A 72,089-nucleotide genomic window follows, 5' to 3' on the forward strand; every position below is an offset into this window, starting at 1 on the left:
ATTGAACACCAAATATGCATAAATTCCACAGTTTACTTATTGCCTAAAATTATGTTCAGCAATAGGATGAATAATCATCATCAAATTTCAGCAAATAAGCTCAATGCCTGAAAATTTCAGGCAATAACTTAATGCCTAGGCATTAGCTTATTGCCTAGGATTTAAGCTTATTTTAAAATGCCTAATTTTTCTTATTGTTGCTAACATACAAGTCATATATATGCAATCACTAAGGTTTGAACGTAGTTTTCAATTTAGGCTTGTTTATATTTTTTCGTTTGGGCTTGTATCATATCTTCCCTCCCGTTTATATGATCTGTTCATCCTATATTGACTCTTAAAATTCAAGAGTCTATCTAAAATTGAGGGTAAATATTATGGCCTGCCATATACCGTTTTGATCCCTAACATCACTGAAGAGACATTTATTGTTGAAATCCGGATCTGGTGTACAAAAAAGATATTGACACCTTATGTTTGTGGCATAACATCTTGGCCACAAGTTTATATTTTTCTGTTTAGTATTGCATTAAAATTAAGATCCATTTTGTTACATCTTGTCATCAATTTTATTTGGCAATCGCCAATGACAGTCAGCAGGGTTAAAGAACATCAGTTGTTCGACTTGTTAGTCAAATGCGTTTTGTTTAAATATACTTTTTCACTTTTTTTTGGTCTTTTTGAAAATGTTGTTTGTGCTGTATTTAGACCCTTTTACAACGAAATTTGTTTTACATGAACACATATTAAAATTGCAGTTTTTATCCAACGCAATCATAGGTTTGAACGTAGTTTTCAATTTATACTTGAATATATATATTTATCCAAGGCAATCATAGGTTCGAACGTAGTTTTCAATTTATACTTGTATATATATATTTATCGAACTTAATCATAGGTTTGAACGTAGTTTTCAATTTATACTTGTATATATATATTTATCCAACGCAATCATAGGTTTGAACGTAGTTTTCAATTTATACTTGTATATATATATTTATCCAACGCAATCATAGGTTTGAACGTAGTTTTCAATTTATACTTCTATATATATATGATTGCGTTGGATAAAAACCGCAATTTTTATACGTGCATGTAAAACAAATTTTGTTGTAGATTAGGGTCTAAAAACAGCACAAACAACATTAGTTTCTTTGAAGAAGGGAGCAGTATACCACTTTTGTGGAAATTTTCTGTGCTTGAAAAATGTATATAAATTACATTTACTTAATTAGATTTGAACTCACCAAATGTTTTTTTCCCATAGGAGTCTTTTATATTTACATTACTCTTGTTCATGATGTTAAGAATTTGTTTAACATCCTATCTTTTAGACTATGCATGTCCATTAATGCTATGACAGCATCGCCAGGCCTCATGGTATCCTCCTCCTGGATATTATTGATCGGGTTGCCGACGCATATCCCGTTTACTTCTCCTGCACAGATGTCAATTTGTTCTGAAAATGAATACTAGAATAAGCTGTCTGTGTCAACCAATCTTTGTGCAATTGTTTATTGGTGTAAAATGTAGATTTTGGCTTATACATTTGTAACTCTGAAACCAAAGCATTTAGAGCAAATCTGACAAGGGGTTAAATTGTTGATCAAGTCAATATCTATCTGCCCTCAAATTTTCAAATGAATTGGACAACTGGGTTGCTGCCCCTGAATTTGTAATTTTTAAGGAAATTTTGCCAATTTTATACAACAGCAATATTGGTATGTATCACATTGTTGTCGTCGTTAGTATCGGACGAAGACGGATGGTTTCCAGTTAATAACTTTAGTATAAATAAATAGAAATCAATAAAATTTTAACACAATGTTTATAACCACAAGAGGAAGATAGGAATTGATTTTTGGGGTTATGGTCCCTAATATTAGGAATTAGGGGCCCGAAGAGGCGTTGTCTCATTGGCACTCACACCACATCTTCCTATATCTATTTTATCTAGTGTCAGCACAATTAGTTGTGTATAAGTATTTTAATTGTTCTGAAATAGTACAACAATGTTTAATACCATAAGTAGAAGGTTGGGATATATTTTATGGGGCAAACAGTCAAGGAATAAAGGGCCAAAAACGGGACAAAAACATATTTTTGTAGTTTCAAGACAATGAATTGGACTTGTCTTTCTTTGTCCAGAATGGTTGTTGAATCACCTAAAACCAATGCTCGATGAAATCTTCTTTGAAAATCGGAGTTATCTTTCTTTGTCCAGAATAGTAGTTAAATAAACTTAAATTAATGTTATATACAATATACAATGCAATATTCACTTTTACTACCAACTGATAAATTAAAGCAATCTTTACCATTCAGTGATTACAAGCTTTTTGATTACCATTCTAGGGTATTGCCCCTTACAAGTGGAAAAATTGAAGATTTTTTTCGTTTCTGTTTCAGTTTGTCTTAACTAAATTTAATGAAATGTGTATATAATGCTTATATTACCTGTAAACTCAGTTCAGGTTCAATTTTTGGCATCTTCACTTTTACAGTACTTGAGTTATGTCCCTTTATAACGTTATTTGCTCGTGAGGGCATCATCTGTGTCCCTTTGGATTCATTCCCAATTTTTTTTTTTTATTTAATTAATATTAATTTTAACCATGACTATGACATTTTATATTTTAATATTTTATGATGTATTTAAATGAGTAGTTATTGTTGCAAACTTCATTAGAAATTTGAATTGAGATCATTTTTGGAATAAGGCAAAGGAGGGGGGGGGGTCAACTTTTCTCATTTCAGATTTCAGAAATTAAAAAGAAGATTTCTTCTAATAATTTTTTTTTGAGAGGATTAATATTCAACAGCATTGTAAATTGCTTAAAAGCAAAAAAAAATGTTTAAGTTCATTAGACCACATTCATTCTGTGTCAGAAACCTATGCTGTGTCAACTATTTAATCACAATCCAAATTCAGAGCTGTATCCAGCTTGAATGTTGTGTCCATACTTGCCACAACTGTTCAGGGTTCAACCTCTGCAGTCATATAAAGCTGCGCCCTGCGGAGCATCTGGTTGGTTATTATTTTGATTACTATTATAGATAGAGATAAACAGCAATAATGTTCAGCAAAGTAAGATCTACAATCAAGTCAACATGATCAAAATGGTCAGTTGATCCCATATGGAGTTATTGCCCCCTATAGTAAATCTTTTAACAATTTTCATTAATTTGGTAAAATTTTGTAAATTTTTACAAAATATTTTCCTCTGTAACTTAAGGGCCAAGTTTATTATGGATAGAGAAAATTGTAAGTAGCAAGAATGGTCAGTAAAGTAAGATCTACAAACACATCACCATCACCAAAAATACAATTTTGTCATTAATCCATCTGTGTCCTTTGTTTAGGAGCCTTGAGAGCCTCTTGTTTTGGCTCATTTAGTGTTACCCTTAACTAACAATCCTTCCATTTATCTGTTGGTCAATTCATTCTTCCCAATTTCTTTTCCCACTCTTAACTTAAAGGGACACTATCTATTAGATATATAAAAAATAAACTGTTATCACAGAGATATATCTAGCTTTTTTGTAATTTCCATAATGCAAATGTTGAAATGAAAAATAGCTACATTTTAACATGTAAGTTTAGCTAATATTCAAAGTCAATGAACTATGACTGAAGGTATATGGCTTAATATTCTCAATGGAAATGAGATGTGCCAATGCTAAAATCATCGACTTATCAATCATAAGTAGTTCTCTTTAAACAAACCTAAACAAAAACTTATACATGTAAACTAAGGAACATTTCAAAGTCAATAAACCATAACTGAGGGGGAGGGTAAAAAAAATTCCATGATTATGAGATGTGCCAATGCTAATACAACTGCATACCAAGTATCATTGCATTGACCTACCACTACTGGTTCCCAATAAACTGATCAATCACAAACTAATATATCAAAACTAAGCAAAAAATTCAAAGTCAATAAACCATGAATGAGGGGGAGGGGCCAAATAATCTCCATGGAAATGAGATATGATGATGCTTCTACAACTGCAAACCAATTATCATTGATTTACCACTATTGGTTCCCCATAAACAGACCTAATCACAAACTAATAAATGAAAACTAAGCAAAAGTTTCAAAGTCAATAGACCATAACTGAGGGGGCGGGGTCAAATAATCTCCATGATAATGAGATGTGTTAATACTTATAAAGCTGCATACCAAATATCTTTGACTTACCACTGGTGGTTCACCATAAACTAGACCTAATCACAAACTAATACATTGTTGACGCGGCTGGAAACAGCATACCTTTGTCTTGCTCCAACAAGCGAGACAAAAGTTTAATATATTAATTTTTTTTTGCTCAATCATTAATACAATGCAAATAGTGAAATAATAATTTGCTTTTAGCAGCTAGTTTGGTTCAATTTTGTTGAAATAAGCTTAAATACATTGATTATGAATTATCCACTTGCAAGTGAGTAATTCAATGTCATTGAATTTGTATCCATGTGAACTTCAATTTAACCCCTTAGCTTGAGATTGATAACACGTGAATTGTATGTGTAAAGTTATTTGAAGGAAAAGAATTCATCATTGAAAGTTAAACAAAGGTAAATCATTTGATTGACTGATTTGATCCATAAACAAATCATTCTTATACAGGTAAAAAGGATGATAAACATTTATTTTTCATCTTTAATATGAGATTAAATAGACCTTGAATAATCCGACAGCACAAGTTTGCTTAATCTATTTATATCAATATTGATGTTTACAACGCTGATTTGATCATCAGATGACTTTATAGATCAATATGAAAATTAATTAGATGCATCTAGACTAAAATACACTAGAAACAAAGATACATATTTTCATGCCCTTGCCTTTTAATTGTTTATTTTCTTGAGACTTTAAATATACACATGGAAAAAAGTATTGCAACACCTTGATTTTTCAAAACTTGAAAAATCAGCCTTTTATTTTAGATGGAATATGATAAAATATTTGTAAAATAATATTGAAACATAGTTAATGATTACATTGGCATTTTAACGAACAAAAAATGATTGAAAAAAAAAAGATTTATCTAACCACAATTTAAAAAACCAAATGAATTGTTTTTTGTACAAAAAACTGCATTTTACAACTTTTACTGTAGTCGAACTTTACAATGTCAGACATTTCAAAATTAATCTTAAGATGATTGTTCACATCATGGTCGATCGTTATACGCTAAAGAATTAGTACTTTGTGTGCAGCTTCCATTCAAACAGTCAACCGCCACTTAACGTCTTATGATTCCTGCCATAAATCGACTAATTTGTTGCTACGGTAGCAGCAACCATTTCTGATGATGGCATTATTAATTTCATCACTTGTTTGGACTTAGGTGTCCCTTCGCGCACATTACGCCCTATAGTGTCCCATATATGCTCGATATGGTTCAAATCCGGGCTACGATCAAGCCAAGGAAGATAAACAGAATTCCATTGGAACAATGGATCTTCCTCCACGATGCTTATTTCCAATTTTGAAGTGCTCTGCACTACATTGTTTATAGATAAACGTGTGTCTGTTCATAAGCAAAAGTCTTCGAAATGGTCTTATCGCACAATAACCAGTAGAGATGAGTCAATCTCGAACAATATTTGTTCAAAGGCCCCTGTATGCCCACCACTCTCTTTTTAGGATTGTATTGTATGCAATGGGTTTCTTTCTGACCAAGCTTCATTATGCTTGATTTTCCGTAGCAGATGTCATAGGGGGTCTTTTTGATCTCGGATAGTCTTTAACATCGTTAATATTGCCTGTTTTTTATTCTCAAAACGAATAATAGTGGAATTATTAAGTGATGACCGACAATACGTGCGGTTGTCACAGCGACACTCCTGCTTCTCTCAATCACATAACTTTATAAACTTGGTTATTTAAAGTGTTGAAAACAATGAGGATACAAACACCTGTTTTGCTGTTTACGAGTACAGTAGCTGCATGTGCAGATAAGAACTTATCGAGTCGATAATTATTGATCAAATTCAGGTGATATTCAAATAATGTTTAACTAGTTCTATTTTGACAAATTAAATCAGAAAAAAATAAAGAGTGTTATTTTAAATCAAATTTCAATTTGGTGTTGCAATACTTTTGTTCCATGTGTATAGTTTGGATAAATGTTTTTCATTGTTATAAATCAAAAGTGAGAATTTGATTAAAATCGATGAACATGAATTTGACAGCTAGTGCCCCTATATATTTGCCTGAAGATGATGTTATTTGTTGCATTGTTTTGTTTTTAAAAAACAATTATTTTGAATTGCTCTTATCCTTTTATGTTTGAAAATGGCTCAATCTTGTTAACAAAAGTTTTGACTATCAATTTTGTGTTGCTCTGTTTCTATGCATTTATTCTATTTCTTGCTACATGGGAATTTATAGTTTATGAATCATCTGTAATTCTACAGGTCTTTTTTGTTTTAGGAGGCCAACTCTAATACTGTAAATTCAGAAATTATTGAATGCATTAATTATTATTGCGATTATAACCCTGTTGCATTTTTCGCAATAATAAAAACATTACAATAAATTCTGAATTTACAGTAATTTATATGAAATGCAACATTACTTTGATACATTGTCATATATCATGAAATAAAGATCCTAAATAAATCTGAGGTTACTATGAGTTCCTATTACAACAATCAAATACTGCATATTGATTACAACTGAACTTGGATATATATGCATGATCACATACAGTGAGAGGAATACCTCTTTTGAGCTTGAGGTCACTGAGTGTTAGATCAAGGTCAAAGTAGACCTTTAAAAAGATTACTTTAAAAAGAGTAAAGTGTTACTAGAAGTGTTGTCCATGCAATATCTTGAAAAGTCTTAAATGAAAATTTCTTGATACGTTAAACAAGGCAGCAACTGTATAAAAAAGGGTTTTTGGAAAGTTATTGGAGTTACACCAAAAATCTATGGTTTCATATTGAATAAGGTTGATAATCATATAAACATGGGTCTTCAATTATTGGCTTCATGATTTCTGTCTAGTGACCCACCCCTGCTGAACAACGTGTGTGTTCCTATGTCACTTATGATAAATAAGAGGCCAAGATTGATTTTATTTGAGCTTGCCATTTCTGAACATTTTTTTATTGATCCTGTTTGGAGGTCTGAATTTGAAAGTATCAGTTTTATGCAAAACAATCCAGTAATAAGATGGTTTACTATCTTCTTTTGTGAGATTATATATGACTGCCTGAAATCACTAAAGGTAAACAACAAATACATTGAAAACAAGTTACAAGAATACTAAGGGGGAGGAGGGAGCAGGTAGATAGTTTTTCTTCTCAAATAGTGCAACAAACTTATAATGTAACATACCATCTATGCGGCATCCTCCCTCTTCCACAGATTGGCGGATGAGAATTTTGTTTTCATCATCATACTCTGAAAATGTTGTGTACACCACGGGCTTTGCCCCTAACATTAATAATTTGTTCATGCATTTGTTTATTCCATCAATGGTAATGGTTACCTCCTGATCCTTACTTTCTGCTAACTGTGGAAAAATAAAAAGTTTGTTTTATTTCTATGGAAGAAACTGTAGAAACTAAACTTTTTATAAAAGTAAATCATTATAAGTACAGCCTTCATTGCAGAGCCTTGGAGGTCTGAATTTGAAAGTATCAGTTTTATGCAAAACAATCCAGTAACGAGATGGTTTACTATCTTTTTTTGCAAGATTATATATGACTGCCTGACATCACTTAAAGTAAACAACAAATACATTGAAAACAAGCTACAAGAATACTAAGGGGGAGGAGGGAGCAGGTAGATAGATTTTCTTCTCAAATAGTGCAACAAACTTGTAATGTATCATACCATCTATGTGGCATCCTCCCTCTTCCACAGATTGGCGGATGAGAATTTTGTTTTCATCATCATACTCTCGAAATGTTGTGTAGACCACGGGCTTTGCCCCTAAAATTAATAATTTGTTGATGGATCTGTTTATTCCATCAATAGTGATGGTAACTTCCTGATCCTTACTTTCTGCTAACTGTGGAAAAATAAAAAGTTTGTTTTATTTCTATGGAAGAAACTGTAGAAACTAAAATTGAGAATGGAAATGGGGAATGTGTCAAAGAGACAACAACCCGACCAAATAAAAAACAACAGCAGAGAGTCACCAACAGGTCTTCAATGTAGCGAGAAATTCCCGCACCCGGAGGCGTCCTTCAGCTGGCCCATAAACAAATATATACTAGTCCAGTGATAATGAACGCCATACTAATTTCCAAATTGTACACAAGAAACTAAAATTAAAATAATACAAGACTAACAAAGGCCAGAGGCTCCTGACTTGGGACAGGCGCAAAAATGCGGCGGGGTTAAACATGTTTGTGAGATCTCAACCCTACCCCTATACCTCTAACCAATGTAGTAAAGTAAACGCATAACAATACGCACATTAAAATTCAGTTCAAGAGAAATCCGAGTCTGATGTCAGAAGATGTAACCAAAGAAAATAAACAAAATGACAATAATACATAAATAAATTTGGTCTTCCAATAGATATATAAAACCTCACCAAACATTTAATATTAATAAATTTCAGAATTAATATAGAGAGTGAATTATCAGCTACAGATAGACAATTTTATATTACAGGAGAAATTCTTATTAATCAAACATGCAGAAGCTACATTGAAATAGCCAATTACAGGAGGATGATGCTAGGAGTGCACGACTTGAGTGGTGGCCTAGAAGGTGTGGTATGTCCTGCTGACCTCACCGTTTGTGTTGATGCAGAAAAGTGGGACATACCACCAATTTACACTTGGATAACAAAAAAAGGTAATAAGGTAGTTAAATTATCAAAAAACATCTTTTTTTTTTTTTTTTCAGTTATCAATTAGGGAAAATGTGTCCTAAAATTAGTTTGCCAGACAATCAATTTCATTAACCAATGTGATTGGAAAGTTTGGAATAGAGGTGTGCGCATAATTTCAAATCATATGTTTGTCCTCTACTAAATTGAGTGGTTGCCAATTGAAAGTGATATCAATTAACTCGGGAAAAGAGTCTACCCCCTTGTAATAATCACTTATTGAAAGATTGGAAGAACTATGCGACTATACCTGTAGAAAAAATATTTTTTTAATGATTCCTTATAACTTAAAGATCCTTTAAATAAGCTTATTATAAAAGGTTATCAAATTCAAATTGTAGTAAGATCATTGAACATTGCTCTTATGAGTATAGATATTGATTTTGTAATTAGTAAATTAAAAGCAAACAAAATATCATTTTCTATGTTCAGTGGACCGTGAAAATGAGGGAAAATCTCTTATTTGGCATTTAAATTGGAAAGATCATATCATAGGGAACATGTGTACCAAGTTTCAAGTTGATTGGACTTCAACTTTATCAAAAACTACCTCGACCAAAAACTTTCATCAAAACTTAAACCTGATGCGGGACAGACAAACGAACGAACAAACGTAAGCACAGACCAGAAAACACAATGCACATGAATGGGGCATAAAATAATTGACATCTTTTGAGCATCAATACAGCGGAAGAATAAAATAAGCTGGGAGAAAGATGATCAGAACAAAACCATAAGGTCTTTCCATGAAAAAGAAGAGGGATCGACTTATAATCAGAACAAACCAAATTTGGTCTTCCAATAGATATATAAAACCTCACCAAACATTTAATATTAATAAATTTCAGAATTAATATAGAGAGTGAATTATCAGCTACAGATAGACAATTTTATATTACAGGAGAAATTCTTATTAATCAAACATGCAGAAGCTACATTGAAATAGCCAATTACAGGAGGATGATGCTAGGAGTGCACGACTTGAGTGATGGCCTAGAAGGTGTGGTATGTCCTGCTGACCTCACCGTTTGTGTTGATGCAGAAAAGTGGGACATACCACCAATTTACACTTGGATAACAAAAAAGGTAATAAGGTAGTTAAATTATCAAAAAACATCTTTTTTGTTTTTTTTTCAGTTATCAATTAGGGAAAATGTGTCCTAAAATTAGTTTGCCAGACAATCAATTTCATTAACCAATGTGATTGGAAAGTTTGGAATAGAGGTGTGCGCATAATTTCAAATCATATGTTTGTCCTCTACTAAATTGAGTGGTTGCCAATTGAAAGTGATATCAATTAACTCGGGAAAAGAGTCTATCCCCTTGTAATAATCACTTATTGAAAGATTGGAAGAACTATGCGACTATACCTGTAGAAAAAATATTTTTTTAATGATTCCTTATAACTTAAAGATCCTTTAAATAAGCTTATTATAAAAGGTTATCAAATTCAAATTGTAGTAAGATCATTGAACATTGCTCTTATGAGTATAGATATTGATTTTGTAATTAGTAAATTAAAAGCAAACAAAATATCATTTTCTATGTTCAGTGGACCGTGAAAATGAGGGAAAATCTCTTATTTGGCATTTAAATTGGAAAGATCATATCATAGGGAACATGTGTACCAAGTTTCAAGTTGATTGGACTTCAACTTTATCAAAAACTACCTCGACCAAAAACTTTCATCAAAACTTAAACCTGATGCGGGACAGACAAACGAACGAACAAACGTAAGCACAGACCAGAAAACACAATGCACATGAATGGGGCATAAAATAATTGACATCTTTTGAGCATCAATACAGCGGAAGAATAAAATAAGCTGGGAGAAAGATGATCAGAACAAAACCATAAGGTCTTTCCATGAAAAAGAAGAGGGATCGACTTATAATCAGAACAAACCAAATTTGGTCTTCCAATAGATATATAAAACCTCACCAAACATTTAATATTAATAAATTTCAGAATTAATATAGAGAGTGAATTATCAGCTACAGATAGACAATTTTATATTACAGGAGAAATTCTTATTAATCAAACATGCAGAAGCTACATTAATTGAAATAGCCAATTACAGGAGGATGATGCTAGGAGTGCACGACTTGAGTGGTGGCCTAGAAGGTGTGGTATGTCCTGCTGACCTCACCGTTTGTGTTGATGCAGAAAAGTGGGACATACCACCAATTTACACTTGGATAACAAAAAAGGTAATAAGGTAGTTAAATTATCAAAAAACATCTTTTTTGTTTTTTTTTCAGTTATCAATTAGGGAAAATGTGTCCTAAAATTAGTTTGCCAGACAATCAATTTCATTAACCAATGTGATTGGAAAGTTTGGAATAGAGGTGTGCGCATAATTTCAAATCATATGTTTGTCCTCTACTAAATTGAGTGGTTGCCAATTGAAAGTGATATCAATTAACTCGGGAAAAGAGTCTATCCCCTTGTAATAATCACTTATTGAAAGATTGGAAGAACTATGCGACTATACCTGTAGAAAAAATATTTTTTTAATGATTCCTTATAACTTAAAGATCCTTTAAATAAGCTTATTATAAAAGGTTATCAAATTCAAATTGTAGTAAGATCATTGAACATTGCTCTTATGAGTATAGATATTGATTTTGTAATTAGTAAATTAAAAGCAAACAAAATATCATTTTCTATGTTCAGTGGACCGTGAAAATGAGGGAAAATCTCTTATTTGGCATTTAAATTGGAAAGATCATATCATAGGGAACATGTGTACCAAGTTTCAAGTTGATTGGACTTCAACTTTATCAAAAACTACCTCGACCAAAAACTTTCATCAAAACTTAAACCTGATGCGGGACAGACAAACGAACGAACAAACGTAAGCACAGACCAGAAAACACAATGCACATGAATGGGGCATAAAATAATTGACATCTTTTGAGCATCAATACAGCGGAAGAATAAAATAAGCTGGGAGAAAGATGATCAGAACAAAACCATAAGGTCTTTCCATGAAAAAGAAGAGGGATCGACTTATAATCAGAACAAACCAAATTTGGTCTTCCAATAGATATATAAAACCTCACCAAACATTTAATATTAATAAATTTCAGAATTAATATAGAGAGTGAATTATCAGCTACAGATAGACAATTTTATATTACAGGAGAAATTCTTATTAATCAAACATGCAGAAGCTACATTGAAATAGCCAATTACAGGAGGATGATGCTAGGAGTGCACGACTTGAGTGGTGGCCTAGAAGGTGTGGTATGTCCTGCTGACCTCACCGTTTGTGTTGATGCAGAAAAGTGGGACATACCACCAATTTACACTTGGATAACAAAAAAGGTAATAAGGTAGTTAAATTATCAAAAAACATCTTTTTTGTTTTTTTTTCAGTTATCAATTAGGGAAAATGTGTCCTAAAATTAGTTTGCCAGACAATCAATTTCATTAACCAATGTGATTGGAAAGTTTGGAATAGAGGTGTGCGCATAATTTCAAATCATATGTTTGTCCTCTACTAAATTGAGTGGTTGCCAATTGAAAGTGATATCAATTAACTCGGGAAAAGAGTCTATCCCCTTGTAATAATCACTTATTGAAAGATTGGAAGAACTATGCGACTATACCTGTAGAAAAAATATTTTTTTAATGATTCCTTATAACTTAAAGATCCTTTAAATAAGCTTATTATAAAAGGTTATCAAATTCAAATTGTAGTAAGATCATTGAACATTGCTCTTATGAGTATAGATATTGATTTTGTAATTAGTAAATTAAAAGCAAACAAAATATCATTTTCTATGTTCAGTGGACCGTGAAAATGAGGGAAAATCTCTTATTTGGCATTTAAATTGGAAAGATCATATCATAGGGAACATGTGTACCAAGTTTCAAGTTGATTGGACTTCAACTTTATCAAAAACTACCTCGACCAAAAACTTTCATCAAAACTTAAACCTGATGCGGGACAGACAAACGAACGAACAAACGTAAGCACAGACCAGAAAACACAATGCACATGAATGGGGCATAAAATAATTGACATCTTTTGAGCATCAATACAGCGGAAGAATAAAATAAGCTGGGAGAAAGATGATCAGAACAAAACCATAAGGTCTTTCCATGAAAAAGAAGAGGGATCGACTTATAATCAGAACAAAACCAAATTTGTTCTTCCAACAGATATATAAAACCTCACCAAACATTTAATATTAATAAATTTCAGAATTAATATAGAGAGTGAATTATCAGCTACAGATAGACAATTTTATATTACAGGAGAAATTCTTATTAATCAAACATGCAGAAGCTACATTGAAATAGCCAATTACAGGAGGATGATGCTAGGAGTGCACGACTTGAGTGGTGGCCTAGAAGGTGTGGTATGTCCTGCTGACCTCACCGTTTGTGTTGATGCAGAAAAGTGGGACATACCACCAATTTACACTTGGATAACAAAAAAGGTAATAAGGTAGTTAAATTATCAAAAAACATCTTTTTTGTTCTTTTTTCAGTTATCAATCAGAGAAAATGTGTCCTAAAATTAGTTTGCCAGACAATCAATTTCATAAACCAATGTGATTGGAAAGTTTGGAATAGAGGTGTGCGCATAATTTCAAATCATATGTTTGTCCTCTACTAAATTGAGTGGTTGCCAATTGAAAGTGTTATCAATTAACTCGGGAAAAAAGTCTATCCCCTTGTAATAATCACTTATTGAAAGATTGGAAGAACTATGCGACTATACCTGTAGAAAAAATATTTTTTTAATGATTCCTTATAACTTAAAGATCCTTTAAATAAGCTTATTATAAAAGGTTATCAAATTCAAATTGTAGTAAGATCATTGAACATTGCTCTTATGAGTATAGATATTGATTTTGTAATTAGTAAATTAAATGCAAACAAAATATCATTTTCTATGTTCAGTGGACCGTGAAAATGAGGGAAAACCTCTTATTTGGCATTTAAAATCACGGGTAGTAAGGTCGTCATATCGAGGAGCGTTTAGTACAGTGATTTTGTCATAGTTTGGATAAGTTTGACATGACGGTGTTAAGTCTTTTTGATGACAATCAATGCAAAAATGTTAACATTGGGATATTTTGTAAACGGAACTTCTAATCATTAATTCAAACTGGTTGGTACCTTTGTATGAAGTAAATATGTTAGTAAATCACAATTTGTATCATATGGTTAATGATTTAACACAGAACAAAGCTTGCGTATGTCAAAATTTAAAACTTGCTAATTGGTCTATCGTGCATAAAAAAAGTTATTTTCTTACAGTCTGTTACATCACATATATGTTCGTGATATAACACTGCGGTCAATTATTTTGAAAAATACCTACTTTTGCAATAAATTCAAAATAACTGAAATATCTGTGTCATGGTTTGGTTCATTCGTGTCATGGTTAAGTTCATGTTCGACATGGTTCAGTTATGTAATTCGTGTCGTGTATAATGAAGAGTTACTATCAAAATTAACAAAAATCGTTGCATTTGAAACACAAAAGGACATAAGAACGCGTATACAATGTAGTAATATGTTACAAGTAGATGCAATATGATTGCCAATGATATAACTATCCATCTGAGATCAAATGACGTAGATGTTAGCAGTTATTTGTCATCAAGAGGCCTTCAACATTCAACAATGAGCAAAACCATATTTCTTAGCAAGATATAAAAGGCTGCGACAAAATTCAATGTATAGGAATTCCAATTAGGAAACCATCAGCCTAATTTCTGTCCAAAATAAATAGCAATGAGACAACTATCCACAAAAGACCAAAATGACAAAAACATTAACAACTATAGGTAACTGTACGGCCTTCAACAATGAGCAAAGCCCATACCGCATAGTCAGCTATAAAAGGCCCCGATAAGACAATGTAAAACTATTCAAACGAGAAAACTAACGGCCTTATTTAAAACATGTTTGCGGGCTCCCCAACCTCTAGTTCGCCTCAACCTTGCCACACATGTAAAACTCACCGGATTGGGTTTAAACATGCAAGAAAATCAAGTAACAAAATCACTAAATACACAAATAAAGTACTGATATTTAGTGGGACCTAGTTACAAACAAATAACAAATGCTAAAAAGTCAAGATTCTAAGATAGCTTCTTTTAAATTTCAGGATGGAATTCTGCTGCCAATATTGTGAGCATCTTTGAATTATGTCTAGCAATAAATAACGATATATATTTAACACTGTAGTTTCATTGAAAAGCATTATATGAATCAATATTGAGAGGATCCAATTTTTCAATATTTGTTTCTTAATTTTTAAATCTTTTATTGCCGTAGTCATATTATAAACTTGAATCCTAAAGAACTAATTAAACAATACTACGTTTATTTATTTCAACAGCCATGCAATATTTGACCACCCCGAAGATCTACTGCTAAACGTAAAAGTGCAATCGTGAACCCATATGATGGATTTGCACATAGTTCTCAAGGATTCGTCAGTACCATAAAAGAGCATGTTATGATCTCTAAAAATGTCATTATCTTGAAAATGAGACAATATATCATTTAAACTTTATGAATGCTAGAAATTAATCAGTATCACCAACAACTCCAAATGACCCGTCTAAAGGAGCAATATATGCAATTGCCTCTGATAAATTGTATGAGTCCAATTCAATGCATTTGTATAAAATTTGGAGCCTTATCATGTAAATAAATAACAAAACAAACAAAAAACAATTCTGAATTTGACTGCGTTGTTTTTATGTTTAACATATTTAGTTACACAAATGGAAAAGAAGTTATAAACTACGAAATCATGAAAATATAAGTTTTCACCACAGACACCAAACAGGCATTCATAAGTGCTAACTATTGTGAAACGAAGGGTTTTACACATTTAATTTCAAAAACATATTTACTGAATTCCGAAGTTGCCAAAAATGTTCAGAACCTAGTGACGTTCCAAGTTGTCCTATGCCATACCTTACTATTTTACGCTTTACTGAGAATAGTAGATGGTTTCGGATCTCTGGTTGTCTCTGTCCAATTTATTTACCCATTTTATAGAAACAGGCAGATACAGAGGTTGGCCTATTTAATTTATCCTATTGTTGAAGAATTCATATGTTTGTGTTGTTGGTTTGCTGTCCATTTATGTATTTCCTGCGTCATCTTACATTTGACATTATACCCCAGTCCCACTAGGCCACGATCGTACTACGATCTGCCAAAAAAATGCAAATGTTGATGATCGTAGTACGGTCGTGTAGAGGTCTTCAAGATCGTGATGAGCGTGGCCAATTTTGAACATGTTCAAAACAAGTCGTGGTGCGGTCGTGATAAAAACAGGTCGTAGTAGAAGCGTAGTGAGAGCGCACTAAGGTCGTGAAAAGATCGTAAAGGTCGCTGTGCCATCGTAGCGAGACCGTTGCAAAAGCGTGGTTCTATTCGGAGAGACTGCGCTACGATCTCACAGCGACGTTATTACGACCTCACTTCGACCATCACGTTCTCAACGCGACCCAACTACGCTTCCAAAACGACCATACCACGTTTACACCACGCTGTTCAAGATCACAGTACGATTCTAGCACGCCCTTGCCGTCCTTGTCACGCTCTTCTTACGACCTCACTACGTTCATACTACGACTTTCATTTTTATTGTCATTTTCACATAAAATATGAAATCTCCCAAGGTTTTTGTTTGTCTGTTTGTAATAAGGACTTCTTGTCCATTTTCCCAACCATGCTTCTCGTTTTTATATAGATTAGACCGTTGGGTTTCCTGTTTGCATGGTTTTACACTAGTAATTTTGGGGCCCTTTATAGTTTGCTGTTCGATGTGAGCCAATGTTCCGTGTTGAAAGCCGTACCTTGACCTAGAATGGTTTACTTTTATAAATTGTTACTTGGATGGAGAGTTGTCTCATTGACTCATACCACATCTTCCTTTATCTACTAATATTGACACATGTGTGTAATCTCTGCTATCGTTCACTAGATGTCGTCGTTTGAGCTTGATGAACCAGCAATAGGTTGTAATTTATGTTGCATTGGTCGGTCCGTCATCACTGCTGGATCAGGATTCGTTACTATCAGAACTCCCTTTGCCTCTACATCAATCCCTACTACCACGCCCACGTGTTCTAGTAGATTTTGGTGGCATGACTGTATTGTTTCAGAGAAATCTACGTATTAATCAGAAATAGAAAGAATGGAACTGTATTGATATGGAACACGATGTTTACGTTTTTGCTGAGAACGTAGTAAGATCGAAGAATGAACGTAGTATAATCGGGATAAGAACGTGCTAAAAGCGCAGTAGAAACGTGGTAAGATCGTATTGCAATCGGATAACGCTTGGTATGGTCGTAGTGAGAACGTGATGAGCGTAGAAAGATCTTGATAAGCGTAGTGAGGTCGCAGAATAAGCGCGGTGAGAACGTCTTATAATCGTAGCGCGATCGTTGTAGAAGCGTAATGAGGACGTAGAAGCATCTTGCAAGCAATGGAAATTTACTTTTTGTGCCGCTCATACTGCGACCTCACCACGACCTGAATTTATTTTAGATCGCGGTGAGCGTGGTGCGATCGTGGTCTAGTGGGACTGGGGCTTTACCTAGTAAATTGAAAATCAAATAAGCAAAAATGATAAACGGCAAATATAGATAGCATAAAAGTATCATTGAATGTTCTAAGAAGTTCAAATAAAGTGTACTTGTGATATATATCAACAAACTTACCATCTGTTTCATCTTCGTCCATCTTATAATGCGTTCTGTTCTATTAGAAACGATGATTTCTTGTCTAGCACGGTCAAAATTAACAGTTTAAATTTCATTTAGCAGACAATTTAACACGTGTTTCTTTGATTTTTAATCTTTTTTTCAATCACATTTAATGATATACCTCCTCATACTTAAAATTATATAGCAGGATTTTGTTTCAGATAGTATAGAAACTATATTACATAAAAAGTAAAATATTTGAAATAATTTAATGATACTATACGCGTGATCAAAAAGAAGATGTGATATGATTGCCAAGAAGACAACTATCCCCAAAAGACCAAAATGACACAAACATTAAGAACTATAGGTCCCCGTACGGCCTTCAACAATGAGCAAAGCCCATACCGCATAGTCAGCTATAAAAAAAACCGATAAGACAATGTTAAACAATTCAAACGAGAAAAGTTACGGTTTTATATATGTAAAAAAATGAATGATGCATTTATACAATATTAAATGAAAACGTTGCATTTATACAATATTACAAAGATTTTGTGAGCTTTCATATTTTAAATTCGAACTTTGAAAGTACTTTTTATTGAAATTTCACCTATTATTGTTTAAAACCAATAAGTTTTAAAACTGTTGTCCATGTCACGCGTAAATATTGGGTTTCGTAAATGGTTAAAGACTTATGATGTCCTCTTAATATCTTTTGGTTAGTTTTGTAGTTGGGTTACTGTATCATGGACCTATAACCCCACATCGTCTTTTATTCATCTTAAACTGGTTCAAAATTTAAAATGAAGAAAAACCAACAAATGTATAGTTTTCTAGAAAAGAAAATGAAAAACAAGAATTACTTTTTGACTGGCTTCCATTTTTTAGTAGCCTTTAGCTATTTGACTAGTGATGCTGCTCATGATATCCCCGGCAGAGTCAAGCATGGACATTTGGAGAAAAATTAGGCTATATGTGAAACAGAAGCAACGCTTTGTCTTTTTTTTTGTAAAATTATATCGAAAGCTAGTTTAAAAGAGCAGTGACTTTTAAATTTATATTGTAGAAAACTTACGAAAAGTAACATCACATGTTTGATTTAAGCTTTGACGATTACACCCACTAAATTTGGTTAAACAGGCATTTTTTCTTCTCAGGCAGTTAATATATAGTGTAACTTCGTTCAATAACAGGCGATATCAGTCAAATTTTCAGTATTAAAGTGGAACACATATATATTTATTTCGATCTAAACCATGACAATCTTGACCAAAACCATGACGAATTTCTCGACTCTTAACCGAACCATGTCAATCGCTTAACCAAACCATAGCAATTCCGATATCTTGCTTATTCTGCGTTAATTTCGAGAAACAACAATTCCAATATAGATCGTTTGCCCTCCAATACAGATTCGAGCATCGTATTTGCTTTTTATCTGCCCGTGTGACTAGAACTGAGACAATAGTTTGGGGAAGAAACATAAATTAACCATGTCAAACTTATCCAAATTATGACAAAATCACTGTACTAAACGTTCCTCGATATGACGACCTTACTACCCGTGAAAATGGAAAGATCATATCATAGGAAACATGTGTACCAAGTTTCAAGTTGATTGGACTTCAACTTTATCAAAAACTACCTCGACCAAAAACTTTCATCAAAATTTAAACCTGATGCGGGACAGACAAACGAACGAACAAACGTAAGCACAGACCAGAAAACACAATGCACATGAATGGGGCATAAAATAATTGACATCTTTTGAGCATCAATACAGCGGAAGAATAAAATAAGCTGGGAGAAAGATGATCAGAACAAAACCATAAGGTCTTTCCATGAAAAAGAAGAGGGATCGACTTATAATCAGAACAAAACCAAATTTGGTCTTCCAACAGATATAGAAAACCTCACCAAACATTTAATATTAATAAATTTCAGAATTAATATAGAGAGTGAATTATCAGCTACAGATAGACAATTTTATATTACAGGAGAAATTCTTATTAATCAAACATGCAGAAGCTACATTGAAATAGCCAATTACAGGAGGATGATGCTAGGAGTGCACGACTTGAGTGGTGGCCTAGAAGGTGTGGTATGTCCTGCTGACCTCACCGTTTGTGTTGATGCAGAAAAGTGGGACATACCACCAATTTACACTTGGATAACAAAAAAGGTAATAAGGTAGTTAAATTATCAAAAAACATCTTTTTTGTTCTTTTTTCAGTTATCAATCAGAGAAAATGTGTCCTAAAATTAGTTTGCCAGACAATCAATTTCATAAACCAATGTGATTGGAAAGTTTGGAATAGAGGTGTGCGCATAATTTCAAATCATATGTTTGTCCTCTACTAAATTGAGTGGTTGCCAATTGAAAGTGTTATCAATTAACTCGGGAAAAGAGTCTATCCCCTTGTAATAATCACTTATTGAAAGATTGGAAGAACTATGCGACTATACCTGTAGAAATTTTTTTTTTTAATGATTCCTTATAACTTAAAGATCCTTTAAATAAGCTTATTATAAAAGGTTATCAAATTCAAATTGTAGTAAGATCATTGAACATTGCTCTTATGAGTATAGATATTGATTTTGTAATTAGTAAATTAAAAGCAAACAAAATATCATTTTCTATGTTCAGTGGACCGTGAAAATGAGGGAAAATCTCTTATTTGGCATTTAAATTGGAAAGATCATATCATAGGGAACATGTGTACCAAGTTTCAAGTTGATTGGACTTCAACTTTATCAAAAACTACCTCGACCAAAAACTTTCATCAAAATTTAAACCTGATGCGGGACAGACAAACGAACGAACAAACGTAAGCACAGACCAGAAAACACAATGCACATGAATGGGGCATAAAATAATTGACATCTTTTGAGCATCAATACAGCGGAAGAATAAAATAAGCTGGGAGAAAGATGATCAGAACAAAACCATAAGGTCTTTCCATGAAAAAGAAGAGGGATCGACTTATAATCAGAACAAAACCAAATTTGGTCTTCCAACAGATATATAAAACCTCACCAAACATTTAATATTAATAAATTTCAGAATTAATATAGAGAGTGAATTATCAGCTACAGATAGACAATTTTATATTACAGGAGAAATTCTTATTAATCAAACATACAGAAGCTACATTGAAATAGCCAATTACAGGAGGATGATGCTAGGAGTGCACGACTTGAGTGGTGGCCTAGAAGGTGTGGTATGTCCTGCTGACCTCACCGTTTGTGTTGATGCAGAAAAGTGGGACATACCACCAATTTACACTTGGATAACAAAAAAGGTAATAAGGTAGTTAAATTATCAAAAAACATCTTTTTTGTTTTTTTTTCAGTTATCAATTAGGGAAAATGTGTCCTAAATTTAGTTTGCCAGACAATCAATTTCATTAACCAATGTGATTGGAAAGTTTGGAATAGAGGTGTGTGCATAATTTCAAATCATATGTTTGTCCTCTACTAAATTGAGGGGTTGCCAATTGAAAGTGATATCAAATAACTCGGGAAAAGAGTCTATCCCCTTGTAATAATCACTTATTGAAAGATTGGAAGAACTATGCGACTATACCTGTAGAAATTTTTTTTTTAATGATTCCTTATAACTTAAAGATCCTTTAAATAAGCTTATTATAAAAGGTTATCAAATTCAAATTGTAGTAAGATCATTGAACATTGCTCTTATGAGTATAGATATTGATTTTGTAATTAGTAAATTAAAAGCAGTCGGGGGAAGACCAAGTGACCATATTTCTATACCCCAGTCACCCTTGGGCTACAGCCTTCGAGAAGATGTATTGAAGTAAAGAACTACAGAAGAGTGATCCTGAGCATTGATGTTTTAAGCTTTGGGCTTGATGGCTTAAAAGTTCTCGCCGACCTATCTTTAAGTGTGGATGCAGAAACATGGGAAATACCAGTAATATACGGCTGGTTGAAAAATGAGGTAATAAGGAAAAAAGTAGTCAATTTATAAAAAAAAATACAAATCAATAGTTTTGAAAAGAATTGTTAACGGTCTTTCCCCTCCGAAACATGATTGATTGGTTGATTGTTTTTGACTGACTTAACTAAACACACGAGATAGGGTCTCTTGGGTTGATTGATGGTTATTTAACGTCCAGTGGCAAATATTTTATGCATATTACGGACAAGAACACGTTCACACTAAATACAATAGGTAGGTCTTGTCATAAATGAGGCCATTTGGGATGATGGTCGAGGAAATTTGGACTGCCACTGGAAAATGAGGGTATATAAGTTAGGGCTTGATGGCTTAAAAGTATCTACCGAAACCTTATACAAGATACCCCAACAATTATTAACCCAAAGATTGGTCGACACCGACAGTATTCATTTTCAGAAAAAAAGAAAACATAAAAACATAAGAAATAAATGGAACTCTTATGGGCACTGACTATCAGGACCTCCCAGATTTAGATACAATGACGCTAGAATATGCCATTATCGCGCTGATGAGTATCTCATTAAGCGAAGAAGATGTCAATAAGGCAGACGCAATCCTGTTTGAGAACTAAACATTTGGTTAGGACTAATGTAAGTTTATTAAATCAAATTCCCACGAAAGTGAAATACTATAAAAAAAAAAAGTACATGTGGTATGATTGCCAATGAGACAACTCTCAACAAGAGACAAAAATGACACAGACATTAACAACTATAGGTCACCGTAAGGCCTTAAAAAATTAGCAACGCCCATACCGCATAGTCAGGCCCCGTTATGACAATGTAAAACAATTCAAACAAAAAAACTAACGGCCTTATTTATATAAAAAAATGAACGAAAAACAAATATGTAACACATAAACAAACGACAACCACTGAATTACAGGCTTCTGAATTGGGACAGGCACATACAAACATAATGTGGCGGGGTTAAACATGTTAAGGTGATCCCAACCCTCCCTAACCCGGGAAAGTGGTATAAAAGTACAACATAACAACGAACTATAAAAATCAGTTAAAAAAGGCTCAACTCATCAGAAGGACAAAAATACAAGTGGACGTGGCCGGGTACTTGTACATCCCGACAAAAAAAAAAAGACACCAAGAACAGATCTGAGAGTACTCGCATATATCAGACAGCTAGATCAAAGCCACTAACAACTAATAAAAAAAATCATGCATCTAAGACTAAACTATTTATCCGTACACATCCAACATCCAATTGATTTAGTGTAAAGACGTCATAAGCAGTAAAAAAAAACATGATCTTGTGCAATCCTAAGTTACAGGTATCGACAGATTGCAGATCCATGAATGTATATATGTGTATAACATACTAGTGATAAATTAAGTTTGCTTTTAATTTACTGATAACAAAATCAATATTCATACCAATGCAAACAATATTCAGTTATCATATTACATCGGATATGTTCCTTACGTCGTAACTACAATCCCCTTCCCTTTCATGAATTTGACCTACCGAATTAGACTATTTACCGGATTTGTAATCACATAAGCAACACGACGGGTGCCGCATGTGGAGCAGGATCTGCTTACCCTTCCGGAGCACCTGAGATCACCCCTAGTTTTTGGTGGGGTTCGTGTTGTTTATTCTTTAGTTTTCTATGTTGTGTCATGTGTACTATTGTTTTTCTGTTTGTCTTTTTCATTTTTAGCCATGGCGTTGTCAGTTTGTTTTGGATTTGCGAGTTTGACTGTCCCTTTGGTGTCTTTCGTCCCTCTTTTACAGTGTTGAATTGGTTACCTTTTAGAATAAGTTTAATTAAAGAAGCGATAAGTTTACAAGGATCATTTCTTAATTTCCGGGCACGGTTAACAACATTTCCGTAAAAATGAGGATTTGCTATCCCGTTTGAAATAAGTTTTCAAAAGGTACAACCAAATTACAAAACCAAATCTTTATATCTATGGAAAAATTTAGTAAAGGTTTTAAGTAATTTATGGTAACAATATCCCTGGTTTAATAATTTACCAGTAATACATAGATTGCGTCCGTTAAAATAAAAAACGTCACATCTGCCACGGGCATAGCGAACGAGCTGTGAAATATAAACACGGTAAGATGGTGCCAAAGGAACATCACCATCTAAAAATGGAAAATTAACAATAGTGCTCCTTTTCAACAAGAAACCAATAACCTAACGACCATTCATTTGAAGTATATTTTAAATTGATCTATTTTGGAGTGTGACATCAATTTCACTGAACTAGTATACATATATTTAATTAGTTATCAAAGATACCAGGATTATAATTTAGTACGCCAGACGCGCGTTTCGTCTACATAAGACGCATCAGTGACGCTCATATCAAAATATTCATAAAGCCAAACAAGTACAAAGTTGAAGAGCATTGAGGATCCAAAATTCCAAAAAGTTGTGCCAAATACGGCTAAGGTAATCTATGCCTGGGATAAGAACATCCTTAGTTTTTCGAAAAATTCAAATTATGGTAAACAGGAAATTTATTAAAAATATTTAAAACCGATACAAGATACCCTAAGATTCATTCGCCTAAAGATTTATTGACACCGACAGCTAATTTATGTACCATTCATTTTCAGAAAAAAAAAGAAAGATCCAAGAAGGTGAAATAAATGGATTTTGTATGGGCACCAAATATCTAAAACTGCCAGCTTTAGATACAACTAGACAACACTCGCGAAATCGCGGGCATTCAGAACGTAGTTTAAAGTATGTTAAGTGTCGTTGGAAGAATTTTGTAAAATATTGAATGACTGGAGAATTTCAGCAAAGGTATCACAAGTCTTAGGTTTTTTGGGACAGGAAAATGTTTTTTACCCCTCCTCCTTCATTTTCCAAAATTCCCAATTTTAGATTTTCTATCAATTTCAATATGAACATACATTTAGTATGCTATGAACATTTACGTAAGAAGCCTGTTCTGACTGGCTTGTTCATGGACTTCGGAAGTCACATCTTAAGACTACTCACCCCAATGCCTCAAGACAAGTAAAAGAATACTTCAACACGTTATTACGATCATAAACAATGCCAGTACCAAGAACCTACACTTCCTAATAATCGTGTGGTATTTGTGGAGTTAATACGGAGTATTTATCAACAAGGTCTTGATACCTTCTGACTATTTTTTAAGGAAAAGATTCATCAACTTTGTCTTCAGACCCACAAGACAACGTAAAATGCTTAGTAATCAAAACAGAAAATGTCAAAATGAGCCAATCTAAATACAACCAGTACAGTATTGAAATAAAGAAATTATAACACTGAGTTTACAAATATTACCTGTACAGGTAAACTTTACCTGATATTGATTTGCTATTTATAAAAAAACAGGTTGAAATATAATCCTGAATTTCATACAAAATATTTTATTGTATTAAAGAAAGCTCATAAATAAAGGCAGCAGTAGTATACCGCTGACAACTCATAAATCCAGGGACAAAAAACAAAATCGAGGCAACAAACTAAAACCGAGGGAAACGCATTAAATATAAGAGGAGAACAACGACATAACACCGAAACGTAACACACACAGAAACGGACCAAGCATCAGACAAAACACCACGAGAATAACAAATATAACATGAAAACCAAATACACGAATTTGGGATAGACAAGTACCGTGCCACGTCTGATCTCAATATCTCAAAAATAAGAGAAAACACAAACGACTCAACGTTAAAATGCAGCACACACAGAAACGAACAATAATATAACAATGGCCATCTTCCTGACTTGGTACAGGACACTTTTAAAGGGGAATAAAAGTGGTGGGTTGAACCTGGTTTTGTGGCATGCCAAACCTCGCACTTTAATGGCAAAGTTAAATATAACATTGAAATGACAACATAATATTACAGGACTACAATACAAATAAATAGGAGAACATATTAGACAAAGAAAAACATGATTAATAGATAACAAAAAGCATCAGGTTTAAAATTCAATACGCCAAAAACGCGCCATGTCCACACAGGACTTACAAGTGACGCCCAGATATAAAAGATCGAAAGTGAAAAAAGTACAAAGTTGTACAGCACTGGAGATAAAAAGTTGAAAAGGTTTCGCCAAATACGGCATTGTTTTTATGCCCGGGATAAGAACATTCTTATTATATAGAACAATTCATGCTATTGCAAACAGTAAATTTTATCAAATGATTATGAAAGAGATATACATAAAGAAACTGAAGTATTAACTAATTACAGAAAACTAAACCCGAATACATAACGCCCAGATATAAAAGATCGAAAGTGAAAAAGGTACAAAGTTGTACAGCACTGAAGATCAAATTTTAACAAATGAACTATGAAAGAGATATACATAATGAAACTGAAGTATTTACTAATTACAGAAAAATAAACCCGAATACATAATGCTATTAAAGTTTAATAAAGGCAACAGTAGTATACCGCTGTTCAAAACTCATTAATCCAGGGACAAAAAACAAAATCGGGGTAACAAACTAAAACCGAGGGAAACGCATTAAATATAAGAGGAGAACAACGACATAACACCGAAACGCAACACACACAGAAACGGACCAAGCATCAGACAAAACACCACGAGAATAACAAATATAACATAAAACCAAATACATGAATTAGGGATAGACAAGTAACACAGAATAGACACACCCGAATCAGTCCAGGCGTCAACGTAATTACAAAAATGTGACGTCACATACGATGGCGAAAAGGTACAAACGTTATGCCACATTTGAATTTATGAAATTTAGAAACAGCATGACGTCACATATGAAAAACTGTCAAAGTGAGATAGAATTAGGATTGATTTAAGATTATATCAGAACTAAATACTGATAATTAATTTAAACAAAATGCATATTGCAATACTTATTAATAGCAATTAACTGTAATATATATATGTCCAGTTTGTTATGAATCCAACTTCAAACGTATGACATAAACATATTCATTAAGAGCAAAGATACTAAAAAATGATAATCATAGGCCAAGTTCGGATGGATATCTAGAGTAGATTGAATTGACATGGTCATATATAACACCTGTTATGATTGGATAAAGCTTTTTCTCCGTTAACACTCGAGGAACCCTGGTTGTGGCAGGGTTCCTAGAGATCGACTCGATATCCCGGATGTTATGACGTCAATCCAATCAAATTTGAATGTAAATATATATGGCCAAGTTCGGATGGATATCTAGAGTAGATTGAATTGACATGGTCATATATAACACCTGTTATGATTGGATAAGTTCCTAGAGATCGACTCGATATCCCGGATGTTATGACGTCAATCCAATCAAATTTGAATGTAAACATATTCAGAGTAGGGGCCTTGTACTTCCGGTAATCTAGAGACCTTACTCTTCAAAATTATTTACCGTTCATATAGAACTCTAGTCAGAACTCTAGTTCCATCCGAACTTGGCCATAGGTTAGACAATACTTTGTCATGATTTATGAAGATTTAAGGTTCATTTTTTAGAAAATGTATCGATTGATACAAGTTTCACTTAATTTCATGTACCTAAGTGCACGAATATCAAAGGTACAATACGGAAATTGGACAAAAATGACAATAAACATGTGTATATGACAAATAAACTTTAATTTAGCTTGTACTGCATTACATGTCATTAGCGGATTTAGGGGGGGGTCCTGGGGTTGGAACCCCCCATTATTGGACGATCAATGCATGGGAGCATATAGTTGGAACCCCCCCTTTTTACTCTGGGTTGGGAACCCCCTTTTTAAAATGGCTGAATCCGCCCCTGCATGTACATGTAACAGTGCTCTTCCATACCAATTTGAAACAAATTAAGTCATCTCGCAGGCCTCAAGATTTTTTGGAAAATTTTGTGTTCACCCCTAAAACCAATTTGGCCACATCATAAAAATTTCAAGTTAATTTACAATTTTCACAGTGTGTATATTATGTTTAGTACTATTAAATGAACATATGTTTCCATATTTTTAGACTTTATATTCACTTAAGGTTGAAAAATACTGGCAAAGTTTAGATCTTTCTGCAGTGTCCTATATTTTGACTTTAGTGGAATCTTAAACCCTTTGTAAAACATGACTAAATATAAAAAAAGAAGATGTGGTATTATTGCCAATGAGACAACTGTTCACAAGAGACCAAAATGACAGACACTAACAACTATAGGTCACCATACGGCCTTCAACAATGAGCAAAGCCCATACCGCATAGTAAGCTATAAAAGGCTCCGATATGACAATGTAAAACAATTCAAACGAGAAAACTAACGCCCTTATTTATATGAAAAGAAATGAACGAAAAACAAATATATAACACATAAACAAACAACAACCACTAAATTACAAGCTCCTGACTTGGGACAGGCACAAACCTACATAATGTGGCTGGGTTAAACATGTAAGGGATCCCAACCCTCCCCTAACCTGTATAATTCGTTCTTGTGTTTTACTGTTGACATGTTTAACCCCGCCACATGCTGTATGTACGTGCCTGTGTAATGGTGGTCACTTTGTTTACTTTTTTTGTTTTTGATCTATTTGTGGAAATTGGGTAACTTTAGTATGACGTATAGTTCCTTAATCTTTCTTCAGAGACCGGCTATGTAATTATTCTTGTCGGTACTTCCTGTTCTTGCACGTTCCCGGCAGGGCTTGTTGTACCAAGGAACTATAAGTATGACGTCACTCACCGGGCTCGGGCAGTCTACACTTAGGATTTGAAAAAGCAGACGCTCGTACAATTTAGCTTGGAAATATGGAACTTAACAATGGCAAACAGACTCCGCCCCATCGTATGTTGTATTATGCTTGTATATAACACATAATCAACCATAATGCATGTCTTTAAATAATCATCTTAATAATATAAACGTGTTTTACGTAGTTTGTCCAATATCCAAGGGTAGACAACGTAAAAACGAAGCTAGTGGAAACATCCACTCCCGTTACACCTGTCCCGAGTCATGACCCTGTAAAAAGTTAGGTTGGATTTGGCGCAGTTGTTTCAGATGAGAATAATATTGATAAAGTCTACGAACTGCAAGTTGTGACATTTTTTTTTAATTTAAACGGTTTTTTGTTTTGTTTATTTCATATAAAAAAAATATACAAGACATAAGTATAAACTGTCTACAGTAAAAGAGATCAGCAATAAATATGTCACTATGATGCCAGATGTCAGATACCATCAGATGACTTCATATTCACATGGCCTATACCGTCAGATGAGTCTAAAAATCAAAGGATCACAGTTTTATTTCCCCGTTTCTTATTTCAAGTATCATGCTCAGAACTATTAGAATCACTGAACTTATATTAACTTTTGATTCTGTTTGTATTAGAAGAACATTCTTATCAAAATGAATCACTTTTTATTACTTGCATGTATTTATAAACGTATATTTAAATAGTAAGTTGGCACATATATTTTCTGCAACACTGTACAGAAATGATACTTTTGTGTTTAATTCTATTTTCTAACCTCAATCACTATAATCGTAACTTTAAAATAGTTATTCTCAACACGTCATTTGCCCCACCATAGGAGCTTTCCGAAATAAAAAGTAAAATAACAAAAACATCGAGCATAAAGAAAATTCAAAACGACAATTACCTGTGGTTTATATTTAAGTCTTTTAGGAGAAAAAATAATTCGTGTCAGGGAAACAATCTATTTAAATAGACCACATTCAATAAACTTAACGGGTCAATTTCTAAAGTAGTAATTGTTCATACTTCTTATTGATTTGTAAGAAATTTAAATTTCAGATTTCAAAAGAAAACAATATATTACATTTAAACGTGTTAATACCATGTAGTCATAACAGGAAGTTATAACGGTGTGTGTTAGAATTTTACAACTATGATCTATTACATAAAACCATGGATTTATCCAATAATATTGGCCATAGAAATGATATTTGCTTGCATAATACCGTGAGTATGGATATTTTATTTGATAAACACATGTCGGTAAATTGTGTAAGAAGGTATGACAATCACAAAAAGAGAAAGGGGACAATCCGTTGTTTTGCGTTCTATAGAAGGGAAAGTCTATTTACATTTTATTACGAATCCACTATAATCATTGATAGGTAACCAAAATAAAATCACATGAGAAAAGTAAAATCTCAAAAATACTGCACTCCGACAAAAAATTATCAAAACTGTTATTCCCTAAACAAATGGAAAAATCAAAGCTCTAAAACTTCAAACGAATGGATAACAATTGTCATATTTATTCCTTTTTAGGTTAAGACATTTTCTTGTGTAGTAAATCACCCTCTTGTATGTATTTCATAGATTAAATGTAAAAATGGAACTTAAATAAATTTTCATTGAAAATTCAAGTAATCCAAAAACTACTCCAATAGAACATTTTTGTTCGCTACACCCTAAAAGCACCAGTAACACTATCACGTTTTATTCCATTTTAAAATGCCACGTTTTAACTACGTTTTGAATACAAATGTCCCGTTATAACGTTATTCTGAAAGCTAGGTTTTACTAGGTTTGTGCTACGTTTTTAACACGTTCTGCTACGTATTACTAAGTGTAGACCCACGTTTTCACCACGCATTGATACGTTTCGATACGTAGTAAGCACGTTTTGTTACGTTCCGCTAGGCTTTGATACATATTTACTAGGTTTCTATATCGTTTCCATTTTCGCTACAGTTTGTTGTTGAATTTTCAAAACATACGGGGCAGGACCTTTATGTGCAGAAAAGATCAATGTGTTATTTCTAGATGTCGTATTGGTCATACTAGAATAACGCACGAATATCTTCTAAAGAATGAAGTAGAACCACAATGTATACCTTGTAACTGCAAGTCAAATTGTTCTAAATATTTGAAAAAATATAACAAAACATCTGTTATTCGATTTTTAATGATGTGAATTTAAACATGGATGCATTTGGATACTCCTCATTACGGGATCATGGCTATTTGGAGGTTGTTTCTATCCAAATTTGCCATGACTCAATATGGATTAAAAGTCAAATTGGTGTTCCTATAAAATAAGGAAGGAAACGGCTACAAAATAAACACAGAATGGAAATTCTTGTCTTGATCATAAAAAAAACGAAGGTGAGAAAACTGTCAAAATAATTGCAATTGGAGTACCGTTACGTTACAAAAAAAATGCAGCAGGTTCACACATTTTAACAGGTACCAACCTTCACCATTATCTAAAACAATAGTGTAACATCACAACATTGCATTTATAAAAAAGATGTGGTATGATTGACAATGAGACAACTCTCCACAAGAAACCAAATTACACAGAAATTATAACAAATATAGATCATCGTACGGCCTTCAACAATGAGCAAATCAAAACGTAAAATCACAAAAATACTGAACTCGGAAAGTCCCTAATCACATGGCAAAATCAAATGACAAAACACATCAAACGAATGGACAACAACTATCATATTCCTGACTTGGTACAGGCATTTTCAAATGTAGAAAATGGTGGATTTAACCTGGTTTTAAAGCGCTAAACTTCTCGTTTTTACATCAGTCTCACCAAATTCCGTTACATTTACAACGATGCGTGAACAAAACAGACATAATAAATATAATAGTCAAAATATGGATACAGTAGTCATCACTGTGTTACAATCTTAGAACAAACAATTTTACAAAAAAAGCACACAAGCATCGTTCAAATTAAAAACACGTGTCTGAAAAAAACAAATTTTGTCGTTCAATGTTTACACAAAACAATTTTATAATTTCACATGGGAAAAGTTAGCAGATACAGGGCTAATAAATTAAAAGTATGTTGGAATTAATTTCAGAAATAGACCGAGATTTAAAATCGTCCAGAAGTTCTGTAGAATGTCTAAGAATCCAAAAATGGTTAATACCACTACTCGATTAAAATAATTTTGTCGTTCAACGTATTTACTAATTTATAATTGAACTACAACTCGATGCTATTTGATAGAAGATCAATATAATATATATATAAAGTGCGAATCCAGCTAGTTCATTTTCACTGTCATATGCGAGTATGTCTATTGTATAAAAAATTTACAACTTATATCAACAGATTTTCACCGGAAAAGAAAATGTACGAAAACTCCGCCATGCGACGTTAACAAAAAGTAATCTTTTAAAAATGAATAAAACAAATATGTTACAAACATCCATTAAAAAAATGAATTATTATAGTGAACTTGTACCAATGTCAAATTGTTCTAAATATTTGAAAAAATATAACAAAACATCTGTTATTCGATTTTTAATGATGTGAATTTAAACATGGATGCATTTGGATACTCCTCATTACGGGATCATGGCTATTTGGAGGTTGTTTCTATCCAAATTTGCCATGAATCAATATGGATTAAAAGTCAAATTGGTGTTCCTATAAAATAAGGAAGGAAACGGCTACAAAATAAACACAGAATGGAAATTCTTGTCTTGATCATAAAAAAAACGAAGGTGAAAAAAACTGTCAAAATAATTGCAATTGGAGTACCGTTACGTTACAAAAAAATGCAGCAGGTTCACACATTTTAACAGGTACCAACCTTCACCATTATCTAAAACAATAGTGTAACATCACAACATTGCATTTATAAAAAAGATGTGGTATGATTGACAATGAGACAACTCTCCACAAGAAACCAAATTACACAGAAATTATAACAAATATAGATCATCGTACGGCCTTCAACAATGAGCAAATCAAAACGTAAAATCACAAAAATACTGAACTCGGAAAGTCCCTAATCACATGGCAAAATCAAATGACAAAACACATCAAACGAATGGACAACAACTATCATATTCCTGACTTGGTACAGGCATTTTCAAATGTAGAAAATGGTGGATTTAACCTGGTTTTAAAGCGCTAAACTTCTCGTTTTTACATCAGTCTCATCAAATTCCGTTACATTTACAACGATGCGTGAACAAAACAGACATAATAAATATAATAGTCAAAATATGGATACAGTAGTCATCACTGTGTTACAATCTTAGAACAAACAATTTTACAAAAAAAGCACACAAGCATCGTTCAAATTAAAAACACGTGTCTGAAAAAAACAAATTTTGTCGTTCAATGTTTACACAAAACAATTTTATAATTTCACATGGGAAAAGTTAGCAGATACAGGGCTAATAAATTAAAAGTATGTTGGAATTAATTTCAGAAATAGACCGAGATTTAAAATCGTCCAGAAGTTCTGTAGAATGTCTAAGAATCCAAAAATAGTTAATACCACTACTCGATTAAAATAATTTGGTCGTTCAACGTATTTACTAATTTATAATTGAACTACAACTCGATGCTATTTGATAGAAGATCAATATAATATATATATAAAGTGCGAATCCAGCTAGTTCATTTTCACTGTCATATGCGAGTATGTCTATTGTATAATAAATTTAAGGATCATGGGAAAACTGTATTTTATTACGTTTCGAAAATACCAAAATAATTGATTTGAAGTTAAGTTTCAACATATTTTCATTTTGATATGTCTTTTTAATGTACAAACATAGCAATAAAGTTCTAATAAGTGTTATAAAAGCAACATAATATAGCATATCGATTATTGAAAGCGATCCATTTTAACTATAGATGCGATGAATTATCACTATTAGTGCAATCATTTCTGATGTAGAATTTCCGAAGATGCGAGGAATTTTTATTGTAGATTTACGGGATAAATGGACTTGCAACAAATGAAAAAACTTAGATGATGACGTTAGTATTTGTGATATTTTCAAATTGAAATGCAAACTCCTCATTCATTCTTCATCAAATATATAGATATTCAAACTTGTAACAAAAACGCTTCTCAAAATGTCATACTGTATTCTAAAAAGTGTAAGATTCATATGGCGGACTTTAAGTGCACTTGTTTTTAGGATTTACTTCATTATTTTATTTTTGATGTAATATTGCGTAGACCTATATCTGAATGTGCAAGGCTTTGTCATACTATCAACGAAATGTCGACTAAAAAAAATGTACTTAAATCAAGGTGAATGTAATTAATGTATACTTGATGCAACTGGCTTAATAATTTCAAATTGAAACACCCAACATTATTTTATGAGACATCAAGAGAAAGAGAAAGAATCATTTTAATTCGACACGAGATCAAGAAGTTTTTTTTTTTTTTTTTTTTTTCAATATGAAGATATTACAAACGCCATAGCATATACGGTGGTATTGGATTATTAAAAGTCAAACTTCGCCAGTATTCCGCACAAACGCCATTGAAGACTCATGGGTGGCTGTTATATGTATGCTCTTTGGTTGGGTTGTCTCTTTGACATACTCCCCATTTCCATTCTCTATTATTTTTTTTTAAATTCATCGTATTATGAAAACTAACATTTGAAGTGTACAATAGGTAACTATAAAGGCTCTCAAACATGAACTAAAACTACCGGTTAACCGTTTAATCGGTCGAACGACTATCCAAGTAACCGGTTAGGCAAAATTGTACGATTTGACCACACACATATCAAGCCCATTATAAATATATCAGACAAGTAGTGTGGTTTTTTTTTTATCCCGTTCCGTTTCGGTTTGAGCCATAGATACTGAGAAGTAGAACCATTATAGGTCAAAATACATGGAGTCTTGGCTCACTCCGAACAGCAAGTTATAAAGGGCCCCAGTGTAAAACCTTTCAAACGGGAAAACCAACGATTTAATCTATATCAAGATGTACGTAATTAGTGATGAAGTGTCATGGAAATGGACAAATAAAACCAAGGATAAATAAAAGATCCCCACGATTTATAAGCAATAAAATGGAATACATTTGTTTCTATTGACTTTATTAGTGTTAAATCAAACTTTCCTCCGCAAGTTAAACTTTATCATTTCCTTCTCTTACTTTATCTATTGTTTGAGCAAGTCTGCTAAATTAAAGCTTTAATAGATAAAAAAAAAAAAAAATTCATATAGTGAAAATGCACCGCATATACAATACTACAGTGAAAATGAAAGTAAAGTATCATTATTCGACAGTTAACATGACTCGCATAAAGAAAGCATCATAGTGGAATTTAGTTCAATATGAAGAAACTGAATGACAAAACCTATTCTACGTTATACAACTTTAATAATTGTGTTGAAATGAATATTTTTCTGCACCAACACCTTACCTGCTAGTTTTAAATCACCTGCACGATCTGTTCGTGAAATGTCCTAAATATTTACCTATTTCGGTATATATTTCACAGCTGGATGGCTTTATACGCGATAAAACCCCGTTCGCATCTCTTACATTGTCTTACTAGTATTATTTATTTCTAAACATATACATTTTAATTCATTTTCTTCATTTTCTTCAAAAATCAAAAAAAAAATCGTCTCTTTATTTATCATTCTACATCAGAAATTTATGGCATTTACAGTGAAAATGATATTTTAGGATACGCACTTTACATACACTGATGACGGGATCTTTCAAAGTACAAGCTCACGTTATGAGAACACAAGAAACAAAAAAAGTATCATATACAAATACACCAGCAATAATGAAATGTAATAATACAAACACATTGATCATTGATGGGATGTATAAGTACGGAGCCACGTCAAATGGAAAACAATCCAAACAGTTAAGGTTTAATCCCGCCGTACTCTGTATGTAGAGTACAACATAAGAACAAACTATAAACAATAGTTGAAAAAGGCTTAACTCATCAGATGGCTACAAATAGAAATACATCTAACAAAAACAAACACTGGACGTGAGGGGGTACTTAAATATCCCAACAACAAAAAGACACGTAGTACAGTAACTGCTCTGAAAGTACTCACAGTTTCTAACAGCTAGTTCAAGGTCACTAAGAATTAATAAATAAAGACTAAAGTAACAATCAGTACACATATCCTACATCCAATGCATATAGTGTAAAGACGTCATAAACAGGGAGAGAAAAACACGACCTTGTGCAAAGCCAAAATACACTGTCAAATATCGATTTAACAAAAAGACATATTAACACTAGTGAACATTGTATTACATTGAACGAATGAATTTAATCTGTAGTGCAATGTAAATACAAAATCCATAAAATAAGGGGCGAATAAATACAAGCCACAGTAGTATACGGCTGTGAGATGTTTAACAAATAGTTATCATGAAAAGGACTGTGCTGTCATATTTAATTAAAGTTATCTAGAATGGTTATAGAAAAAAAATAGTATACTATTTTATAATGCCTTCGACGAAAGTCGTGTTAGTTAAGAGTTTCCTTTTCCTATCGAAGGTCGGTGGTTTTCTCCGGGTACTCAGGCGTATTTCACCAATTAAAACTTGTCGCCACGAAATAGCTTTAGTGCGGTGCTTAAAAGTCGCGTAAAAACACAATTATTTTTAATCAACCTATTCATCTGAGACAAAATAAATATAATAATAATTTAAAAAATAACATAAAAATCAGAAATTAAAAAGCGGACAATTTTTATTGGCATACGGGAACCCTCATTTTTTTGTAGTTTCGTGTTGCTCCGTATTGGCCAAGATGAAGTTTGCGCCACCGAAAATGTGCAACCTAGCCTCATTCTATTACCTGTCCCCAAGCCAGTAGTTGTAGTTCAATATAGTTGTCGTGTTTTCGTGTCTGTCATTGTTGCTTTTTCTTAAAGTGTTTTGTTATGAATTGGTCGATCTGTTAGTTTTCTAAATTGAATTGTAACATATTTTTATGTCTAGGTCTATGTCTGAAACGATATGGGTATATCTCATAAATGAAGGCAGTTGCATATGGTTGCCTATAATTGCTTACCAATACTACATTTGAACTAAGATGTATAAACATGTTCTTGGATTAATTTGCACTTCTCATAAGTGCAAATTGGAACCACACTTTTTTTTGTCGTAGAATCATCAAATTTGGCAATAATGTACCTCTGGGGATAAATAACACAATACAAAAAAAAACAATTGGTGTGGCTCGCCCGGTTCGGCAACTGGAGTGAAAATAGTGACAAAATCCTGTAGGATATTTTTTTCTCCCATAGGATTTTTAAAAATCCTACAGGATTTTGAGAAATCCTATAGGATAAAGTCATAATCCCATAGGATATTTTTTATATCCTACAGGATATTTAAATCCTAAGGGATTTATAATCTCTTAGGAGAATAAAAATATCCTATAGGATATAGTTTCGCCCTTAGGATTAAAAAAATCCCTTAGGAAAAATAAAAGCATTTCCTATAGGATATTTTTTATCCTACAGGATATTAGTCTAATAAAATAATCCCATGGGATTAAAAATATCCGATAGGATTAATAAATATCCTAAGGGATTTCATAACAGAAAAAATATCCTGTGGGATAAAAAAGAATCCTAAGGGTAATAAATAAATCCTAAGGGAGATTAAAAATCCTATGGGAGAAAAAAATATCCTACAGGATTTTGTCACTATTTTCACTCCAGTTGCCGAACCGGGCGAGCCACACCAATTGTTTTTTTTTGTATTGTGTTATTTATCCCCAGAGGTACATTATTGCCAAATTTGATGATTCTACGACAAAAAAAAGTGTGGTTCCAATTTGCACTTATGAGAAGTGCAAATTAATCCAAGAACATGTTATGTCCAATTCGGTGTTTCTAGAATTATGATCTTAGAAGGAAATTGATTTGTAACTAAGTTGCTGTTCCAAAAAATATATATATATTAAGCTGTCGGCTTTAATTTTGAATGTACGTAAACTTTCTGTGTCAATCTTGTGTATCAAATTTATTTCGTGTGCTTTTTCTCTCACCATCTTTTCTGCTCTTGGTTTTGTGCATTCTTGCGCATCTAAAGCTATGACTTTCTCTGATTCTTCATCATTGTAAGCAAAAATTGTGTTCACTGAATGAATGTAAACCTGTTAATATATAAGTAAAAACTGATAATTGAAGCATTTAATCAGGTAAGCAAATGAATCTGTGGAAAGATTTATTTCAAATCAGATTTTTTTTATCAAAGGTTGACATTTCACTTAAAATAAGTGTTCTTATATAGAATTTTGATTCAATTATCCTTGATCTATGTTATCACTCTGGATTTTGAGAGTGTGCGTCTAAACACTGCTAAGGACTTAGAGGGGCACTCGGGACTAGAGGGTGAACTATAATAAGGCGTAAAGCAACCAACAATCAATCAATCAATCCATTTACAAGTATTGTTGCATAAAGGCACATTTTTTTTTCAAAAAATATAAAGAAATAACTAGGATTTTTTCAGATTTTAAAAAATGGCTTTTTCTTCATTATTTTGTATGTAAAATTGGTTTAAATTTGTCATTTCAGGGCTTTTTATATCAGACTATGCGGTATATGCTTTGTTTATAGTTGTACGGGTTACCTACAGTTCTTAATTTCTGTTTCACTTAGTCTCTTGCGGACAGTTTTCTCATTGGCAATAAAATTACGAAAGGTAAAGTTAAGTAGTGGTTTGTCAGTAATTTGTTGATAAAACCATAGGATTCCAAATATCTGGCAAAAGAAGCAAATATTCTTACCTTCTGATTTAATCAATAGTCATATATGAAAAGCATAAACAGGTTGAAGGTTAACAAATAATAACTTAAACCAATTAAATTGAATTTATGAGATTCAACAACAATTACCGGTCCACATCATAACATGTTAACCAAAGGTTTTGCTATAATTTCGTAAACTTGTTCTCTATTGATATAGTTGTTGGAACTTTTATGTCGTATTTAAGGCAATAGAAAGTTTGGGCTTCAAAAGTCTTGACTTAGACAGAAAATTCGCCCTTTTAAATCATTAAATAAATGGTCCGAGACCACAATTGTCGTCGATATAGAGCCGATGAAGTTTTCTATAATATTGATACAATGTGTCCCAGAAGTAGTACAACACACTGTAAACATTTCATTGAGAAGGCGCAGGTGGGATGATGGTTGCAAACTTCATTAGAAATTTGATTTGAGATACTGACCACATCTTGGGGTAAAACATGTTTTGGTGAATAAGGGAAAAGGGGAGGTGTAAAAAAGTAAAATGCTAATTTGGCCCCTAACTCCTTGACTATTGGGACGATAACCCCTAAAATAAATCCCAACCTTTCTTTTATGGTCATAAACTTTAAATTTCCTAGATTTCTATTTTTTAATTCTAAAGTTATTGTCTTCAAACAACAGAGACGACGAAGACGTGATACCACTATCTTATAACTGTAGAAATCAGGAGGGATGCAATTTTGTTTCATTTTTCCATCACTTTAATAAATACCTTTATTTTCAATAAAAACTGCTATTCTATCTTTTTTCTGTTCCTTATTCCAGGACTTGTATAAATTTATTTTCAGGTTTTGTAACTGTAGTTGTTGTGAATCTGCAATTATTTTACAAAAGATGACAATTAAACATGTCACATTAATACATCATGCTAGTCCTAAAACGATTGGTAAAGCTTGAGAAAGGTGTTGTCATATATGTAGGGCCTCATTTAGACAAACCTATTGTTTGAAAAAAGCAAAGTCTACCTACTTCAGGAATTCCATGCCATTAATGAGGATTTTAAGATAATGCATCATTCTATAAGGAAGCAAATAAAAACATAGATGTATAAATGACTTGCATTAAGTATAAACACCATTTTATTGACTATCAATTGTTTGATTTATGTAAGCTATATTTAATTTATTAAAGAGAAAAACAATAAAAAAAATAAATAATGCAAAGTTGATCAAATTGAGGCATATTTTTAACGTTAGAGAAACTACAGCACTAAAGCAATTTGCTTAAAAACATAAAAATTCTTTCTGAATGGATAATACAAACTTGACAAACAAATATATACAGTTATTTATTTAAATCATAAGCTGAAGAAATGATATATATCATGCATGCATACAATGCAAATTATGTATTGCTGCGTGTTCGTTTTTCTACATCCTGATGTGTAGGCGAAGGATTGAAATCTCACAAAACATTTTTACCCCACCACATTTTTATACCACCTCCCCTTTTAACGCTTTGAAAAGGGGGGCTTACTGTTTTACCTCTGTCTGTCCATCTGTCAGTCTGCCTGTCTATCAGTCCATCCGTCAGTCCGTTTGTCCCATGAATATTTTTCGTCACATTTTTCTCTCAAACTACAAACTTCATATGGTAATAGAAGGTCAACTCGATAGTTAATTAGATAGCGTCTTTTTATGTGACGTATAAAATTTTCTGACGTCAGACACTCAAGTCAATAAATGTGTTCGTAGATAGTAGATGTTTTTGTGTTCTGTTAAATTGTCCCTTTTAAAATTGTTAAACGATGATGACTGATGTACCCATATTTTGACTATTTTATTTATTGGTCTGTTTATTTAACGCATCAATGTAAAAATATCGGAAATTGATGAGACTGTAGGAATATGACAGTTCTTGTCCATTCGTTTTTGATGCGTTTTGTTATTTGATTTTGCCATAAGATTATGGACTTTTCCAATTGATCTTCCTCTAAGTTCAGTATTTTTTTATTTTACTTTTGGCTTAATTTTACACAAAACGAAACAACATCTCATTGAGACGATGTCCTGTAAATTGTGTATTTGATATTTTTGATAGTTAGGGAAAATGTGTAGAAATCAGGAGGGATGCAATTTTGTTTCATATTTCCAGCATTTTAATAATTACCTTTATTTGCAATAAAAACTGCTAATCTATCTTTTTTTCTGTGTCTTATTCCAGGACTTGTACAAATTTATTTTCAGATTTTGTAACTGTAGTTGTTGAGAATCTGCAATTATTTTACAAAAGATGACAATTAAACATGTCACATTAATACATCATGCTAGTCCTAAAACGATTGGTAAAGCTTGAGAAAGGTGTTGCCATATATGTAGGGCCTCATTTAGACAAACCTATTGTTTGAAAATAGCAAAGTCTACCTACTTCAGAAATTCCATGCCATTAATGAGGAGTTTAAGATAATGCATCATTCTATAAGGAAGCAAATAAAAACATAGATGTATAAATGACTTGCATTAAGTATAAACACCATTTTATTGACTATCAATTGTTTGATTTAGGTTGGCTATATTTAATTTATTAAAGAGAAAAACAATAAAGAAATAAAAATAATGCAAAGTTGATCAAATTGAGGCATATTTTTAACGGTAGAGAAACTACAGCACTAAAGCAATTTGCTTAAAAACATAAAAATTCTTTCTGAATGGATAATACAAACTTGACAAACAAATATATACAGTTAGTTATTTAAATCATAAGCTGAAGAAATGATATATATCATGCATGCATACAATGCAAATTATGTATTGCTGCGTGTTCGTTTTTCTACATCCTGATGTGTAGGGGGAGGATTGAAATCTCACGAAACATTTTTAAACCCACCACATTTTTATACCCCCTCCCCTTTTAACGCTTTGAAAAGGGGGATTTATTGTTTTACCTCTGTCTGTCCATCTGTCAGTCTGCCTGTCTATCAGTCCATCCGTCAGTCCGTTTGTCCCATGAATATTTTTCGTCACATTATTCTCTCAAACTACAAACTTCATATGGTAATAGAAGTCAACTCGATAGTTAATTAGATAGCGTCTTGGCTTAATTTTACACAAAACGAAAAAAAACATCTCATTGAGACGATGTCCTGTAAATTGTTTATTTGATATTTTTGATAGTTAGGAAAAATGTGTAGAAATCAGGAGGGATGCAATTTTGTTTCATATTTCCAGCATTTTAATAATTACCTTTATTTGCAATAAAAACTGCTAATCTACCTTTTTTCTGTGTCTTATTCCAGGACTTGTACAAATTTATTTTCAGGTTTTGTAACTGTAGTTGTGAATCTGCAATTATTTTACAAAAGATGACAATTAAACATGTCACATTAATACATCATGCTAGTCCTAAAACGATTGGTAAAGCTTGAGAAAGGTGTTGCCATATATGTAGGGCCTTATTTAGACAAACCTATTGTTTGAAAATAGCAAAGTCTACCTACTTCAGGAATTCCATGCCATTAATGAGGATTTTAAGATAATGCATATTTCTATAAGGAAGCAAATAAAAACATAAATGTATAAATGACTTGCATTAAGTATAAACACCATTTTATTGACTATCAATTGTTTGATTTAGGTTGGCTATATTTAATTTATTAAAGAGAAAAAAAATAAAAAAAATAAAATAATGCAGAGTTGATCAAATTGAGGCATATTTTTAACGTTAGAGAAACTACAGCACTAAAGCAATTTGCTCAAAAACATAAAAATTCTTTCTGAATGGATAATACAAACTTGACAAACAAATATATACAGTTAGTTATTTAAATCATAAGCTGAAGAAATGATATATATCATGCATGCATACAATGCAAATTATGTATTGCTGCGTGTTCGTTTTTCTACATTCTGATGTGTAGGGGGAGGATTGAAATCTCACGGAACATTTTTAACCCCACCACATTTTTATGCCCCCTCCCCTTTTAACGCTTTGAAAAGGGGGGTTTACTGTTTTACCTCTGTCTGTCCATCTGTCAGTCTGCTTGTCTATCAGTCCATCCGTCAGTCCGTTTGTCCCATGAATATTTTTCGTCACATTTTTCTCTCAAACTACAAACTTCATATGGTAATAGAAGGTCAACTCGATAGTTAATTAGATAGCGTCTTGGCTTAATTTTACACAAAACGAAACAACATCCCATTCAGACGATGTCCTGTAAATTGTTTATTTGATATTTTTGATAGTTAGGGAAAATGTGTAGAAATCAGGAGGGATGCAATTTTGTTTCATATTTCCAGCATTTTAATAATTACCTTTATTTGCAATAAAAACTGCTAATCTATCTTTTTTTCTGTGTCTTTTTCCAGGACTTGTACAAATTTATTTTCAGGTTTTGTAACTGTAGTTGTGAATCTGCAATTATTTTACAAAAGATGACAATTAAACATGTCACATTAATACATCATGCTAGTCCTAAAACGATTGGTAAAGCTTGAGAAAGGTGTTGTCATATATGTAGGGCCTCATTTAGACAAACCTATTGTTTGAAAATAGTAAAGTCTACCTACTTCAGGAATTCCATGCCATTAATGAGGATTTTAAGATAATGCATCATTCTATAAGGAAGCAAATAAAAACATAGATGTATAAATGACTTGCATTAAGTATAAACACCATTTTATTGACTATCAATTGTTTGATTTAGGTTGGCTATATTTAATTTATTAAAAAGAAAAACAATAAAAAAAATAAATAATGCAAAGTTGATCAAATTGATGCATATTTTTAACGGTAGAGAAACTACAGCACTAAAGCAATTTGCTTAAAAACATAAAAATTCTTTCTGAATGGATAATACAAACTTGACAAACAAATTTATACAGTTAGTTATTTAAATCATAAGCTGAAGAAATGATATATATCATGCATGCATACAATGCAAATTATGTATTGCTGCGTGTTCGTTTTTCTACATACTGATGTGTAGGGGGAGGATTGAAATCTCACGAAACATTTTTAACCCCACCACATTTTAATACCCCCTCCCCTTTTAATGCTTTGAAAAGGGGGATTTATTGTTTTACCTCTGTCTGTCCATCTGTCAGTCTGCCTGTCTATCAGTCCATCCGTCAGTCCGTTTGTCCCATGAATATTTTTCGTCACATTATTCTCTCAAACTACAAACTTCATATGGTGATAGAAGGTCAACTCGATAGTTAATTAGATAGCGTCTTGGCTTAATTTTACACAAAACGAAAAAACATCTCATTGAGACGATGTCCTGTAAATTGTTTATTTGATATTTTTGATAGTTAGGAAAAATGTGTAGAAATCAGGAGGGATGCAATTTTGTTTCATATTTCCAGCATTTTAATAATTACCTTTATTTGCAATAAAAACTGCTAATCTACCTTTTTTCTGTGTCTTATTCCAGGACTTGTACAAATTTATTTTCAGGTTTTGTAACTGTAGTTGTGAATCTGCAATTATTTTACAAAAGATGACAATTAAACATGTCACATTAATACATCATGCTAGTCCTAAAACGATTGGTAAAGCTTGAGAAAGGTGTTGCCATATATGTAGGGCCTCATTTAGACAAACCTATTGTTTGAAAATAGCAAAGTCTACCTACTTCAGGAATTCCATGCCATTAATGAGGATTTTAAGATAATGCATATTTCTATAAGGAAGCAAATAAAAACATAAATGTATAAATGACTTGCATTAAGTATAAACACCATTTTATTGACTATCAATTGTTTGATTTAGGTTGGCTATATTTAATTTATTAAAGAGAAAAAAAATAAAAAAAATAAAATAATGCAGAGTTGATCAAATTGAGTCATATTTTTAACGTTAGAGAAACTACAGCACTAAAGCAATTTGCTCAAAAACATAAAAATTCTTTCTGAATGGATAATACAAACTTGACAAACAAATATATACAGTTAGTTATTTAAATCATAAGCTGAAGAAATGATATATATCATGCATGCATACAATGCAAATTATGTATTGCTGCGTGTTCGTTTTTCTACATTCTGATGTGTAGGGGGAGGATTGAAATCTCACGGAACATTTTTAACCCCACCACATTTTTATGCCCCCTCCCCTTTTAACGCTTTGAAAAGGGGGGTTTACTGTTTTACCTCTGTCTGTCCATCTGTCAGTCTGCTTGTCTATCAGTCCATCCGTCAGTCCGTTTGTCCCATGAATATTTTTCGTCACATTTTTCTCTCAAACTACAAACTTCATATGGTAATAGAAGGTCAACTCGATAGTTAATTAGATAGCGTCTTGGCTTAATTTTACACAAAACGAAACAACATCCCATTCAGACGATGTCCTGTAAATTGTTTATTTGATATTTTTGATAGTTAGGGAAAATGTGTAGAAATCAGGAGGGATGCAATTTTGTTTCATATTTCCAGCATTTTAATAATTACCTTTATTTGCAATAAAAACTGCTAATCTATCTTTTTTTCTGTGTCTTTTTCCAGGACTTGTACAAATTTATTTTCAGGTTTTGTAACTGTAGTTGTGAATCTGCAATTATTTTACAAAAGATGACAATTAAACATGTCACATTAATACATCATGCTAGTCCTAAAACGATTGGTAAAGCTTGAGAAAGGTGTTGTCATATATGTAGGGCCTCATTTAGACAAACCTATTGTTTGAAAATAGTAAAGTCTACCTACTTCAGGAATTCCATGCCATTAATGAGGATTTTAAGATAATGCATCATTCTATAAGGAAGCAAATAAAAACATAGATGTATAAATGACTTGCATTAAGTATAAACACCATTTTATTGACTATCAATTGTTTGATTTAGGTTGGCTATATTTAATTTATTAAAAAGAAAAACAATAAAAAAAATAAATAATGCAAAGTTGATCAAATTGATGCATATTTTTAACGGTAGAGAAACTACAGCACTAAAGCAATTTGCTTAAAAACATAAAAATTCTTTCTGAATGGATAATACAAACTTGACAAACAAATTTATACAGTTAGTTATTTAAATCATAAGCTGAAGAAATGATATATATCATGCATGCATACAATGCAAATTATGTATTGCTGCGTGTTCGTTTTTCTACATACTGATGTGTAGGGGGAGGATTGAAATCTCACGAAACATTTTTAACCCCACCACATTTTAATACCCCCTCCCCTTTTAATGCTTTGAAAAGGGGGATTTATTGTTTTACCTCTGTCTGTCCATCTGTCAGTCTGCCTGTCTATCAGTCCATCCGTCAGTCCGTTTGTCCCATGAATATTTTTCGTCACATTATTCTCTCAAACTACAAACTTCATATGGTAATAGAAGGTCAACTCGATAGTTAATTAGATAGCGTCTTGGCTTAATTTTACACAAAACGAAAAAACATCTCATTGAGACGATGTCCTGTAAATTGTTTATTTGATATTTTTGATAGTTAGGAAAAATGTGTAGAAATCAGGAGGGATGCAATTTTGTTTCATATTTCCAGCATTTTAATAATTACCTTTATTTGCAATAAAAACTGCTAATCTATCTTTTTCTCTGTGTCTTATTCCAGGACTTGTACAAATTTATTTTCAGGTTTTGTAACTGTAGTTGTTGTGAATCTGCAATTATTTTACAAAAGATGACAATTAAACATGTCACATTAATACATCATGCTAGTCCTAAAACGATTGGTAAAGCTTGAGAAAGGTGTTGTCATATATGTAAGGCCTCATTTAGACATTTCTATTGTTAGAAAATAGCAAAGTCTCATTTGTTCTCTTCCAAAAAACACATGTTTTCCTGCTTGGTTAACCCCATCTGATAATTTTTTTGGATCTTACAACAAAACCACGTACTGTTATCAATGACATTATCAAATCCATAGCTGATGTTGTTGGCTGATCAATTATCATTCTAAATGCTAAAGTCACATCTCCAAACGCCATTCATGTGACCAACGCAGTTCAAATGTTATAATTTGTAAGGTAGGGATGTAAAATATCAAATAACTCGTCACGAAAGGTATTTTAAAAATAATCTGAAATGTAGGCAAAAAAAAGATTTACACTATCGAATTAAGGGGTCAAAAGGATTACATTTAAAAAATTAAGGTTAGTTAGGGGTGTTATATCAAATAACTTGTCCTGAAGGTATGTTAAAAATAATGTGAAATGTAGGTGAAAAGGTTAACATTACCTAATAAAGGGGGCAAAAGGGATACCTTTCAAAAGTTAAGGTAAGGTAGGGGTACAATATATCAAATAACTTGTCCTGAAGGTATATTTAAAAATCCAAATCAGTGGCGGATCCAGAACTTTTCATAAAGGGGGGGGGGCACTCTAGTCATGCTACAGTGATTCCCTATATAATCAATCAAATTTTTCCCACAAAAGGGGGGGGGGGGACAGGCCCCCAAAGACCCCCCTGGATCTGCCTATGAAAAAATGTGGTTAAAAGGTTAACATTATCTAATGAAGGGGCCAAAAGGGGTACATTTCTAAAGTTATAAAGGTTATAAGGGTGTAATATATATATATAATTACTCCTCATGAAATGAATGTTAAAAATAATGTGAAAGGAAGACAACAATAGCTACATTTAAAAATAACCAATTAAGGGATGAAAAAAGGGGTCCATCTCAGATATGCAATCAAACCTCAAGGTACATGTCAATTTATTAGTGTTAAAATAATTGTAGACTAGCAGAAAATCTGGTTATTGAGGGGAACAGCAACACTTCCTTAGACTTCATTTACAGGACAGTTCAGGAACAAAATACCACTAAAGATATTATAACTTCAAAATGCGTGGCCAATTTAATCAAAAATCTGTTTCCAGACGTCAAGAAATCTAGTGTTAGATGTCATAAAAGTGGGAAAACTATGCAAAGTTATCTCAATATTGCTATTAAAAAAAGAAATATGTCAGCAAAATATCATTTGAGGACATTCCAAAGTTTATACCACAGGACTGGTTTATATTCAAGAAAAGCATGTTATGTGTAACATTTGGATACTTTTTTGACATAACATTTAATGGACAAAACTCAGTCATACATTAATTTTAACCACGAGTTCCAGTAATCAGTTAACAGGACTAATAGATAATAGTAAAGTCGATCTTTCTATGTTTTATATTCCACACAATTTTGAGTATACACTTACCTCAATCCCTGCTATATTTCGCTGCATGAAACTACTTCATCCATGCCAAGGGTACGAAATAAAATCTCAAGAAGAACAATCCTTCTCTACAAGTTTGAAATGTTCAAAGGAAATCTGTAATACTGGCGGTGTAAGTAGGCATATTTTGAGGCATCAAGACTGCAGGCGTTTCTTGCCTTTGCGAGTAAACTTCTGCAAAAAATGTTTACAATTTGTACATAATAAGAAGAAAAAGCAGCAATCTGAAGATAAGAAAAATTCAACCGTCAAACTGTCAAAAGAGGAAATTTTGGTACAATTAAAGTCTATTGCTCCTAATCTTCATGATAACCAATTAACACTTATACAGTCACAAATAGTAGCATCTAATATGAAAAGTAAGAGGGAGATGAGGTGGGATAAAGATGTCATATGTATGGCTTTAAGTTTGTTCAATAGGAATCCTGCAGCTTACAGGGACATAACTCAAAACAGTTGGTTAAACTTGCCTTCTGAACAGTTAATAAAGTTATATAAAAATGCTGTTCAACAAAAGCCTGGAATTGTACCAGATATGATGCTGTGGATGTCTAATGAGGCCAAACGACAAAAACTGGTGAATGAAGGATACTATGGTGGCATCATTCTGGACGAAATGGCCATTCAGGAAGATGTACAAATAGTCCACACTAAGATGGACACAAAAATATTTGGATTATCAGATAGTGGACAGGATGTGAGAAGAATGCAAGCTTTATATGACGGAAAAATAGAATGCCAATTAGCAAACCATGTACAGCAGTTCATGTTCAGTGGTTTATCTGGTTTTAGGTGGCCTTTTGCCAACTTTCCTAATGTACAGGCTCCACCTGGAGAAATATTTGTCACTACATGGAGCTGTATTGACGAGTTGTATAAATGGGGTTTCAAACCGATCTATTGCTGTATGGATGGTTCCGCCAAAGCAGGGCATTTTTAAAAATGCATTTTCCGAGTGGTAATCCTCTATGTAGTAAAATGGTTGCTAAAGGATACAAAAATCCATTAAGAAAATTGATATTTTTAATGGATCCCAGTCACTTAGTAAAAAAGATTAGAAATAGTGTTCCTAGTAGTGGTTTTTTAGACAGCCACCAAAGGCTTTTAACTGTAAATAACAATGTAATAATATGGAAAATGTGGATTGACGCATATCAATTGGATCGCTCTAATAACAGTTTTCCAATTCACCACAAGTTGAGTGATGAGCATATATACCCAAGTAACGCACAAAAAATGAGAAATAAGCTTGCTTTCCAAATATTAGACTCAGACATGCCAAATGTGATGAAATGCTATTGTGAAACGTTAAATGCAGCTGGGCAGGCATAAATGGTGGGAGTACTACAATTTTTAACTCACACTAGCATTCTGGTAGCTCTGTTTACTGACTCAAGACCTATTAAAGATACTAATGATGATAGATTGAAGTCCTTTCTGTAGCATATAACTGGTTTAAGGCATGGGAAAAAGAACATGCATGCGATCAAGATGTTAACAAACGGTATAAAACTTTACTTACTATGGAAACAAGGGAAGATCTGGACTTTATGTTTCATGGCTTTATGTCTCTGGTTGAAATGTGCCTGAAAGAAATAAAAACAGAGGTTGTGCCAAGTAGAATAAATAGTGACATAATTGAAAACATTTTCTGCCAAGAACGTTCACTTTATCATGGTGCTAAAACAAACCCAAATTACAATGATTACAGGACAGGGATAAACAGCATTATTTTGGGACAGACCACTACTTCCAAGAAGTCAAACGTTGGAGGACATACAGCCAAACCACTAGCTCTTGGACCACCAATAAAAAAAGGAAATTGTAAGTATATTTTTATAATGTTTCTGATTTGAATCAAGAATTTTTTTTAGGAAAATGGTGGGTAAACTATATGCATATAATAATTGGCTTTTGCTCATTGAAGAAGGGGTACAGTTTCATACAGCTGTTAAACTCTATGTGTTTTGGTCTCTATTGTTGGCAATAATACCACATTTAATTTTTATTTTATAATGAACATTGAGACATGTTTGTGTGTGTCAACCAATTTTATAGAACATTGAAGGCAATATTTTCTTGCCATTTTAATAACTAATATATAATTACATAACTAAAGTGGCATTTACCTCAAACACATGGTCTTTTATCTGCTTTGGGTCTGACCTCTACATTACATGTGATAAGAGAACCATACCATTTCCTTCTTTTTAGGTCTGGTGTGCAGAACAGACCATATCAATTCAAACTGTATACACATATGTATACAGACTGTCTTATCACAAAAGGAATTCAATAACTTAACATTAGCACGAACAAGGTGGCTTGGACATTCCATGCCTCCTGCTTAATGTCACTGATAATATTTGTATTCTATTTGTTCTGTTGGTTTGAAAAAATAATAATTCTAACAGTGTGGCTTGGACATTCCATGCCTCCTGCTTAATGTCACTGATAATATTTGTATTCCATTTGTTCTGTTGGTTTGAAAAAATAATAATTCGAACAGTGTGGCTTGGACATTCCATGCCTCCTGCTTAATGTCACTGATAATATTTGTATTTATTTCATTCATTATGTTGATTGATATAGTCTACATAGAATAAGTGGATCTGTATGTGCATATTACAAAAACTTTTCCAATATTTTGAGAAATATTTGCCACTCGAAGTTAAGCAACCAACAATCAATCAATTCAATACTTTGGTATCAAGCATCACTGAAGAGACATGTATTGTCGAAATGCACATCTAGTGCAGTCCAATATTTAGAGAAATATTTGCCACTGTACGTTAAGCAACTAACAATCAATCAATTCAATATTTTGGTATCAAGCATCACTGAAGAGACATGTATTGTTGAAATGCACATCTAGTGCAGTACAGTTGGTACTGTTAATGCTAATATGACAGTTGTTTTCCATTCGTTTAGTTGGTTGTTATACCTTAAACTTTCTTTTCAATATCAATATATAAAACATCTGATTGAAAATATTAATTATTTCAGACAATCAGGACAATACCAGTCACTTCCTTCTAAATCATCCCATTGGTCATCATTAAGATTTAAACATTTGCGATCATACCAAAGATCACACAAATCACAAGCAATCCAGTCATCCCCATCAATATAAACTGATTGGCATAATGGACATACAGTCTCCTTTTCCTCTTTATTTTCTGTTTTTGAAGATTTTCGTTGTGACCTTGTAGTAAATTTTGATTTGCGTTTTCGTCTCCTAGGTTGTGTTGCAGATGTATTTCTGATAGAAGTTGACGGTGTAGCTTCACTAGGAGTTGACGGTGTAGCTTCACCAGAAGTTGACTGTGTAGCTTCACTAGAAGTTGCATGTTTAGATTTAGTAGAAGTCGAGACGGTTGTAGTATCAGAAACTGCTTGCTGTAGATATTTTGGGTGACTAAATCCTTCTAATGAAGGTATTTTAGAACAGAGTTTTTGCTTTATTACATCATTAGAACTGCTACAAGACATTTGTATGTCATATGATTTACATAGTTTAAGTAAATCATTTTTAACAAAGTTAACAAAAGCAGAATTTCCCTGGTCAAATATAGCAGATTTCAATTTAAAGTGAGTACTTTGTTTTGAAACAGATTTGTCATTATATATGTTCTTCATATTAAGGATTGAAGGTGCCACTGTTTTACTATGTTTACTATCAACTCTTTTCCTGAGACTCTCAGTTTTAGATTTACCAACCGTCATCAAAAAAACTTTTCGAAACTGATTGTCTGCAATTCTACAAAATCTATGGACTACATCTTCAAACAATTCATGTAGACATTGTTCTGCTGTTTGATGTACAAAACGTAAATAATTATTACAATAATCAAAAGATTGGAATAAAATTCTCCAAATATTAAACAAATTTGTATCCTTCAAAAGAACATTGTGACAATGACTCAAAAAGTCAGCACCATACAAATGGAATACTTTTTCTTGCTGAACTGAAAGCCTCTTTTCATCAACTTTTAATATAAATTCATACGTTTCATCTGTAATGTTGGTTAATCCTTGTGAAAGGCTTTGTTTTCTTTGCGTCTCTAAAAGAGTTTTGTTGTACTTAGAATCTTGCACCAGTTCTGTATAATTCTTAGTAAGAGAGTCCAACATTTTAACCTTAATAAATGACTTTGCAAGAGATTCACGGTTCTTCTTTTTATACATATTAGTTTTAGCATGTTTCATATTATGAAATCTATTTTTTGCAATACAGCGTCCAAATATATATCTTAATTTACCTTTTCCAGAATCGGACATAGTATTTTTCTTATTGTAATTGACATCATGTGAACTGAGTAAATGCTCTGTATGATTTTGTAATACAACAGATGTAACTTTGTCATATACTTTACTACACATTTCAAAGTCCTGTCCAGTAGGCTCACAGTGAGAAATAAGTTTAACTAGTGAAATATATTCGTTTGAAGTAGAAAACTTATAAAGGGTATATATCAAATTGATAAAAGAGATTATAAAACATTAATTTTTATTAAAGGGAAATTACCTTTTGAATCATTTGTAGTGACATCTGAAGACAAAATATATTATTCGAATGATACATGTTCTGTCATATGTACCAACAAGTCTGGAGAACCACTTTGGACATTCAACTATAAAAGTGTCATGGTGCATCCACGTGGTGGTGCATTTGACAAATATGGAAACCTGTATATAACTGGAGAGTCATCGGATAACGTTGTAGTCCTATCAAGTGATGGAAAATTTCATAGAGAAATCCTTATGGGGTCGGACGGTCTACGATTACCATCAGCAATATTCTTTTACAAAGATGAAAATAGGCTGATAGTCTCCAGCGGCTACACTAACATATTGATTTTCAAAATTTCTCAAGAAAGGATTTAAAATTCTGACGTTGTTGAATGTATGGGATAACTGAACAAAACAAACGTGTACTACTAATAATACAATGGATCATAAGTACTTGTATCCGAATAGATTTTAAAAACAAATAATAAACCTTCTTAATTTCAAAATTTGTGTAAAGAATATAACTTTCTTCTTTTATATTGTATGTGAACAGCAAAGAGACATTATGAGTGTCCATTAAAATAAATCCTAACTGTGTATCAATAGTAGATTCAATATACCTTAAGAAAGTTTATTTTAAAGGTGTTGTCATAGCAACTTACCACTTAATAAGTGCACAATTTCGTTGCTATATAATAAATTTTAAAGAATATATACAAAATGAGTGTCTTGAGTCAGATATTGCACTTCACTGAACATGGACATGTGAGCGGGACATAGTGTCCTGTGGTTGTTTATTCTTCAATCTGATTAAGGGCATATTTTTCCATCAATCACGTTAGACTTGTTTGCTGCGATGTGAATAAGCTGCAACAAATAAATCTAAAGGAGCACGCTGTATGATAGATCTGGTTTTAATCAGAGTGCATATTCTTCCTCTACTTAAAGTATCTACATGCTGAAAAAAAAATGTTTTTACTTATAAATAGGACTGACCTCCAAATAACTTGTTTGTTTGAGTACCAAAAAAATGCCTTGGATGTATCTGTTGTTTTTCTTTCCGAACAAAACAATGATTTTGTACACATAATAAAACATGAAGAGGTGTAGCATGACTGTTTATAAGACAACTACCCACCAGATTTCAAATTAAGAAAATGTAAGCAATTAAAGGCAACCATGCGGTCATCAACAATAAGAAATCCCATTATCGTATTCATGTAGTCCGCTATAAAAAGCCCGAATTGGAAAATGTAAAATAATTCAAACGACAAAAACCAAAGGCCTAATTTATAACAAAACAATATACGAAAGACAAATTTGACCGAAATGAACCAACGGCAACTACTGAAATACAGGCTCTGACTTGGGACCGTTACATGCAAAATGTGGGCCGGCGGAGATAAACATGTCAATGAGCGCTCTGGGACAGTGGTGTAACAGAACCACAGAAGAACAACCGATAAAAATCGGAAGCAATTGTTTATTCAAAAGATCGGTACACGGCACAAAACCAACTAACATAAAAAGAATAGAAACAAGCACGAAGATAAGATCATTGCAGTGACTGAAAGCTAGTTAAAAACCAGTTACAACTTATAATAAATAGAATTTAAGTCCTGTACTTAAATTCAGTTATCACGGTGCGCTGTACTATTACATTGGTTGGTTATTAGTGAGTTTAAGAAAACTAAAATTTCATTGGTGGTTAGTGAACCATACATTTTGACGTCACGATCCTTTTTTAATTCGGGTCCAACAGGAGAGGCTGCTTAAATAACTTGTTGTTATCAGAGGAAATTTTTATTCAAAATCCCTCCCTCCTCCCGAAATGTATATTTATTGTAAGTACACTGTATTAGAATAAGATACTGCCTGTGTTGTAATTTATAATTTCAGGTGATGTTTCAGTTGTCAATTGTTTGAACACCTATATGTATTTGGCCAATTGGACAGACAGGACCTGTGAAGAAGTCTGATCTAAGTTATCGAACCTTCCAACAAAGACTTTGAATTTAATAGGCCTGTGATTTGCATAATTCGCTGCATCAAAAAACATTTTGTTTTATCAATAGGATCATTTACTACAGATCTAGATGAACAATGCCGTAAGGGTTTCGATCCACCACCTGTGTTCCCACGTTGATTTCCAAATTGTTTTAATCCTATCTTCAGTTACCATTATCTGTGGTAGTAATTTATATATATATATATATATATATGACAGTACGGTTGCCATAATCAGGAATATGCGGGTAACCTCATTTTTCAGTTATAGTAGAACACACCCGTGATATCACGGTCCGTGACTGAATTAAAGTATATAACTATGCGCAAGCCTTAATTTAGTATTAGTATTGTCATCTGATAAAGTCATGCCGATTATAAGATACACAGTTTTTCTCTGCTTTCAAGTCTTTCTGTTTGAACCCGTCGAACTGAAACAATAATATTAATTATTTGGAAAACAAAAGGTCCTGGAATGGAGTATTTTTTAATCAACAGCATTGTCCTATATAAGTTATAAATAAAGTTGAATTCTTTGCTTCGCTGTTTTACGTCAAAACTGTACCTATACGCCTTATTTTTAGTCCAGATTTTTAGTATTCGTATTGTTATCTTAGAAAGTCTTATTGATTAAAATACTACAATAGGTAACAATTTGACAATTTAGTAGTGTCAACCCTGTGGTTTAATATGACCCGTGTATATAGCATATTAATCCTGAATACAACGTTTGGTGGTGCGCCTGTCAGATGCGGAACGTACAGATAAGGTAATAGGTAACAGGTGAATATACTATAGGTATCGGTAGCGGACTCGACCCGGAACTTCTTAATTATTGGCAATATTAATTACGTGGAAAACAAAAGGGCCTGAAGTGGTGTAATTTTTAATCTACACCTTTGTACTATATTAGTTATATATAAAGTTGAATTCTGTGATTCGTTGTTTTTACGTGATGACGGCTGACAAATTGGACCTCGTAATTTTAGTATTATAGATATTTTGTCCAAATTTTTGGTTCTGTAAATTTCTTGGTCACATCACCACATGTTTTCGTAAAAAGGTCATTTATAATAGTATACAACTTGTTAACAAAATATTCAATGTCAATTCTTTGAGTTTTAAGTAGTTCTTTGTAATATGCACATACAGACAGTTCAAATGGTGCTTCTGTTTCTATTGAAAAAATATCTGTTATTTCAGATATGTCAATAATTTTTTCCTCAACCAAAATAGTTTCAGTTTCATCTAGTTCTATATGTTCATTAGACAATAGAAAGTCCATTTCATCAATTTCTCCATCACTGAAGTCAGATAATTCTTCGTGTAAAGGTTCTATTACTGATATGCATGGAATATCATTTACAGTATTGAAATTTTGTTTACAGCATAAAAGGTTAATGTCATCAAATTTAGATTGTGTATGGTCATAATACTTATATAAACCAGGTTCATGTCTCATAATTGAAGATTCATTAAAACCAATTATACGGAGACCTTTTTTTTCTCTTGCTCTACCAATAGCCACACCCAGTTGTCCTGGTGCAAAAATACAACTGGCGTCTACCTCAACTCTGTCTAAAGTAAGACCTTGAGCTTTGTGTATAGTGATACTAAAGGACAGACATAAGGGAAACTGTCTTCTGGAAGCTATTACCTTACTATCAATGGAGCTATAAACTGTGAATGTTTCTCGCTTTACTTGTAGTTGAGAAATTTTAGAATTTATATCTGTGAAATTAACAGTTATGCTTTCTTTTGATGCAGAAGTAACAATACCCCGGAGACCATTTACAAAATGTTCGCTCAAATTTTTCAGCAACATCACTGGACAGCCTAACTTTATATGTAAATGTTGTGGGACAGGGGTTCTCTCCAATTTAGAAACATCCCCTTCATCTAATGCGCAAAAATCAAACTCTTCTCCGTCCATATCCATCAGTTTGCAAGCATTATAAATATAGCAGTCAAAATTTCTGGCACAAAGTCTAATAGGATCTTCACCAGGGGGCAAATGACAACTCAACCGCTTTATTAAGTTTAGAGTATTTTCTGGTATGTCACCTCTAGAAACGTCATTGATTGCTTGGATAAAGTCGTCCTGATTTTGACGCATAACCTCTTTGAGAATGATTTTATGACAAAATATTTTGTCAAAAACAGGAGACTTAAAACAATATTCACCGGAGTCCATTTTTAAATAATCAGGAACAGGTGGCAACTGGAAATTATCCCCGACTACAATAACTTGCAATCCACCAAAAACCAAAGAACTATTTACTATCTTACGACATATATACTCCAGCTGTTCAAACAATTTCCTGGAAAGCATTGCAATCTCATCTATAATAAGGCATTGGGTACTTGTAATATTAGTTTTATATATACCAAAATGCTCATTTCGCTCTAATTTTTCGAGTTAGCTGTCGTTAGAATACCGACCGTCACTAATTCCAGACCAAGAGTGAACAGTCTTGCCCCCAATATTGACGGAAGCTATGCCTGTTGTTGCAGTGATTTGTACTAATTTACCAGTTTTTCTAAGTTCTTTCGCTATTTCTTTTACCAAAAAGCTTTTACCTGTACCGCTTTGTCCTAAAACAACCATAGAATGACCTTTAAGAGCTTTCTCTAAGATGTAACGTTGATCTTCTGTCAAAACCATGCTTTCACTTTACGTTTAATTACTTTCAGTTTCACTTTCGTTTTTACTTTGTAGGTAATTATAGCTTACCAATGGAAAACGACAGAAATATTCACTGCAATTTAAACCGGAAGCAGATACATTGAAAAGATGGTAGTTCAAAAATCTCCACGGATTAGTGAACAATAGTAAGATTAGTAAGAAGAGGAACATTGAGGGGAATATAAAATATGTCTAGTGTTAAAGGAAAATCATTTCTGAATCGATTCATATAAGGTAGAGGTATTTTTTTTATTACGATATCGATAGAAAAAGCGTCCGAAGCGGAGGCTGTCGCGACATTCGTTAGCCACCTTCTTCTATTTATATGGATAGTCGACCTTCGTATGGATAGAAACAAGTGCCTGTGCCTAACACTAAAGATTTCAAACATGTGCCCCTGGTGAAGCTGAAGATAATATTACACGTACACACACATATTATAGTGACATGCGCATTGTATTGGCCGGACAAATAGTCCTGGTACTATTCGTCCGGTTAGCCGGACAAATAGAAACTGCCTAAAAAGAAGCCTTTAAAGAATCTCCTTTTTTTGAACTCACGAACAATGAGGCAAATATTTGAACTTTGGATAGTTGTTATTATTACCTTACTGTTTTCATACACTTTCTGCTATATCTACTTATAAAATTCATTTTTGGTCTTTGAGTCAACGAAAAACGTCGGACATTTTTCCTATTCTAGCTTAATATTAGCCGCCGAGTCCAAAAAAGATTTTTTGTTTGCGGAGGAAATTTCTAATATTCTCTTTTAAATCCTATGGGTTAAAGTTAACTGATTTTGTTCATAAAAAAAATTGGCTCAAAATATTTTCTAGAATGATAAATCTTAATTTTTTTTTTATTTATTTACAGTCAGTTGCCATTTGTAGCAATATGTTTCCAGTTTATGGAAAGCAGATTGTAAACCGTTTTGTGATTTTGATAATATTAAATTCAAAGATCATAATATGCAAAACTAAGACTACATATTGATATTAAGTACACAGAATCACATGTTCCATCATAAATTTAATGGAGATCATTAATAAAATAATTAAACAATGTGGGGCTCAAACTTTCACCTTGTTTGACCCTTAGATTTTTTTTTAATCAGATTGTTTATTATCTATTTTTACTAAAGATTCACTACACTAATATATATCTTAAATAGCTACTTGGTCGGCTGTAAAAGTCTGACATGAAAAATATAAAACAATTTAATTGAGAAAACTAACTAACTAATTTATAACAAAACCTAGAAAAGGAGTAGGTCCGATAAGGGCCGATTTTGGCCTCAATTCTTAAGTTCATATAACGACATATTTTAGACGCTTTTTAAACACTTAAGTGTTTATTTCAAATGAATCATTCAATTAGTTTATGTTGAAGATTTTAACTGATTAAGTCATTAAAAACGCTCCGATTCAAACTGAAATATGAAAAATCTATCAAATATGCCAAAAATCGTCACTTTTCAGATGGTTTTTGTCAAAAATGAAAGTGGCCGCATCCGTGTTCATCCTCAACCATTATATATATTATGTATTATCATCAAATTCAACTTCAATTTCAATATCACGAATGAACACGAATGCGGCCACTTTCATTTAAGATGGAAACCGTCTAAAATTTAGCTATAATGCTGAAATTGTGAAGATTTCAGTAAATTAGCATGACTTTATGATACTAGTACCCGATATCAGTGCATTGTATTGTCAAAAACAGCCCATATTTAAGTAGCAGAACCATTCTTCTTTCCAATAAAAATTGCTTAACGATTACATTTTCACAATTTTGTAAAACTACTATATTTTGGGGCTAAAAAGGGTCTTACTGAACCTACTCCTTTGAACCATTATCACCCAAATCAATCCCAAAATTACACAAAATTCATTGTCTTAAAACAATAACAATGCTTGTTTTAGCCCTTTATTCATACAAATTAGGACAACACCGAAATTAATCCATGATTACATCCATCTTTTTTGTATGTAACCTTGTGCATGTTGTGGTTAAATTTCATAGAGATCCATACACTTGTACACACGTTTTTTTAAATAGTTTAAGTCATAACCTCCAAATCAATCCACACCCGTTCCTTTGTGGTATGGAACCTTGTGGTAAAAATCAATTTCACAAAGATCCATTCACTAGCACACAAGTTATATTATCTGGAAAATGAATTTCTTCCATCAACGACATCGCTATACCATTATACGGACGCCAAAGAAATGGTGTATGTGCTGTGCTGGATGTATAGATACGTCATCCTGAATCCAATGCCTCATGCCGGCATATGTCACTAAATCTGCACGTATAAAGATCATTGAAATGTCTCCTTAATTGGTCTGTATTATCGGTAGCCTGTTGCAAGGCTAGATTTCTGCCCTATTTAACACAACCTCTTTCAAAAGAGGCAATCTGTATTTGTGCTAACAATTCTTCAAGATCTGGCATATCTTGTTTTTGTATGTCCTGAATATGCATGAAATATTGCAATTACATGTGTATCCAAGGATTTGTATAGTAAGATCTCACTATACAAATTCTTGGTGTATCCAACAAGAAAAAATTCTTAAAAAAGTTTTTATATGCATAGATATACATGTGTTGTGAAGAAGTTGTAATTTCGTACAAATATTATAATTTGTACAGGGTTTTTTGTACACAGGTGATACACATTTATATGGAATAATAATTTGATTCAATTTTTTACTCGCAAATCTATATATTACTTCAACCTACATTCTGTAACTTTCAGCACTGTTATCTGTCTTAATACTACAAATAAGGATTTAGATTATATATATATATTTTTTACCAAAACCAAATTTTATGTCCACAAAATCCATTTTAGTCTTAATATTATTTTTTTTTAACTTTATGGATCTTTATGCAAGACTGTAGCATGGAGTTTTGGAAACAAATCAGCGGTAAGCTTAACCAAATGCACTGTGCTTATATTGGTATTTTTGGCTTAAAAGAAATTTAAAGTCACCTATAGGAAATTTAGAAATTAAATCAAATAAATATTTAAAAGGATTTGAACATTTTTGTACCTGTTATATATTTGGTATTCAAACACCTACTTAATTGATAATAAATATTTCAGCACTGTTATCTGTCTTAATACTACAAATAAGGATTTAGATTATATATATATATATTTTTTACCAAAACCAAATTCTATGTCCACAAAATACATTTTAGTTTTTTAATATTAATTTTTGTCAGTACTTTATGGATCTTTATGCAAGACTGTAGCATGGAGTTTTGGAAACAAAACAGCGGTAAGATTAACCAAATACACAGTGCTTATTTTGGTATTTTCAGCTTAAAAGAAATTTAAAGTCACCTGAAGGCAATTTAGAAATTAAATCAAATAAATATTTAAAAGGATTTGAACATTTTTGTACCTGTTACATATTTGGTTACCAATAATTGATAAGTTCCAGTTCGACGGGTTCAAACAGAAAGATTTGAAAGCAGAGAAAATTGTTGTATCTTATAATCGGCATGACTTTATCAGATGACAGTACTAATACTAAGATAAGGCTTGCGCATAGTTATATACTTTAATTCAGTCACGGACCCGCGATATCACGGGTGTGTTCTAGTTGAAATGAAAGTTGTATTTTAGTATAATACATGACATATATAAAGGTTGAGGATGTACACGGATGCAGCCACTTTCATTTTTGACAAAAACCATTAGAAAAGTGACATTTTTCGGCATATTTGATGATTTTTCATTTTAGAGCTTGAATCGGATCGTTTTTTATGACTAAATAAGTTAAAATCTTTCACATAAACTGATATCGATTCAAATGAAATAGACACTTTTAAATCATATCAGTCATGTCAGTTTAAGTGTTTAAAAAGTGGTCAAAATCTTTCGTCAGATGAACCTGAAATTTGAGGCCAAAATCGGTCCTTACCGGACCTACTCCCTTAAAATAAACCATGAATTTTACTGAAACTTCAATTTACAGACCCATTTTCAAGAGTCAAACCCTGCTTTAAAATAAGACCCCATTTTGTCAGTAATGATACATAAATAGACCCTCAAATATGCACATATATAGTAATTCTAGGCAAGAAAATTGTTTAGGCCATGAAAAATTAATTAAAAAATTAAAATTAACATGGGAACATTTTATAGACCCGGTACTTAACTTAATTTTAAGCTTCATATGGACAAGTTTTTGTTACAGGACACATTCTGAAAAGTGTATGCAGGCCAATTTGTGCAGAGATCAAATCAAGCATGAAGGCGCTATTGGCCTGCATAAATTTAGCAGAAACCGGATTCAAGGTAATTGGGAAACATCTGCCATCAAATTTGATGGTTTTAATCAATACAGATAAATGGGCAATACCACCATTATATGCATGGCTGATGGAAAAGGTAACTACAATAGTTCTATTAAGTCAAAGCACTGTAAGCGCTGTTGGCAGTTAACCAAAAACCAAGGCAAACATAATTATGAAAACTGTGGCAATTTTTCTTTCTTTCAAAAGATCAAACATTAAACATTCATAAATTGTACATTTATGTTCATTTTATGAATTAATTCACATAAAGCAAATAATTTATATTTTATCAAGGTTTTCAAAAGCAACGTGTCTCAGTGACCCCAAGAGCTATGCCAGCTGGAGCTTCGTCTCCTGGTAGGGTTACCCATGCTGGACAGGTCGAAGGGTAGAGACCAGACTAAAGTGATCCGAACATCGTGAGATGCCCGATGTTTTAAATAAAATAGGCTCTCCAACCCGTTTGCCGTGGGTTGCTACCCGTGTCGGTGGTTGACGAGATCCTTGTGGATGAGGGCTATAGCCAGACTCCTTACGGTCACAAAATACCCGGACGGACGAGACTATAGTTCAATAAGCTGCTTTGGCTTCGAAATCATCTAAACGGGAGGTCGGATGGACCCGGTTCGATCAATCTGCTGGTCATGCCGAGCCCTTCAGTTAATCCTCAACAATAAGCTTTCTTGTAACAATTTTCATAATATACACATGTATTTTAAATTAAGCTATTTATATTTTGGATAACTGAAGAAGGCGATGGCTCATGGGTCAATCAAGTGGTACGCTTTCTTTTTCGCTTGATGGATACGCTCTGCTTGAGTATACTATTCTTGGAACATCTGGTGCTTTCCGCAGTGGATCTTGGGTGCTGATTTTGAGGACCAGCTACATTATATATGGAGCTCGTTTTCAGCATTAGCACTCGATCCCGGTTCGCCACGGAAACACAGCATCGCCCTTGTAGGCACTCCGAGGTGGGTGGATGGCAGGAATGGTGAATCTTTCTCCTTTCATATGGCACAACAAAACAAACCCTCGAAATCAGCTTTAATACATAAGAAAAGAAAATGTGATGATTCAGAGCCCTGTCGGGAAGATGACAGTTGGCCCAGATTTATTGTAATAAAAGGAACAGAAGAAAAACCAATTTCAAAAATATCGCCCTTTGTAATTCACAAACAAATTCAAAGCGTTGCTGGTACTGTTAAAAAAGTTTCAAAAATGAGATCTGGCAATTTGTTGGTTGAATGTTCCAACAAAAGTCAATCAACAAATTTACTTACAATGTCTACAATATCAAACTATTCTGTTTCTGCCTCTCCTCATAACAGTTTGAACAGCTGTAAGGGGATCATTCGAGACAGAAGTCAATACCTTGGTGACCTTACCGTGGAAGAAATCGGTGAGGAACTTTCAAGCCAAGGTGTAACTAATGTTATTAGATTTCAAATTAAAAAGAATGGAAATATAATCAAATTAAATACTTATCTTTTGACCTTTAGAACTCCAACTCCTCCTCCATCTATTACTTTAGGTTGCTTCGGAATCAGAGTTGACATGTTTATCCCAAACCCAATTCGATGCTTTACTTGTCAAAAGTTTGGTCATGGAAGCAAACAATGTCGTGGTAAGCAGAGATGCTTCAAGTGTTCTGACGAAGGACACGAGGGAACAAACTGTCACTCTGAATCTTCTAAATGTGTAAACTGTGGTGAATCCCATTTTTCATCGTCTAGGGACTGCCCTGTTTACCTTAAAGAAAAAAAAATTATTAAAATTAAAACAGAAAGAAACATTAGTTACCCAGAAGCTAAACAGATAGCTTCTGTTTCGAATGATCTCCTTGTTTCAAACAGACCATCGTACGCCAGCAAAGTTGTCCGCTCATTCAGTCACGAGAATACACAAACTCGCATGACTTGGCCAATTGATGCGGACAATTTTAAAATGCTGCCTGTTGAAACAGAACCTACCGATAAAATATTAATTCCAAGAAAACCAAAATCTTCCAAAACCAGTACTCAGTCAACTCAATCTTCCCTACAGAGCTCACTATCATCACCAAAAAAAAATGAGAAAAAAAAATCAAATAAAAAAGAAACAGTAGAAATACACAATTGGAGCGGTGAATCTGTCTGGGATCTTCCCAGTGATATAGATGATTCTTCCACCTCCAAAAGTCTTCCTTCATCTGCATCCAAGAAGGTATCTTCTTCGATCAGTACACAGTCTACCAGAGCCCCATCTCCTCTTCGTTCTCAAGAAAAGAAGGATGTCCAAAAGAAGCCAGGAAATACATCCTCTCAGAAGTCTTCTGATTCGAGGTCGCGGGGTAGGGGTCGAGGCGGAGTAACACCAGCTGCGCGTAGTCCTGGAGATCGACGACTCTCCTCGCACAACAGATTTTCAACACTTATCATCGAAACTGAAATGGAAACCGAAAGTGTTCCGCCACCCGAAAGATCACGATCTCAGGGTGAGCGAAATAAGAATGCTGGCAAACTCGACAGCATTCGCCCTTCTTTTATTAAATAATGACAAATATAATCCAATGGAATTGCCGAGGTCTTAAAATAAATCTTCTCGAGTTAACACTTCTAGTTCAGTCTTTTTTACCTATTGCATTTTGTCTTCAAGAAACTCATCTAAAAGAAAGTGACAACGTATCTTTAAAAGGATACAACATGTATAGCACATTTTCTAAGGTAGATGAACGTGCTGCAGGCGGATCATCCATTTTTGTGAAGGACAACGTCATTCATAGCACAGTCCAACTCACAACGGATCTGCAAGCAGTTGCAATTCGTTTATCATTAGACAAAACAATTACATTATGTTCGATATATATTCCACCTAATTCAATTATCGATAAAGCAAAACTCAAAAACTCCACTGATCAATTACCCTCACCATTTATACTTATGGGCGACTTCAATGCCCACAATCCATTATGGGGTAGCAAGACTCATAATGCCAAAGGTAAGATCATTGAGGACTTTGTCTCTCAAGAAGGATTATGCATTTTTAATGATGGATCTAATACGTATCTTCATCCTGGAAACGGGTCTTATTCTTCTATTGATAACACTATATGCGATCCCTCTCTGCTCCTGGATTATTCATGGCGTGTTCATGATGATCTATGTGGAAGTGATCACTTTCCAATAGTACTTGAACATTTTTTTAATTCTGCCCAACAGAGAGTACCACGTTGGAAACTTGACAAGGCGGACTGGTCCTTGTTTGAGAATCTCTGTCGAACGGAACTTCAGTCAAAGATGTTTGAGACTGTGCAAGATCCAATTTTAACTTTTAATACAGTTCTAACGTCAATTGCTGACAGAACTATTCCTAAGACCTCGGCAAATCCAAAACATCCCAGTAAACCATGGTTTGATGACGCATGTGATCAAGCCATAGGTGACCGTAAAAAATCTGAAAGACGGTTCAATCAACAACCAACGACGGAAAACTTGAGTAATTTCCGTATTTTTCGCGCTAAGGCACGGCGGACTTGTAGGCAAGCCCGACGAACATCCTGGAAAAAATTTGTCTCGGGGATTACATCTCGCACTCCGATGACAAAAGTTTGGAATATGGTAAATAAAATAAAAGGTAAAAATTCTAAAGCCACTGTAAAACATAAGACGGCAATAATTTATTAACATCTGAAAAGGATATTGCCAACAAACTTGGTGAAACTTTTGCAAAGTCTTCTTCTTGTAACAACTACAGGGAAGACTTTAAAAAAGTTAAAAAACAAAAAGAAAAAATTAAATTAAACTTTAAATAAAAAAATGGTGAAAATTATAATAAACTATTTTCTCTTGAAGAACTTAAAACATCTCTGTCAAAAGCCCATGATACAGCTTGTGGGCCTGATAATATTCACTACCAACTCTTAAAACACTTGCCAGATTCCTCGCTAGAACCTCTCTTGCAGCTCATGAATAACATCTGGGAATCTGGTGATTTACCATCAATCTGGAAGCTTGCAACCGTCGTGCCTATTCCAAAACCAAGTAAAGATCATACGGATCCTATTCATTATCGACCAATTGCTCTTACCAGTTGTGTCTGTAAAACACTCGAACGGATGGTCAATGATCGCCTTGTTTGGTTCCTGGAATCCAATGGGCTATTAGCCAATATCCAGTGTGGATTCCGACAGGGTCGCAGTACTCTTGATCATCTTGTTCGATTCGAATCATTTGTCCGTAATGGTTTTGCGAAAAATGAGCATGTGGTGTCGGTCTTTTTCGACCTTGAGAAGGCCTATGATACTGCATGGAAATATGGTATTTTAAAAGATCTATTTGATATGGGGTTGAAAGGCAATATGCCTAATTTTATTTCTAATTTTCTCTCTAACAGACAATTTAATGTTAGAGTTAATTCGACCATGTCTGATCTTTATGATCAAGAGATGGGTGTCCTTCAGGGCAGTATTTTATCTGTTACATTATTTAGTCTTAAAATCAACAGCCTTGTTGAAGTTTTAAAAAGTAATATTGAAGGTTCATTGTACGTTGATGATTTTTTAATATGTTACAGAGGCAAAAATATGAATAACATCGAAAGACAATTACAATTATGTCTTGGAAGAATTGAAAAATGGGCCTCGGAAAATGGTTTTAAATTTTCCACTTCAAAAACGGTCGGGATGCATTTTTGTAACAAAAGAAAATTGCATCTTGATCCAGAACTAACTTTGTACGGCAACCCAATTAAAATGGTTGATGAAACCAAATTTCTTGGTTTACTTTTCGATAAAAAGTTAACCTTTCTACCCCATATCAAAATGTTAAAAGCGAGATGTTTAAAAGCTTTAGATATTTTAAAAGTTGTCGGCAGCACTGACTGGGGTGCTGATCGCAACATTTTACTCAATTTATATAGATCTCTTGTTAGATCTAAACTAGATTATGGCTCTATAGTGTATGGCTCTGCAAGGAAGTCCTACATACAGATTCTCGATGCTGTGCATCACCAAGGTTTGCGTCTCTGTCTTGGCGCATTTAAAACCTCATCAGTTGAGAGTCTGTATGTAGAGGCTGATGAGCACTCACTCACTGACAGACGTTTGAAGCTTGGACTTCAATATGCTGTCAAACTAAAAGCCCATTCAGATAATCCTGCCTACAGCTGTGTTTTTAATCCGATTTATGAAGATATTTTTGCAAAACATGAAAATAAAATTCCTCCGTTAGGTTTACGTTTAAAACCACATTTAGCTTCTTTTGATTTAAAATCTGTTGCTCAAGTTCAAACTTGCAAATGTCCTCCATGGAAACTTCCCAAACCAAAAATGATATTTGATCTCCGTGAACACAATAAAAATAAAACAAATCCTCTTTTAATTCAGCAACACTATGCTGAAATTAAAGCCGATTATCTCGATTTTTCAACTGTCTATACTGATGGATCAAAAGATGGTGATAGAGTTGCATCTGCTGCTGTCTTCAGGGACAGAGCTGCAACCCTCCGTTTGCCATCTGATGCATCCATCTTTACTGCTGAAGCAGAAGCAATAATTTTGGCTTTGAAATTTATTGCTTCTTCAGATAAATCCAAATTTATTATATGTTCGGATTCACTTTCATGCTTACAAGCTATACGAAATACTAAAATTAAAAACCCAACAATCCTGAAAATTTTATATGTAATGAGGAATTTAAAAATTCTTCTGAAAGAAATAATATTTCTATGGGTTCCGAGTCATGTTGGAATCCTTGGAAACACAGCTGTAGACCTTGAGGCAAAGAATGCCCTGGGTGACCCTCTATCTAACTGTGATATACCATATACTGATTTTAAATCTAATATTAGAGAATATGTTTTTAATATATTGAAAAATAAATGGAGTAAAAAAGACGATAATAAATTGCATGAAATTAAACCTAATTTAGGCAAACCTTTTGATAATATTATGTGCAGAAAAGATCAGTGTGTTATTACTAGATGTCGTATTGGTCATACTAGAATAACACACGAGTATCTTTTAAAAAATGAAGATGAACCACAATGTGTTCCTTGCAACTGCAAGTATACTATTAAACATGTTTTAATTAATTGTATTGACTTTGCTGATATTCGTAAGAAGCATTTCAATGTCAATAATATGTATGATTTATTTAATAATGTTCCATTTACAAATATTGTTGCTTTTTTAAAAGAAATTGGAATTTATTATAGATTATAAAAATGTTATTATATTTAAATCGATTTTAATTTTTATCACGTTATTTTACTGTTGATTTTTATATGTATATACTCAATTTGATTTAGTCATGAATTTTAGTATATTGAAGGACTTTTTGTCTTATTTTAAAAATATGCTTTAAATTGTAAAAATATTCGAATTAGCTCTCGCCGCGATATAGCCTTTTTGTGCTAATGCGGCGTAAAGCAACCAACAATCAATCAATCAAAACTAATTAATGGCCCCATTGCTTTCTATGTTAAATTCCTCAATTTCGAGTGGTCACAGTTCTTTTATCTTAAGTTCAAACAAAGTGACAATCATTGCATATCAAAGCAACACCTTCTGGTGTCCTGTACTGAAAAAAATCACATACCTTACATTGCATATAAGAAAGAACTGGTTCCCGGAACTTCGGATGTACCAAAACAGGTACTTCTGATCTGACAAAAAGGCAAAATGTACCCTCCTTTTTAAATTTCATGCCATTTTTTTATTATTCAAATTTATCAGTCAAAAATTGTTCTACAATGATCACCAGTCATGAAGCTTTCATTTGATACCAAAATTAATATAATATTCTAAATGTTTTGATAGTTATGTCCATGCGTAGGAACTATTTTGTGTTAAATATGTACTACTTTCTGGTATGCGCTTTCTGGCCGGGCCCGAATTAGTGGTGTTACACCTCTAGCTAGTTTCCATTAAATAGGGATATGAATCAATCTTTTCATTATCATATGCCGATCCAGCAGGCCTATAAGCATTACAACACATTTCCCTTTTTTTACACGATCAAGTGTGTTCAAAAAATATACGAAACTGTTATTAAATATTGTCATCTGCTATAGCGATTCTTCTCTGTTATATGTACTCAACATTTCCTTTTATTTTTTAACAGGTTGGCATCGCAGGTTTAACGGTAAAGCAAACGGGAAAAAGCTACACTTCTACAAGATTGTACCAGCACTAATCAAAGATGCCAAGACCTTCTCCAGACAAGTTCGCCTCGTAGACGAGCAGAGTCTTGCCCGTTGGCAGCGCACAAAGTACCAACGTTCACAGGGACGCCTCTTTTCGCTATGGGAGCAGCTACAAGACGGTACCATTACCACCTCCTTTTTCCTTCGTGCCGTCGGCCACATGTATGACATCCCTGTGCCATGTTATTGTTATATTTTAGTAGTGCTGATATTATATTTTAGAGTGTGAAAACGTGCATTCAGTGTCATTGTTTTGTTATTTTCTTCGCCCAAGGGTGACTGGGGTATAGAAATATGTTCACTTGGTCTTCTCCCGACCGGCAGTAAAACGCTTGCTGAAGTGGGGCGTCCGTTTGGCTGTGCGGGATGTATCAAGTTCGCAGTCACGTCCGTCAGAAGGGGACGTTAAATTCGATGCCTCGTGTAAAGAGAGTGCCACGCTCTTTGCACGTTAAGAACCCTTGCAACAACTCTTTGAGGGGTCCGTAGGTGGCCTGTTGCAAGGCAAAATTTCTGTCATTTTCAAGTGGCAGTCCAAATTTCCCCGACCATCATCCTAGATGGCCTCTATTACAACAACCTACCTATTGTATTTATTGTGAACTTGTTCTCGTCCTGAATATGCATGAAATATTTGCCACTGGACGTTAATCAACCAACAATCAATCAATCAATTGTTATTTTCTTGCAATAAAGAATAATGGATACTCATATAACTTGTGTTTTTTCTACACACAGCTATTCAAAATACTGTCAAATTTATGAAAAATATATCGATATAGGAAGATGTGGTGTGATTGCCAATGAGAAAACTTTCCATCCAAATAACAGTTTATAAAAGTAAACCATTATAGGTTATTATTATATACACCAAACAAAATATCAATCTATATATATAAAGACCTTGTTGATATTATGAAAAAACAAACAAGTAAATAGAAGCCTGTGATGTTACCTGAAAAAAATACAATTTATAATTATTATATACACCAACCTAAACCAGAAGATCAATTAATCAGGATTTGATTTAATTAAGTGATTACAAGTGGCATTACCTAAGTTCACAATCATCAGACAATTGTTGAATAAACAAACCAATTATAGACTAATGATTTGATTAATCAAGTCATTATGATGAGTTAAATTTAATAGGTTCCAGTGGACTGTAAATATTTATTTAGATATTCTGTGTATGAACAAAAAGAAAATGAAATCGCCATGAGTTAAAGTTAAAGTTATCATGGAAAATAACTTCATATTTTAAAATATGTTGAAGCTGCTATACAACCAATCATTTTCGTATCGATTTAAAATAGTTCTTTAACTGGTACTCCAATACTTCACTTACCTGTTGTCATCCATCATCGGACACTTTTTGCAAATTCCATTTATACTGTGTCACAAATTCCTCCAAGATCAATATAGTTATTTCTTATTTTATTATGGGGCCGGATTGACTTGGGGCCGGATCGGCGAGGAACTTTCAAGCCTAGGTGTAACATGATAAAGGAAAGCAACATTGGAAAACAAAATTATGCTTGCTTCAGTTTAAAGTGCCAGCATGTCCTCTTTTTAATCAAAATTTTGAATCGTAAACTAATTTCAGTAGTTTTGATATCTCAGACTGACTCATGGATATAACAAAATTATTTGTCTGCATCAACCAAAACCATGAAAACTGACCATATTTGACCGCATCAACCAAAACTGACCATATGTGACAGCAGCTCTACATACAGACTCTCAACTGGTGAGGTTTTAAATGCGCCAAGACAGAGACGCAAACCCTGGTGATGCGCAGCATCAAGAATCTGTATGTAGGACTTCCTTGCAGAGCCATACACTATAGAGCCATAATCTAGTTTAGATCTAACTAGAGATCTATATAAATTAAGTAAAATGTTGCGATCAGCACCCCAGTCAGTGCTGCCGACAACTTTTAAAATATCTAAAGCTTTTAAACATCTCGATTTTACCATTTTGATATGGGGTAGAAAGGTTAACTTTTTATCGAAAATTAACCCAAGAAATTTGGTTTCATCAACCATTTTAATTGGGTTGCCGTACAAAGTGAGTTCTGGATCAAGATGCAATTTCCTTTTGTTACAAAAATGCATCCCGACCGTTTTTGACGTGGAAAATTTAAAACCATTTTCCGAGGCCCATTTTTCAATTCTTCCAAGACATAATTGTAATTGTCTTTCTATGTTATTCATATTTTTGCCTCTGTAACATATTAAAAAATCATCAACGTACAACGAACCTTCAATATTACTTTTTAAAACTTCAACAAGGCGGTTGATTTTAAGACTAAATAATGTAACAGATAAAATACTGCCCTGAGGGACACCCATCTCTTGATCATACAGATCAGACATGGTCGAATTAACTCTAACATTAAATTGTCTGTTAGAGAGAAAATTAGAAATAAAATTAGGCATATTGCCTTTCAACCCCATATCAAATAGATCTTTTAAAATACCATATTTCCATGCAGTATCATAGGCCTTCTCAAGGTCGAAAAAGACCGACACCACATGTTCATTTTTCGCAAAACCATTACGGACAAATGATTCGAATCGAACAAGATGATCAAGAGTACTGCGGCCCTGTCGGAATCCACACTGGATATTGGCTAATAGCCCATTGGATTCCAAGAACCAAACAAGGCGATCATTGACCATCCGTTCGAGTGTTTTACAGACACAACTGGTAAGAGCAATTGGTCGATAATGAATAGGATCCGTATGATCTTTACTTGGTTTTGGAATAGGCACGACGGTTGCAAGCTTCCAGATTGATGGTAAATCACCAGATTCCCAGATGTTATTCATGAGCTGCAAGAGAGCTTCTAGCGAGGAATCTGGCAAGTGTTTTAAGAGTTGGTAGTGAATATTATCAGGTCCACAAGCTGTATCATGGGCTTTTGACAGAGATGTTTTAAGTTCTTCAAGAGAAAATAGTTTATTATAATTTTCTCCATTTTTTGATTTAAAGTTTAATTTAATTTTTTCTTTTTGTTTTTTAACTTTTTTAAAGTCTTCCCTGTAGTTGTTACAAGAAGATTTCGCAAAAGTTTCACCAAGCTTGTTGGCAATATCCTTTTCAGATGTTAATAAATCATTGCCGTCTTTCAAATGTTTTACAGTGGCTTTATAATTTTTACCTTTTATTTTGTTTACCATATTCCAAACTTTTGTCATCGGAGTGCGAGATGTAATCCCCGAGACAAATGTTTTCCAGGATGTTCTTCGGGCTTGCCTACAAGTCCGCCGTGCCTTAGCGCGAAAAATACGGAAATTACTCAAGTTTTCCGTCGTTGGTTGTTGATTGAACCGTCTTTCAGATTTTTTACGGTCACCTATGGCTTGATCACAAGCGTCATCAAACCATGGTTTGCTGGGATGTTTCGGATTTGCCGAGGTCTTAGGAATAGTTCTGTCAGCAATTGACGTTAAAACTGTATTAAAAGTTAAAATTGGATCTTGTACAGTCTCAAACATCTTTGACTGAAGTTCCGCTTGACAGAGATTCTCAAACAAGGACCAGTCCGCCTTGTCAAGTTTCCAACGTGGTACTCTCTGTTGGGCAGAAGTAAAAAGATGTTCAAGTACTATTGGAAAGTGATCACATCCTCATAGATCATCATGAACACGCCATGAATAATCCAGAAGCAGAGAGGGATCGCAAATAGTGATATCGATAGAAGAATAAGACCCGTTTCCAGGATGAAGATACGTATTAGATCCATCATTAAAAATGCGTAATCCTTCTTGAGAGACAAAGTCCTCAATGATCTTACCTTTGGCATTATGAGTCTTGCTACCCCATAATGGATTGTGAGCATTGAAGTCGCCCATAAGTATAAATGGTGAGGGTAATTGATCAGTGAGGTTTTTGAGTTTTGCTTTATCTATAATTGAATTGGGCGGAATATATATCGAACTTAAAGTAATTGTTTTGTCTAATGATAAACGAATTGCAACTGCTTGCAGATCCGTGGTGAGTTGGACTGTGCTATGAATGACGTTGTCCTTCACAAAAATGGATGATCCGCCTGAAGCACGTTCATCTACTTTAGAAAATGTGCTAAACATGTTGTATCCTTTTAAAGATACATTGTCACTTTCTTTCAGATGAGTTTCTTGAAGACAAAATGCAATAGGTAAAAATGACTGAACTAGAAGTG

General features: G+C 33.3%; 2 protein-coding genes and 2 long non-coding RNA genes across 4 annotated transcripts; 2 read left to right on the forward strand and 2 right to left on the reverse strand.

Moving 5' to 3' along the window:
* Positions 1 to 1,207: 1,207 nt before the first annotated feature.
* LOC139482865 (uncharacterized) lies at positions 1,208 to 8,032 on the reverse strand. Its single transcript, XR_011654986.1, has 3 exons — positions 7,860 to 8,032; positions 7,359 to 7,536; positions 1,208 to 1,459 (listed from the first exon to the last, which is right to left on the reverse strand). It is a non-coding gene; the product is annotated as an uncharacterized lncRNA (long non-coding RNA).
* Positions 8,033 to 10,935: 2,903 nt separating this feature from the next.
* Positions 10,936 to 21,536, forward strand: LOC139482646 (uncharacterized). The gene is made up of 6 exons (XR_011654899.1): positions 10,936 to 11,078; positions 12,014 to 12,198; positions 13,135 to 13,319; positions 19,568 to 19,752; positions 20,688 to 20,872; positions 21,298 to 21,536. It is a non-coding gene; the product is annotated as an uncharacterized lncRNA (long non-coding RNA).
* A 24,856-nt stretch (positions 21,537 to 46,392) lies between these two features.
* Positions 46,393 to 57,114, forward strand: LOC139481386 (uncharacterized). The gene is made up of 2 exons (XM_071264698.1): positions 46,393 to 49,021; positions 56,436 to 57,114. Exon 1 carries the CDS (start codon positions 47,142 to 47,144, stop codon positions 48,135 to 48,137), a length of 996 nt encoding a protein of 331 aa, XP_071120799.1. The 5' UTR covers positions 46,393 to 47,141; the 3' UTR covers positions 48,138 to 49,021; positions 56,436 to 57,114.
* On the reverse strand, positions 54,708 to 56,048 carry LOC139483104 (ATP-dependent DNA helicase pif1-like). Its single transcript, XM_071267138.1, has one exon. It carries the CDS (start codon positions 56,046 to 56,048, stop codon positions 54,708 to 54,710), a length of 1,341 nt encoding a protein of 446 aa, XP_071123239.1.
* Positions 57,115 to 72,089: the final 14,975 nt, after the last annotated feature.

Source organism: Mytilus edulis, chromosome 7 (assembly GCF_963676685.1).
Source record: "Mytilus edulis chromosome 7, xbMytEdul2.2, whole genome shotgun sequence".
NCBI lineage: Eukaryota > Metazoa > Mollusca > Bivalvia > Mytilida > Mytilidae > Mytilus > Mytilus edulis.

Coding starts and splice junctions, on each gene's coding strand:
- LOC139481386 (XM_071264698.1), top strand. CDS start 47,142: ATGTTTTATATTCCACACAATTTTGAGTATACACTTACCTCAATCCCT.
- LOC139483104 (XM_071267138.1), bottom strand. CDS start 56,048: ATGCTTTCCAGGAAATTGTTTGAACAGCTGGAGTATATATGTCGTAAG.